We start from the raw sequence: 72,089 nt of genomic DNA, 5'->3' as shown, positions 1-72,089 counted from the left end.
AGGGAAGAACAGTGATTTAGTTACACAAATTCAAAACATTGCATCTATTGCCTCTTCTTGCCTTCAAATGCCTGAAAACCAGCTGTTGTAGTAAACTTTATTGCAGGCCATTCAATTAATTTTTGCTTCTATATGTCTGTGTGATGAGTCCCCTTCACTATTAACTCCTTTCACACTGAAATGAGATGGCTCCCAAAGTAAAGAACAATTCTTTAAATTATGGAAAAATTCAGATTTTTCTGAATGATCAGCAATCTTCCCTTGCTAACACCTTCAAATAATTCATTGTGGGTAGCACACAACTTAACTTGCTCAGACATTTTTGGGTGCTTAGGCAGAACTCACTCCAGAGAGAATACAAGTGTTCTCTATCCACAAGGTAGAAATCATCATAAAAATAGAAATTTATCTTCATGTGCAAGAAGAAACTTGATTACCTCCTGGTTTCAGGCTTTTGGGCAACTTGAGAAACCGCTGCAACTCAAACATTGAGGAAACTTCAGACTCAGTGCACAATTATTTTCTATTATGAGCCACACAGGAGAAAGGGGTGGACCAACCACCCCTCATCCCAGGTGCTCTTGATTCTACAGCATTGATCTGACCATTGTAAGACACCTCTCCTGTGACAAGCGCCCATAATTAACTTTCTCTACTGGACTCAGATTTTGTAGTCTCTAAAGAAGGAATACCAAGCTTTAGTTACAGAAGTTCTTAGTTTTCACTGTATCATTGCAAGTTAGATTTCCTTTGGTAGTGATAATCACAATTGCCTGTCAATCAAATTAAACCTAGTATGGAACACCTTTCCTAAGAAGACAGGCTCACCTATCACATTGTTAAGTTTTATTTTTCAAAAAACAATCTTGAACTGAAACTTTTTCATTGTTCTAGTTAGGAGCTCATGAAATGTATTAAGTGTGCTGGAGGAAGATGGATCGCAGATTTTAGTTAGAAGGCCAACCAGCACTATCTATGTGGGAAACCTTTCACTGAATAAAATGGGATTTCACAGTGCAAAATGCACTTCAGGGCATGAAGTATGGAAGACTGTTTACAGTATCAAAACAAAAACTTTTACATGGGTCACACTTCTTTCTCAAACTGGTACTAAATTTCCATCTGACTAGTTTTACAATCCTACACATGTACAATGCAGCAGGATAACGGTACATTAAGCCAGTCAGAAATAATGTACACTACAAATAAACACTGTTGAAACATTCAGGAACTAGGAAAGAATTCCAAATTTGTATTTTTAATATATTGTTATACCAAAAGAACAGTTAGATATAACTGCATGTTTGTACATCAGGAATGCTCTTTCTTCTCATCTTGATTATATTTGATACAAAATTTCTCATGAAACAGCCTATTTTGAATACAGAATTTTAACTGATGCCCCAAAGTATTTTCAGGCTTTTCTGGTATATTCCAAATGTGAAAAATTCTGCAATTCCAAATCTACGTATGATTCCTTAGGGATAGAAAAATGACTGCTGTGTAACTGCATTTTCCTTAGCAGCAGCAATGGAAAAGCAATGTAAGTAGTCCTGCAACACTATCAATGAGCTTTACTTCTTATCTAGAAGGTTCGATTAGTCAAGTATTCCTTCTTACTACCCCCTCCCTACACACAGATGGGGAGACTGCCAAATCTGGACCATAAGTAGTTATTGTGAGGAATTCAGTTTATACCAAACATTTTATTTTTATGGCATTCAATTCTCTGCATAGGTTTCCTGTTGCCATATAAATATGTACTTAACATAAAATTTTATTAAACATGTTAAACATTTGTATTTTAAAATGTTACCTTGCCAATCATTGTAGTCAAATCGCCATCACTCAAGAGAGGATTCTGGGTGTCTCCAACTCGAGATGGGTCTTTTGTTGCTTTATCATTGCTGAAAGTTCTCCACTCTGACCCTACATCTATGACCCGGTCACCTGAATTCATAAAAAGTAATAATTTGCATTATTGTAACACATTGCCTCAAAGTATTTTGCAAACATTAAGCCTCACTATGCAGACTGCAACCCTCTGAGGTATCCGCTATAACTAGGGATCATGTCATCCACCACTGGAACAGTCACTTCTGGGATAGTGTGCAGTAGCTATTTAACTCTGCAAAACACGAGAGGGGCAGGAAATAAAAAAGTACAACTGAAACTGCCGGAAGGATTTAAGTAGGGAGAACGTAATTACCTATGTAGGAATTTAACCAGGATACACAGGATTAACTTTCCTACTCTTACGGACTGCCATGGGATCTTTAATGACCAAAAGGAATTAAGACCTTAGTTTCAAGGCGGCTGTACAGGAGCCTATTGCTCCCTGTGGACTTTAAGGCATTGATTAAATACTAACTTGAAAGGAAGTGTGTCACCTAACTAGACCATCACCACCACTTCTTGCAGCATCAATTATGTTCCTTAGTATTCTCCCACCTAAATCCTGACCCAGTCTAACCCTGCTTAATCTAACATCTGGCAGCATCACAGGGTGGGTGTATGTGAATATTTATGTTATGTTATTTATGTGATTTAAGTTATCAGTGTTAATTCAGACTAAGAAGAAAGAGCTAACCCCATGTTCTGTGACTGGACTGTCTGCCTCAGATACACTTTTGGGTTTCTATACCCGCATCATGTTTAGGGAGCAAACGGTAACAGTCTGAGGAACATTGCGGTTGTCCCTTCCTGACAGCTTTTCCCAACCCTATTGCTCCACTCCATTGTCTGTCCCAATCTCCTCCTGGACTAATCATCACCAAGCCAGATTTGAAAACACCAGCATATAAGAAAAGGAGAAATTAATTAGATATAACCCAGTAAGAGCTGGGAAGTAGCTCAGTTCTCTCTCTCTCTTTTTTTTTAATTAGAAAAAAACTACAATGCAGTAACACTGATGCAAATAACTAAATCTGAGGAAAGATTCTAGAACAGTGTCCTTCTGGAGAATTTTAATGTCCAAGTCAAGGGAATGTCTGCAAAAATCTGAATAGAATCAAACTGTAGGAATGGAAGGGAACTCTACAGGTCATCTCGTTCAGTCCCCTGCACTGAGGCAGTGCTAAGTATTATCTAGAATATAAATTAGAGTGCATGATACATTTCCATTATGGAAATCTGATTGTATAAACTGGAGTCTGATTTTTACTCCTGATGAACAGTGCTCAGACCCTCAAAAGCAGGCTTGTTAGCAAGACTAGCATAAGGAAATGTAATTGTGTCATTAGGTAAGGATTCAAATAGAATGGTGATAACCATAAGCAACTAATAGCAAGACAGACATTGGTACTCTGAGGTAGTAATAGTTTGCCAAGTTATAAAGCATAAACTTCCCTCAGAAAGACCTTTTGGAAGAAATGTGTGAAGAATAATGGATATAGCCCCAACTGCAAAAATTCATAGGAAAATTTTTTGTAAAGGGAACATTGTCTTCATGAAGACCATGAGGAGCATGTCTGAAGTTCATTAAGCTAATCAACTTGAGACAAAAACATCTTTAGATAATACTGAATAATTAGTGAAATATCTCCCTTACCAACATAGCATAAGCCTATTTAGCTGTTCAACCCAATAGGTAGCTGTCTGTCTTAACTATATTCATACCCATGCAGCACCTTGACACTTACAGGGTGGATAAAAAAATCAATGATTTTTTTAAAAAAATTAAAAAATGGATTTATTTAAATCAGTTTTGATCAAATGCTTTGCGGAAAAAACCTATCATTATAGCTCAAAGATATCTCATCATGGAATAGGGATTATAAGTTCTAATTTTATAGTATGAGAATATATTCATGTAATGTTTAAGAAAAGTTTTGTAAATTAGTTCCAATTGTTCATGGATTAGGGACCCAATCTTATGGGGTTCCAGGGGCTTCTGTATAGATTATTTAGGTTAATCTTTCTATCTACCCAATGGGACTAGTCTAGAAGATACCATCAGAGATGTTTAGTTTTGCAGTTCTCAAACTGTGGATGTGTGTCTCCAGAGAACGTGCTTAACAGCAAAAATGTTTTTAAATAAATATATAGAGGGGTGAGAAATAACAGACCTCAACCCTATTGTCCTCTCTAAAAGTGCACAGTTTCAAAAAGCTCAATGAATAGAAGATTGTTGGGGGCGGAATAGATCTGGATAAGGAGAAGAAGTCTGGAGATAAATGTGAGAAGGGAGGGACAGGCAGAAACAAAAGCGAAACTGTTTTGAGCAGCATATTTCAGAAATCTTGAGGTCTCTGAGTGTAGCCCTCTTTGATTTGAGATCTACCATACCATTCTCTCTCTAGAAGGGAAAACCTATAACAGCAGGCCGTAAAAGACCCAGTTGGGAATAAGAACCATTCAAGAAATATATGTTTGCTGATTATGTTTTAAAGAAATTCACACAACTGGATTCAGAGACTGTTGAAGTGATAATCTCACTTTTAACAGCAGTAGCTTCTTCAGCCGGTGTAGAAAGAATATTTTTCTTCCTTTGGACTAATTCATTCCAAATTGAGAAATTATTTGGGACCTGAAAAAGTAGAAAAGCTTGTTTTTCTTTTCCAGATTATGAACAAACAGGAAAATGAAGATGAAGACGACTGAGTTAGCTGCAGAAGCCAATATTTTAGTTTCTCACGTTGACCTGGCTGACAATTGATTGTTTTTTTAAAAATATTTTAGTTAAACAATTTTAAACAAACCTGATTATACCGTTATCGGGGTAGAGGTGTAGCTGCAAAATTAATCTGAAAAGTTTTCAAAATAAATCACTTAAATAATGTATAGTGTATACCTTCTAAAAATGAAACCTACATCTGAGTTGTGAAGAATATGTATTAAAGTTATAACAATCTATAAGAATGCACTTTTATGAAGAAATCCATGATTAAATCGAGTCTTCCTGACTAGTGATTTAAATTAAATCCACCCTGGACGCTTAATTGCTTTGACACAAACCAAAGAATATAAAAACCATCAGCATGAACCAGAACTGCATTTAAAAGTATAGAGGTAGAAGATTAAGAAAATATAGCATGTATGGTGCAAGGAAAGCAGATATCCATCCTTTCCACTACTCACATCTTCCCAACTCAAATTAGCAGACAGCATGCTCCTCTGGCTCCTGAACTCTGTAAATATTTAAGTAGTGCTCCTTCTATGGCCTAGTAATAACTTCACTTCAAGACAACCTCCCCAAATACTGTTTACTGCATCTAAAAAAAGCAAAATGTACTTAAAAGTATTGGCATGGTATAAATAGAACACTGAGTACAGGGCAATGATGTAATAATTTTCCACACAAATGGGAATGACCTAAATGACTCACTCAAAGATCTGCCTCTTGTGAGTTATGAGCCATTCCTGCGCTAATGAAAAAAAGCATTATATCACTGCCTGCTTTCACAAAATATTACAAACAGAAGACCAACATTACTATGCCAATATAGTAAAAAAGGATTAACTAGAACAACCACTGAATATAAGGTGGTATATGTATTTGGATGCAGTATGCAAATATTGCTTACATTTTACATTAGCAAGAAAAAGATGTACTCTTACAAGTAGCTAATTACCAATTTAACTGCAACAAGTTGCTAAAAAATTAATTTTTTTAAAATGAACAAAGCCATTGTTTTAAAAATCTGATGAGATTGAGGCCCACAAAATTAAGTGTGACCCTTGAATAAATGATAAAAGCAGACAACTTCAAAGTTTTAATACAGGTTGTATATTTAAAAAAAAAAAAAAAAACAGTGTAAAGCAACAGAATTTAGAACTGAATTTTCCTGAGGCATGCATCCAAATACTGAGCTGAAATTCCTAGGTCTAATCCTACCAAAAGGACTTCCTTGTTTGGAAGCATCTGTAAAATGGCACCTCATTACAAACACCAGTGTTTTGGAAATAGTGAGTCAGCACTTTTGAAACCTTGAAATTTATTTTTAAGTTTCTGCATAGTGACGATTTAAATGGGTTATAACTATTTACTGCAACTGTCATAAGTAGTGGAAGAGTATGTACAATACAAGCAGGGTATACATTTCCTTCTCTATTTCCAAGTCTCCCATTTTATGCAGAATCCCAAAAACGGTTAATACATACTTCTGTAATGCCAGCTGGAGGCAGCAATAGGCACTCTGAAGGGTTATAATCCATTTAACTTTTGTTGGTAAGACAAGTAAATCTAAGTACTTTCTCCCCTTTTTGGAAATCCTCAGTAGATAGGGTCCGTTCTCAAGGAAAGCTATTACTAGACGAATTTAATGAAGTATCTTACGGGACAAATGAATACACTCTTTGCCTGAACATTTCTTTTTCTCCATTCTGTAACAGGTCTTCTGGTATGCAGCTACATTTTAAAAATATTACCCAAACGTTGAAGTTAATTAGACACACAAATTCAGACAGTGAACTCCACTTTGATTTTAGGTTACCCAATCTGAAAAGCTCATTTAGTAGAATTCAAAACAGAAAACAGACTAACATTTGCCCTTTTCCACAATTGACAAATGCAGTGGAGGAAATACTACAGGAATCCAGCAGTCTATTCAAGTCAGCATCTAAAATTAAAATACTTCACATTTCTTTCTTTTTAGGATTTAAGAAATGTCTGTCAAATAAACAGTATGTACTGTAGTCTTACAAAAAACTGATAGTAAACACGACTTCTCAATGAAGGAAATATTTTTGTAGCAACAAAACTTAGTGTTGAGAACATTTTATCTGCAATTATACACCTTAAAGGAATGCTGCCAACTACTTTATAGTAAATGTACACTCCCATTTGTAATACCTTATCTGAAATGGTATGCATGTTTATTGATTGTTTTCCATTTGAAAAATGGGTTTTTAATCTTATTTGTAATATAAAGAAAGCATAGCTTAAACTGGAAATGCTTAAGCAAAATAAAGATCAACGGGATTAAAATTAGAACCTAAAGTAACAGATTCACAGTTTACTTGTCATACTGCACCTTGAAATAGTCTCTAAAGTTTCCCCTTGTGGAAATGCACCTAAAAACAAATTGCAGTATTTTCACTCCTGATGTGCTTTAAGGGAAGCTATACATTTGCATCCAAAAGAAAGTACACCTTATAGACTTCAGCACTTTAGTCTTAAATATGTGCAATTATCAGTAAAATTTGTATTTTACAAGAGCACTGTAAATACAGTACAGAACCATTTTAAAATTCAATTAAAGTTAATTTTGTTCCTACAGTTAATTAAGGAATGTGCTGCCATCTAGTGATGATTGAAATTATTGCTCTTTTTAAGAGCCATGATCTTGCAGCATCAAGCAAAAAACAGAATGAAAACCAACCAGTGGCTTCTGAACACATCAATATATTCTGGCAATCTTTTCCATGATAGTACTCCTTTTGAGAAAATATGTTAAATGGCAGTCCCTCTTAACAGAGGCTCTACCTACAGGTAACTAACAATCCTGTATGAAAGATCTATAAGAAATTTCAGTAATTTCAAGTATGCAAAATGATTACCTCAAAAAAAAAAATGCAACTTTACACACAAACCTAAAATACTTTTAGACCAAGTACAAGCATGTCATATGTATATGTAAGGTATCTACCTCTGTTTATGCTAGATTAGACAAGAATCCCACTTTGAAGAGTAAACATCACTACAACCAATCAAAAAGCTCAGATACAGGTAGAACTGGAGAGCTGGGGGGGGGGGGGTTTTCTGGTGGTTTAAGTCTAGTAAGACTGAAATAGTTCACTTGATATCTTAAATGGAAGAACACTCACTTTAATCTTAAGTGCCACCAGTTAAATTGACCATTCCTTACTGACCTGATAGGAACACATCTGTTGAAACAAGTCAGTAAGGTGTATTGGCTCACTATGAAACACTAACCTGATACTTGACTCCAAACAAGCTGTTTCAGAATGGAATGATTTAAATAAAAGCAATTTAAATCAGATTTTAATTTAAATCAAGTCAGAAATCTTGATTTAGATAGTTGATTTTAATCACATTTTGAATTTGTACTTTATTTTGTACTTCATTTTTCTAAAGGAAGGCTGATGTTTTAATGGTTACCAACCAATAAGGATGTTGGTCTGCAACTAAATATAGCTTTTACACTAAATTGGATACCTTTTGCTAACCAGGACAAGATGCTATATCTATATAGATACATTTAAGCAATTATGTAGCTTAGCTCTCTCTCTTTTTTTTTTTTTAAAAACCACACAATTATGTTGGAAAACAGTGAGTGATGCATTTCTTATTTAATAGACTGTTCATTTTTATTTGAGATTTGTGTTAAGCTCTATTTGGTGGAAATTTGGAATTAATTAAAAGTGTGTAAAAACATTTTTTTTTTATTAGTTAAGTAAAAACTATCTTTAGTTAGTGAATTCAACTGACTGTGCCTGGTCGCCTGTCTTTCATGATTTTAGAGCCAGCCGATCTCATTCTCCCACCTAGCTTTCAGTCACGTTAGAAAAAGAAAAACAAGCTTTCCTGACTTTTCAACTCCCAATCGTTTTCTCAACTTTGAATGATCTAGTCATTAAACTGAATGAAATGAAGAAATATTCTCTCTGCATCTGCAGAAGAGGCTATTGCTGTCAATAGCTGGTAGCACTTAAACTGGTCCCAGGTGCTTCACCAGTGACTTCCACCAGTTCAGTGGTTTGACTCTTAAAAACACTTTGGCAGCAAATATGTACTACTTAAAATTTAATTTAAATAAAAAAAAATTATAGTAAATTTAGGCTTCAACATAATTTGTCCTAATTTCAAATTTAATTTAAATAGATTTTTAAACACAAAATGTTTAGTTTTTTGATTTAAATAAAAAGCCCATATTTGAAAACTACTGATTTTTATCTATCCTGAGACGTTTGAGTCATAAAAGCAAGTCAAGCTCTCAGACTCTTCATTTCCTTCAGGAGGGAGTATGTTGGAAAGGTGTCCTCATGCTTCACGCTCAGGCAAAAGTCTTCAAAATAAACTGTATAGGGAAAGTTTTAATTAAAGAACAAGGTTATGGAGAGCCCTTTTCCCCACTGCCAGGGGTCTATCCAGGGTTCAACTATACACCTTATTCCCCCCGTCTCACACAATGTCATTTTGAATCAAAAAAATTGTTTAGCACTCATGTTCTGTACTTGTTCAGACTTTTTTTTAAGTTTAAGAAAAAAAATTAGTTTTCTTCAACTTAAAACAAACATTTTTGAAATGCCGAAGTGCCTAACAAAAGGGCTTGCTATTCACACATCCTACACAAGTTAACCATATGTTCATGCAAAGGTTAATTTTGTTCAGTATGTTTAGAAGTATCAGCATTCTTCATAATTAATGTACAGTTCTGTAACAGATGACGATATTACGTTTCCAATGACACTTTTGACAAGGAACACTTCCTTTGTTAATGGCTTGGGCTAGAAAACTGAAAAAAAGGCAGGGAAAAGCTTTGGTTAAAATTTTAAGAGTCAATAGCTGTTTATCACTAATGCTCGGTTCTCCATCACCAGTAAGTAAAATTTAAGATTTGGCATTTCAAATTTTAGAGGTTTGCAGTTTTGACAAGGAAACCTTTAAAGTGGAACAGATTTTTCATATGGTATTTGTGACGGGTTGGATCACAGAAACCCCCTTGGGAGCTGCCACCCGATGTACAAAGATTACCCCTGCTTCTGTTTTCCCTGCCAGCTCAGGACTCCAGCACCCTGTCTTGCTGAGCCAGACACTCCCATCTGCTTCAACACAGGCCCAGGGTCTGAATCACTTGCCCCAAAGCTGCAAGTTTACCTGAAAACAGCTCACAGAAGTGTGCTTGTCTTTAGCACTCAGATGCCCACTCCCAATGGGGTCTAAACCCAGATAAATCCGTTTTACCCTGCATAAAGCTTATGCAGGACAAACTCAAATTGTTCGCCCTCTAGAACACTGATAGAGAGATATGCACAGTTGTTTGCTCCCCCAGGTATTAATACATACTCTGAGTAAATTACTAAATAAAAAGTGATTTTATTAAATACAGACAGTAGGATTTAAGTGGTTCCAAGTAGTAACAGACAGAACAAAGTAAGTCACCAAGCAAAATAAAATAAAATGCGCAAATCTATGCCTAATCAAACTGAATACAGATAATCTCACCCTCAGAGATGCTTCGGTAAGTTTTTTCTCAGACTGGACACCTTCCAGGCCTGGGCACAATTCTTTCCCCTGGTACAGCTCTTGTTGCAGCTCAGGTGATAGCTAGGGGATTCTTCATGATGGCTCCTCTCCCTCCTTTGTTCTCTTCCACCCCTTTATATATCTTTTGCATAAGGCAGGAACCCTTTGTCCCTCTGGGTTTCCACCCCCCCTCACTGGAAAAGCACCAGGTTAAAGATGGATTCCAGTTCAGGTGACATGATCACATGTCACTGCAAGACTTCATTACTCACTTGCCAGCACACACATACAGGAAGACTCACAGGTAAACACAGCCATCTGCAGACAATGGGAGTCATCAAGATTCCAAACCATCCTTAATGGCCCACACTTTACATAATTACAATAGGCCCTCAGAGTTATATTTTATATTTCTAGTTTTAGATACAAGAGTGGTACATTTATACAAATCGGATGATCACACTCAGTAGATTATAAGCTTTGTAATGATACCTTACAAGAGACCTTTTGCATGAAGCATATCCCAGTTACATTATATTCACTTATGTTTTTATAAAACCATATAGACTGCACAATGTCACAGTATTATACATACAATGAACAAACATTACAACAAGTGAAGTGCCTATAACTGCCCTCTACTAAACGAAAATCAGAGCTGCTCAAATGTTTCTCAGACACAGACTATACTAACAATAGCGAAAGGAATTTTCCCTCTCATTATAGGAACCTTAATTCTTGAAATGAGGACTTGAGTTCTATCCGATTGTCATTGAAATTCTAAACAGTCTTGACGTGTAATATAGTGGTAACCATGAAGTCCTATGGTGCCACAGATTTATATTTCATGCAAAAGATGTGCTAATGTTAATCAAATCCAAGTTTTTAGAAGTATAGAAATTATAATCTAAATGAAGACAGTAGGCCATTTACAGCTCATACTGTAGCAGAAACCCTAGACAAATGAAAATTACATGAAATAACACAACCTAAACTGACAGACAAGATATAGCTAATAAACATCTGTTCAATTTATATGGGCAGTTACCGACTTTGAAGCTTTGAATCCAGGTTAAGTGCCTCGGGATTTTTTGTTACTACCTGAAGAATAAGACTTCTCCTTTATCCAAAGAGGCTAACCAAGGAAATTAGTTTGGTCTTCTGTCTTTTGGCACTATACATCCATTGAAGAAGCTAAAAAAAGGATAAGCTAGTGTGACAAGTTCAAGGAAAACATGAAATGAACATTAAGCATAAAGATGCTAGCTGAAGGGGCTAGAATACCAGGACTACATCTAATGAACCACTAGGCAAGTTTGAAATGGAAAGGTAATAATGTTTAGGTCACCTTCCTTCACTGCTGACCTAGTGAAGGTGGAAAGCAAAGATGACTAACTTGAACTAGACACTGGTTCTCTCCTGTGTCCTAAAGAGGCCCACAAGACTGACTGTATTGCATGCAGCTTGCTTACACTGAGTCTGAGCAGTAAAGCTTCTTTACAGAGAGCAGCATGAGGAGCTTGTCAATTAAGGACCTCACTACAACCTACACACTTTCAGCACTGTTCTTGCATCACTTCTAATTTAATTCTATTCCAAGACTAAGAGGAACTTTATCTTATTGCATTTTTCTCATCTTTATGGCAAATTTAGTAACTGCAATAGGAACAGACACTGAAATACGAGAATCACAAATTTATCAAGGAATAGAAAAATAACCACTATTTTTAACTTACAATATCAGATAGTTAACAGGAATACTAGTTTCCTTAACATAGGGCTTAAAAGAACTCTAAAAGTTGCTACACTGCCACCTCCACCTAGTTAGAAAAATTAAACTGTTTGCCTTTCTGGCAACTGTCTTTGAGCCACCTGACTGCAGATGGAAAGATAAGACCCAGGGTATGTCTATACTGCAATTAAAAACCTGCAGCTGACATGCCAGCTGACACAGGCTAAGGGGCTATTTAATTGTGGTGTAGATGTTCAGGCTCAGGCTAGAGCCTGGGCTCTAGGACCCTGCACTAGGGGATGATCCCCTACCTTGAGCCCAAACATCTCCAAAACAATTCAACATTCCTTTAGCCTGAGCCCCATGAGCCTGAGGCAGCTGACATGGGCCAGCCACAAGTGTCTAATTGCAGTGTAGACATAACCCACAATCTCACTCTTCCTAGTCACCACAGACTTCTGATCAGACTATTAACAGCCCATATATTAAAACGGGGGTTCAGGTATGCTCAGCAGGTCCATGGTCCCTTTCACCCAATGCATTAAGAATGTGGCTGACTTCACATAGGCCTCTCCCGTCTAACTAGCTGCTAGGCTCCACCTTGTCCTTTATCCCAAAGGCAGCTCTGTACTCTCTACTTCACTCCCACTCAGCAATTGTAGCCACTCTCTGCACTTACTGGCAGGTCAATGCTGCTGAGCATGATGTTTTTCAGCACTATCCCAGCCTCCCTTATTGCCCTATGGTCAGTGTTTTAAACAAACTTGAAATTAACAGCCACTTTTTCTTCAGGAGGTGATATCTCAACTGTGAGATCTGCATTCATGAGCATCTACTGAACCAGCACACAAAGCACAACACATTATTGTACTGTACATCCTACAAAAAAGTGGCTTAGTTGAATTTTTGGCAATAGTAGTGCAGATGAACTTCATGAAATGCAGGAATTCCCCTAATAAAATTCTAACGGATCTGGGGCCTAACCTGATCATATCCCCATAGCATTTCAGGTTTTGGTCAATCCAGACTGAGACTAGCATTAACACACAAATCTCACTGATAGCTGCAATTCTGGCCCATAATCACTCTTAATTGAGAGCGAGAGGGGCTGAACATTAGCAGCTGGGAGACAGGAAACGAGGTCAGCCGAGTAACAGTTCCTGAGCAGCAAGGAAAGGAAAGAGCAGTAGTGGGCCAAAGTAAAAGGAAGGGTAGTGAGGAGCTGAAGGCGAGTCCTTGCTTGAATAAACTAACATATAATACCACTTTCAAGCAGTTTAAGACCTTCATTCACTACAAATTACCACTACAAAGTGAGTGAAAGCTGTTTTAACAATGCATACCAACTTTTAGGACACAAAGTGACAACTACCTTGCAATGAAAATGGGACTGTAAGCAGACTGAATTTAATCAAACTGAACTTTACCAGGACACTGAGGGCAAAACCTCAGCTTTTACAAGTGGTTCAAAAGAAGCCTTAGCCTTAAAAGTAGTCAAGATCTGTTTAAAATCCCATTGAAAAGACAGCATCTCCAACAGCAGTTTCCCATAGATAAAGCACTGTTTCAAGTAGTGACACAGAACAGTGCCAATCAAATCATTACCAACATTTCTTAATTACCTTCTATGAAAAAAGGGATATATGCATTTCCTGCAGTACTCAAAGGCAAAAATAAATGGTGTGAAGAATAAGTGACATGCATTTCTCCAGCTTTCCCAACTCCCCCCCATTCCTCCCTCCACCTTGCCCTTTTCTCCCTCTTTCCCTCTCAACCAGAGGCTATGGGGATATATAAACTATGTCACCTGAATTACAGTACTATTTTGTCCAAGTTGAACCCAAAAAAAAATCAAAATCAAGAAAGTCAGACTTTTCAGGTGTTACAGGTATTTTATTCCAGGCCAACTTCTGTTTTGTAATTAAACAAAAGAAAACAAAAAATACACCTTTTGACTAATACCTGACACTCATAACAGCTAAAGTAGTGAGTTAAGAAAAATGGCAATTTGACATTCACTCAAAAAGGATTTGATTACCAATTTGGTTTTTATTGTATTGCCTGGTCTGTCATCTTTCCAAAAAGCAAATTATACACAAATGTATTTTATTATATACTTCACAAATGTAGTTGGGCACAAAGGCAAAAATCTGGTTCTATGCTGGAGTATAGAAATGGTGTTTTAAACTGAATTCACTACTCTCTTACAGGAGGCTTATTTACTTTACTGATCTACTACTCTAAAGAAATTCTTACCAATCCTCAGCCTGCGCTTTGCACACACACACACACACCACGGGCAACTGAAATTACCATTTCTGCTGTACAGGGCATAAGAAACCAACAAAGATTGCTCACCATTCAGCAGTGCTCCATATTAGTCTTAATCTACATTGATTTGGTGAGGCTGAACTGTAAAACATGACTTTGTGGCTCCAATAGCAGGCCCAACTACGGCTTCTCATATAGAAGGAATGCATGTCTTGTGGAGGCTATTTCATCCTTAAGTCTACAGCAGTGCAGACAGAGCAGCTCTGTGGCCTGAATGGAAGATCTTGGCTCCACACCTTTAAAGTTTCCAGGCTCTGCATACTTATCAAGTACAGGAACCAAGATTTGAGTTTATTTATGGGTTTGCTATCCTGGTACTTCACTTAAATTCCTTTAGAGGCTAATAGAAGGGAAGTTATGATAAATGTTCACACTATTATTTCTCCAGTCTGGTGATCTCTCCAGTTTGTTTAGTTATCTTTTACTTTCATTTAAGGAATACACTTAATTTTCCAAGCAAACTCCTATAAACCCAAAGTAAAGACTTCAACACATGCAGGAAAACCAAATGGCTAAAAAGGGCAGTCCAAATAAGAAAAACTAAGTTCACTATTTTGCACAATAAATGTAAATGCTAGATCCTTTTAACACTGAATCCATACAAAAAACCCCACACCTAAATACTGTTGAAAGCTTAGAACTCTACCTGTGAAGAAAAAGGCATGTTTTCCCAATAACAGGAGCCCAGAGGATTTAAGTTCATTTTGTGCACGCCATAAGCCCTCTGAACCACTCCACAATATGACTCAACCAGCAGTCAAGCTTGTGTTAACACAGTGGTTCTCAACCAGGGGTCCGGGGCCCCCTGGGGGACCACGAGCAAGTTTCACAGGTCGGCCAAGCAGGACCAGTGTTCAACATCCTGGGGCCCAGGGCAGAAAGCTGGAGTCCTACTGCATGGGGCTGAAGCCTGGGGCCCTGAGCCCCGCCACCTGGGGCTGAAGCAGAAGCCTGAGCTTAGCTTCACTGTGCTCCCTGTGGCATGGGGCCCTGGACAACTGCCCTGCTTACTATCCCTTAACACTGACCCAGGCTTTTATATGCAGAAAACCACTTACTGGGACACAGGTGGGCCGTGGAGTTTTTATAGCAGGTTTTTGGGGGTGTGGGGGGGGGGGGGGGGGAAGAGGTCCTCAAAGAAAAAGGTTGAGAACCCCTGTGTTAACATAGTATTTTGTTAAATCCCTGACCACAAAAAATTCTTGTTGCTTTAGAACAGCAGTTCTCAAACTGTGGGTCATGACCTCCTTTGAAATGGTGTCACCAGAGCTGGCTTAGACTTGCAGGGGTCGGGGGCTGAAGTCTGAGCCCCACTACCCATGGCCAAAGCCCGAGGGCTTCAGCCCTGAGCAGCAGGATTCAGGTTGCAGGCCCCCTTGAGCTTCAGATTTGGCCCGCCTACCCAGAGCAGTGGGGCTTGGGCTTTGGCCCCTCCACCTAGGGCAGTGGGGCTTGGGCAGGTTCAGACTTCACGGTGCAATGAAGTTTGAGAACCCCCTGCTTTAGAATTACAAAGAAATAATCAAAGCTGTTAATTTAAAATTAAAGCAGGCCAAACTGAATCCCAAAAGCAAACATCTCACTAAAGGTAAACGAGAGGGCAAAACCAAGAAATGGGCTTTCAATATTTACTTCTGATAAATTTGAAACTTACAGTTGGTGCACTTATTTGTGAAACTATGTCAGCTGCACTCATCCTTTTTCCTACAGGCAAACACAAGGTGGCTGACATCAACCTATAACTAAGGTTACACCACTAAGATAGTATTTTGTGACTTTGCTTAGAATAATCCAAGAAACAGCTTCAGACTGGTTCATACATTATTCAACGTTGCATATAAATTCACACGGACTTGGAAATACTATTTATTAGGCTACAAACCAGAAGGCAAATGGCATATTTAAAAAAAGGAATATTAGGTGTTCAACATGTTCAACATCAAGTTAGCTAAGAATTACATCCAAACTTTCAGAATTAACAATACTTAACTAGACCCATTTAATTAAAATGACACTGTTTATTTGGGTTTGTAGGCATTAAAGACATTTTAAAAAAGGGTGTCTAGATCAGTTAATATACAGTGGACTTAAAACAGAATTTCCACAGTAATTTAATTGAGAATTAAAATCAGTTTGCTTTTCATTAGAAGAGTGTATAATAGGTCCTGTTTACCACACTTCCCTTAAAGCATTATTTCCGAGTTAGTTATAATTCTGGAAAGAGATTTTGGCACTTAATGAAGACCTTTAACTCAAAGTGTGACAGCAGTAAAAAATAATGTTATGATGCTAAAAGAATGGGATAAGAATATAGAAAATTGAATGCCACTGTGTAGGTCAGTTGCATGCCCTCTCTTGGAATAGTGTTCTTCTGGTCACTCTTTCTCAAGAAGGATATAGCTGAAATACAGGGAGTTCAGAGACAGGCTAAGAGTGATTAAAGGCATGGAAAAAAATCATATGAAGAGAGATGGAAAAGAATGGTACTGTTTACCTTACAGAAGAGAGGCATAAGGGACATCATAAAAATTTATAGGGTAATGAATGATATAACGATATATACAGAACATTTCTGTTCACACAAATTCAGTGAAAGTGACTGATGACATTTAAAACTGATAGAATATTAGGATTAGAAGAGACCTCAGGAGGTCATCTAGTCCAATCCCCTGCTCAAAGCAGGACCAACACCAAGGCTGTGTCAAGCTGGGGCTTAAAAACCTTTAAGGATGGAGATTCCACCAACTCCCTAGGTAACCCACTCCAGTGCTTCACCACCCTCCTAGTGAAATCGTGTTTCCTAATATCCAACCTAGACCTCTCCCCCACTGCAACTTGAGACCACTGATTCTTGTTCAGTCATCTGCCACCACTAAGAGCCTAGCTCCATCCTCTTTGGAACCCCCCCCCACTTCAGGTAATTGAAGGCTATCGAATCCTCCCCCCCCCCTCACTTTTCTCTTCTGCAGACTAGATAACCGCAGTTCCCTCATCCTCTCCTCATAAGTCATGTGCCCCAGCCCCCTAATCATTTTTATTGCCCTCCGCTGGACTCTCTCCAATTTGTCCACATCCCTTCTGTAGTGAAGAGACCAAAACTGGAAGCAATACTCCAGGTGTAGCCTCACCAGTGCCGAATAGAGGGGAATAATCACTTCCCTCGATCTGCTGGCAATGCACCTATTAATACAGGCCAATATGCCATTGGCCTTCTTGGCAACAAGGGCACACTTATGACTCTAATCCAGCTACTCGTCCACTGTAATCCCCCGGTCCTTCTCTGCAGAACTGCTGCTTAGCCAGTTGGTCCCCAGCCTGTAGAGGTGCATGGGATTCTTCCTTCCTAAGTGCAGAACTCTGCACTTGTCCTTGTTGAACCTCATCAGATTTCTTTTGGCCCAATCCTCCAATTTGTCTAGGTCACTCTGGATCCTATCCCTACCCTCAATCGTATCTACCTCTCCCCCCAGTTTAGTGTCATCTACGAACTTGCTGAGGGTGCAATTAATCCCATCATCCAGATCATTAATAAAGATGTTGAACAAAACCAGCCCCAGGACCGACCCCTGGGGCACTCCGCTTGATACTGGCTGCTAATTACACTGCTCTACAGCCAAAATGCTTCTGAAATAAATGTAGTCAAACTTTACTAATTCTGGGTCACTGAGAACGAAAATGATGCTTAAAATTGTTGATTGGCTCTAGTTTTCAAGATATGCTACTGGGTCAGTATATACGAGCCTTGACTTGGGAATGGTGGAGGATACGTGAGTTATAAAGGGAAGGGATCTCAATTTAAACCAAAAATGACTAAAATACATCTTTGACTGGATCTATGAATAAATCTGTGACTGGGTTTGGACAGTACTTGCTTTTTAGGCAAAAAAATGAATGATGCAATCTGAAGCTGGTATTGCGTCATACATGATATGAATTGCATCATGTTATTCCTAGAAGTCATGGATGATGCAATCATAACGAAGCTTACATCACTCTGCTGAACAAACTGCCCTATACCAGCTCTAGAAATCATACAGTGTCGTGCTCTCTTATGTGTCAGTGTTTCATTTTGCAAAGGGACACATTTCTGTTTAGCCAAAGTGAGCAGAGATGCCTTGTACTTGTGTGAACAGTGCAGATAACTTCTGCTATGTTTGTGGTGAAGTGACTTTTGCATCACAAAAGCGCAGTATAACCACTATGGTTAAGAAAGCCTATCACCTTTATTTTGGTTGCAAAATTGGAGATCAGGACAAGAGGTGGGCCCCACACATATGCTGCAACACTTGTGCAACAAATCTTGGCCAGTGGTTGAACAGGAAAAGGAAATCTATGCCTTTTGCAGTGCCAATGATTTGGCGAGAGCCAACAGATCATACCAGCAATTGTTACTTCTGCATGGTGCCTCCAGTTGGGAAAGGTGTGTCAAAGAAAAAGTGGACTGTGCATTATCCAAACATTCCATCAGCTATACACCCAGTACCCCACTGAGAAGGACTGCCGGTTCCTGATGCACCAGAATCATTCCCACTTGAGTCAGACGAGGAAGAGGAAGAGGATGAAACTTCTGGTCCTGAACCATCAATGTCACAGGACCCACATTTTCTCCCATCCTCCTCCTCTGAACCACACCTCATAACACAAGGTGAACTGAATGACCTTGTCAGGGATTTGGAACTACCCAAGAGTAAGGCAGAGCTGTTGGGCTCCAGACTACAGCAGTGGAATCTCCCGGCAGGTGATGTTAGGGTTTCCATGTTCCGTGACCGTCAAAAGGATCTTGTCCCATTCTTCTTCATGGAAGGTGATCTTGTAGCCTGCAACAACATCGATGGTGTGATGGCAGCCCTCAACATCGTTCATGATCCATATGAGTGGAGACTGTTCATTGATTCATCGAAGATAAGTCTCAAAGCAGTTTTACTGCATAATGGCAATGTTTTGCCATCAATTCCAGTTGGTCATGCAGTCCATATGAAGGAAACCTATGACAACATGAAACAACTTTTGAGGTGCATAAACTATGACCAACATCAGTGGCAGCTTTGTGGCGATTTGAAGGTTGATGCTCTCTCTTGCTTGGTCTGCAGACTGGATACACAAAGTACTGCTGTTTTCTCTGCGAATGGGATAGTCGTGCAAGAGATTCCCACTACATCAAGAAAGATTGGCCACTCCGACAGTCATTGGAGCCTGGGAGGAAAAGTGTTCAGCATCCACCACTTGTTGAATCAAGGAAGATTTTGTTACCACCCTTACACATCAAGCTGGGTCTGATGATGAACTTTGTCAAGGCCATTGACAAAACACAAGCAGCTTTCAAGTACCTCCGTGGAAAATTTCCAAGGTTAAGTGAAGCTAAGATAAAGGAAGGTGTCTTTGTTGGTCCTCAGATTTGTGAACTTCTTCGAGATGATGCATTTGACCATGCACTGCGTGGCAAAGAAAAGACGGCATGGAAAGCCTTCCAGTTTATGGCAATAAATTTTCTCGGAAACAACAAGGCAGACGACTACAGGTTGTTGGTGGAAAATCTCCAAGGCATACAAAAGCCTTGGTTGCAACATGTCACTAAAGATACATTTTTTGCACTCTCATCTAGATTTTTTCCCACCGAACTGCGGAGCAGTGAGCGACAAGCACCGCGAGCGATTTCACCAGGACATTGCAACAATGGAGAAACGCTATCAGGGCAAATGGAGCCCATCAATGCTTGCAGACTATTGCTGGACAGTGACAAGAGATGCTCCATTTCAGTAGACGCTGAATAGGACTAAACTATGTACAGAATAGTTTTTTGCCTTTTGTTTCATAATAAATTTTATTTATATAACCCTTTTGCTGATTTTTAAAGTGTTACATAAACAGGACAGGTGAAATATTATCATGTAAAGCAACCATAAACACATGAAAAGACCTAGGTTTACAATTTATGATTAAAACTCTACTAGCTACACAATATACATAGACAAAATGTAAAAACTTAAATATCTTAGAAACAGTAGCCAGTTGTTTTAATTGTCATATTTGAATTCAGCACATCAAAATACATAATAAATAGAACATTTTATCTCTGAAGCAGACGACTTCTCAAAAATTGTAGACCAGTGTTAGACTTCGAGCTGTTGATCACTACCCATTGATCCCGACAATCTAACCAGCTTTCTATGCACCTTATAGTCCATTCATCCAATCCACACTTCTTTAACTTGCTGGCAAGAATACTGTGGGAGACCGTATCAAAAGCTTTGCTAAAGTCAAGATATATCACTTCCACCGCTTTCCCCATATCCACAGAGCCAGTTATCTCATCATAGAAGGCAATCAGGTTGGTCAGGCATGACTTGCCCTTGGTGAATCCATGTTGACTGTTCCTTCCTTCCTCTCCAAGTCCTTCAAAATGGATTCCTTGAGGATCTGGCACCATGATTTTGCCAAGGACTGAAGTGAGGTTGACTGGTCTTTCTTCTCTTTTTTAAATATGGGCACTGTATTTGTCTTTTTCCAATTGTCTGGGACATCCCTACTTTTTCCATACATCATAAAATATTAGCCTGTGGAAATTACTGTCACAAAATACCACTGAGGCAAAGCACTTCACAGGATTACAAAGGAGTGGGCATTTGTTTGGATAAGAATAACCAAAGTTAGAACACGGAGGATTTAAAAGTTTACTAAGTTTTGGAAGGGATATAAAGCCTCTTTCGGGGCAGAAGCCAACCTAAATGGGGATCAGCAAGAAACTTCTTATGAGCGGGTTATTCCGTGACTACCTTCAGGGTTTCTTGCCCTTTCCTTTGAAAAAAAGTGGTCACTGGTCACTACCGGAGACATGAGACTGAACTAGATGACACACTGGTCTGATTCAACATAGCAATTACTGCATTCCTTTGTACCAACATTTTCAAAGTATTTTGAAAACAATACATTAATCGAATCCCTTTTGTTAGATCTTCTAACTAGCTGGTAATCACATTTGAAATCCGAGTTTCCATGCTTAATTTTATATCATGTTTAAATATGTATCCCAATTTACATGTGTCACCATTGTAACGGCCATGAATTGTAATACAGTAAAATCTTGACATTTGTCCATGTTATATGAAGCATCCCAGCTTTAAATGAAACAGATGCCTCTAACACTGCAAAGATCAACCCTTTTCCAATATATATATTTGAGACATCTCATGTTTCTCACAAAATTGAGTTATTTAAAATGGCTATTTGTAGCCCAAGAACCCCATTTTCCCCCTGAATTTGGAAAGTCGGTGGTTTAAAGGCTATCAGCTTGACTTCCATCAAGCAGCAGTGGACGATTATATTCTCCATAATGTGGGTATCTGCTACAAAACTACGGAACTTTATACAGCTCATTTGTTTAAAAGTGCCAGCCATTACCAGAACACTGCCTCTTCAAAATGGTAGATTCTTTTTAGAAAAGGAAAAATATCTATTCAGTGCTAATTTCTCACACATCAACCATGAGAAAAAACAAATTACTTCTTCAGATACTCTCAAAATGGAGATCAACTGAGTCACAACAACTTGAATAACTACTTACCCACTACTAGTCCACATTCAGGACAGATCATGTCTCCAGCTCTGTAATCTTCCACTAAAATGGAATCTGGATGGTTTGGACATGTCACTCTGGGAAGCACATCCAAACTAAAAGAAAAAGATTGAACACAGCATTCAAAATATTTCAAACAAAGTTTATTTCCAGAAAAAGATTTCAAGTTAGAGGAAAGCAATTTAAACTACAATATGGAAGAAAACTTCAAGCCACATGCCCTTAATGCTATTTTTAGCATACAGCACAAATGAGCTGAGTAATTTAGGGCAGAGAACAACAATTTGGTAACCTAGGATTTATGGAAATTAGAACTCTGAAACATCTTGCCATCTAAAATCCAAAAGGCTACCTCCTTTGAATAAAGTGCTCTAATAAAAAAAAAAAAGTTAAATTACTAGTCTACCGGAAAATCCATTCCTGCTAAATAAATGCCTACCAGAAGTTAGTGGTGACCATGTCATTCTAAATATCCACTCCTGCATTTGGCTAGACATTTTTTTTTAATCCAATTAGGCTATTCCTTTAGTGAGCAGTGCATTCTTTACTGTTTTAGAAAACAACTCATCAACTTGATCAATAAATTTAAAAAAAAAACAGTTTTAACCAGATTAAAATATAAAGAAATTAAAATTAAACCATAACTTGCTAGTCGGGAAATCTTTACATTAAATAATTTTAGTAAGATAATAAAGCAGCAGCGATTCACAGAAGCACATACTAAAGAAGCAAGAACTAAAATAAGTAAATTTTATTTAAGACATTCAACAGATTCCAGCTGCATCACATTTTTAATACAAAACAAAAAACGAGCTATGAAGGAACAGTTTCAGAGAACTCACAAAAGAGGTGCTGGTCCGTAAGCAACAACTCTCTGCCATGTGGAGCATTTAAATAGGCATCCCATATTCACAAGGCTGACTGCACATTAAATAAAAAGTAAACTGAATCCAGATCCACAAAGCAGAACAGCGGTCTCTGACAATATCTTTTATCAGCAGCATGTCAGTGTAAAATCTGCCCTTTTCTCTGGGCATATACATTATTCCCCCTGAAGTTTATACGTCCTGTACACTGCAGTATTTCAATAAAATTCATGGCCATTTATTAAAGCATGGCATTTATTTCACTGCTGCTAGAAGTTGTGATAACACTGGAAAATGTTCACTAAATTTAGAGCAGATACAGAAGGGGGAAGTAGATTCACTCTGCAGTCCCATCACAGCACCTAATTTGAAAGAACACTGTTCACCCATAAAGGATAGCTCAGGCACTAGGTCCATTCAATCACTAACGTCTGCTGATAAATGTCAAAAAGGGAAAATTGTGACAGGAACCCAAAGAGTAATTAGATACAGTTTTCAGTGCTGCTAATCTGGGCCAAAACAGGGGCCTACCTATACCACATGATCATGACAACAAGGAAAATTGGGGATGATGGAATGTTACCTAACAACGAATTTTATGGGGTGTGGAATGGAAGAACTTTTAACGTAAGAACAGCCATACTGGGTCAGACTAATGGTCCATTTAGCCCAGTATCCGGTCTTCAAGACAGTGGATAGATACTTCAGAGGGAATGAATAGAAGAGGAAAATTAGCAAGTGATCCATCCTGTTGTCCAGGCCCAGCTTCTGGCAGTTGGAGATTCAGGGATACCCAGGTGGGGTTACACCTTCTTGCCTAATAGCCATTAATGGATCTATCCTCCATTAAATTATTCTGAATTATTCTAATTCTTTTTTGAACTCAGTTATACTTTTGGTCTTCACAATATCCCCTGGCAATGAGTTCCCCTAGGCACTATGTGAAGAAATACTCTTTTCCCCCAAAAAACAAGGAAACGAAACTGAAGGGGGCTGTAAACATCTTTCTATAGTAAATCCTGAAAAGTCTGAAAGGAGCTTTTTACTGGGAAAATTCAGAAGAAACAGAATAAGCATCCAGACATACTGTGGCAACTCTTCCATTTACATTAAAATACAAGATGTGTAAAGGCCTGATTTAACCTGCACAAGAGTTTTATACAGCAACAAGGGGTAACAGACTATCCAGTTTCTAGCAGGCCTTGGTTTCGGACCAGAATGCATCTTTATTCAAACCATCAAGGATGTAAATTAAACTTTTTAAAAAGCACTATAAAGCAGAGGTTTTCAAAATGGGGTAGGTGCACCCAGAAGAACAGGTGGGGGTGGGGAGGGCAGAGCAGCAGGGCTCAGGAAGGGAGCACCACCTCCACCCTTGACTCACCTTTGCAGGCTACCCAACCTGCAGGTCAGTGCCAACACCACTATACCCAGCAGAGACCCTCACATACACCTTCCTCTCCTCTGAAAACCTGAAGGGGGCGGGGCAGATTGGGCTTTGATTTTTGCCCCCAGCAGGGTTCAGGATTTGGCCCTCCCACCTGGGGTTGCGGGACACAGCAGGCTCGGTCACTACCCACTCCTGTGGTCATATAGTAATTTTTGTTGTCAGAAGGTGGCCATGGTGCAATGAATCTTGAGAACCCCGTGCTGGAGATCGCAGACTTCCTATTTCAATATTTACGAGTTGTCAGCAGCAGCAGATCCCGTCACTAGCCTACATGTCACCCCATTACTTACGGACTCCGGGCTTTACAAAAACGCTTGAAACTAGAGTTCAGGCAGAACCAGTCACCCTGGCCAAGCTGCAAATCACTCACAGGTGACCAGACCATGAGCCTTTCTGGACAAACTCTCATCGCTGCCACAAGAAGTCAGGGAAAGGGGGGGCGTGGGGGGGGGGAGAGAAAGAGAGAAGCAGAAACCAGATATGGAAGGACCGCCGGGAATGGGCCAGGGAACGGAGATGGGGCACCAAAGCGAGAGGAAAATCAAAGCGCCCCCCCTGCACAAGGGAGGAAGGGGGTGGTTGGCGGAGGCCGAGCCCCTCTCCCCCCCACAGGGACAGGGAGGGGAAAAGGGGGCCGGGTGGGGGAGAAGCGAAGGGGTCCGAGGCGAGGGAAGGGAGCGGGACTGAAGAGCAGGAACCAAGCCCCGAGATAGCAGGTGGGGGCGGGGGGACCCATCAGCGTTGCTGTCCCAGGAGCTGAACGTGGGGGAAGACGCGGCCATTTTCTCTCCCCGGCAGATAGTCCGGAATCACCGCACACGCCCGCTCCCGGGCTCCAGCAGACACTCTATTACCACCCACCACCACCACTACTATTACTACGACCACGACGCCGCTCGCGCCACTCACCGGCTGGTAGACGCCATGTTCGTTGCTTGCTTGCTTCCTTCCTTCCTCGTCCCAGGTTGTGCTGTTTCTGCACAGGGCCGGGTCAGGAGCAACACGCAGCGCACTCCCTTATATATCCTCCGCCACTGGGGGCGGGGCTCTGCCAGGCCGTCAGTACGGGCCGCGCGAGGGGACAAAACGAAAGGGTTCGCGTTCAGCTGCTTCAACTTGAGCCTGTGGAGGCGGTGCCCGCCTGTGGGGCAATGACTAGGGGCGGGGCGCCGGCTGGCGTCCCGCGCTCTCCCTCAGCCCGGCTCTGGGTCTGACACTCACTTTGTCCCGCCTCTGGAGGCTGTTGTTGGGCTGTCGTGTGGAAATACAGCTGCGGGGCTAACGGCTTAAGTGCCTGCCTCATGGTTTTTATTTGATTGACATGTTGTTGCAGTAATTGTAGCCGGCACTAACATAAAAGGAGTAGAGCGGGCTGGGGGACTGGGGTCTGACCTTCTGGACCTCTCTTGGAATCCCCAGCACCAGGCAGATCGCTGGCCATTTGCACCCTGTCGTTCGACCACTCAAGACCCCCGCAGACTGTGGGTCACTATTCCTTGGGGGTGCTCTAACCCTTTTTCAGATGTGGGTGCTTGAAATCTAACGGAATAGTAAGTTTGGATGAAAGCATTTTGCGTTTGTGCCACGCTTTAATCAGATGGATGCACTGTGTCCCCCTTTGATTTGTTCCTGACTTGCGTTGCAAAGAGTTCATTTACCCCCAAGCTTTGAGTTGAGAGAACCCCGGGTAACACACATCCGCCCTGAACTATGTGGCGTTACCTTAATAGACTCTGCCCTGGAGTTGGCCAGTCTGGAGACGCAGTGACTAAATGAGGCTACATTACTGACCCCTGTACCTGTGGCAGAGAGCTTCAAAATATGAAGGATCTCCTGCAATGCCAGCTTCTTGCCTGTGAATGCTCTTCCAGTGACCTGGCAGAGTGCAATAATTGGGCAATCGCATGTGCACAGGACACAGCAGGAAGCAGTAGGACGACTTGACAAGACGACCACTTCGGTAGCCCCATCCCTTTACCATCTATCCAGAGTTTGGTTGGACTACGCTCCATTAATATTGGTAGAAGATTTTGCAGCATCCCCACTCATTGGGATTCAAGACAGACTGCTAATTCAAGACATAATTTAGAAAAGCACCACCTTAATACAGTTTTCCTCATGCATCTGCAGATCCTCAGCATCTTTGAAAGTCAGGCCCCGTTGGTTTAGATACCAAAATATGAATTTTAAAGGCCTGATTTAGGCACCTATGGCCCCAATTCTGCAAATATACACATGTTTAATTTTTACTTATAGTGAACAGTAAAAGTTGAACCAGGTGCAAGGTGTCTCAAGTTGTGCATCCAAAATCAGTGGCCACTTTTGAAAGTTTTAGCCTCTGAACATCCTCTGAAGCATCCAGTACAGGCTACTGTCAGTGACAGCACTAGATGGACCGCTGGCAATTATGTTTCTGATACTACAGGTACCATTTTCACAGTATTATGCAATGGGATACTTACTGTCTTCATGAACACACTATTTTGTGCGTTTGGCCTTAATGAAACACAAAATAGTAGATTTGGTAAATTTCTCATTTTTAATGGGTTGTTAAATTAGCCTACATTCATTCTCTAACATTAGCAGCAGTCACACACCTCAAATGAGCATATTATGGAAATTGTAAGGAGGTGGGACAGCTGAATCAACTCCAACATGCCAGTTCATGTATGCGCCACCGCTTGTGTGTTTAGACTTTTGATTAAATGAAAAGATAAGCAGATTATATGCATCCTAGCACATTGCTGTGGTCCTGATCCATGACCAAGACTCCTAGATGCTACAGTAATACAAATATAGTAATAATGTTAAACCATGACTTTCTGGAGAGTCGGCCTTTCACAAGCACTGAGATTCACATGGAGCAATCTGTGCCATGTTTTATTGCTGTTGTGAGGCTATGTCTAATCACTCATTCATCCCAATTACTCAGAAAGCTCATATGTGGACATAAAAACAGCTATCTTGGGGACATCTCAACATAAGCTGTAGAAATAATTGGCATCTCTAATCAGTATTACATTTGTTATGCTCCAAACCTGCTATCTTCAAATACAGATATGGTACTATGGTTATTTACTATTACATTTTGATAGGCAATTATAAACTATTGAATTGTGTAAGGTACTAGAACTCTTGTTTCTAAGGTTAGAAGCCAAAATTCCAGTGTTGTATTATTTTGTATCATCAGTCTAAGGGATTAGTAAAATTTAACTCATACTATACCCTAGGAACCCAGTTTCTCACAGAAATCTATATATTTGTTATATTTATATTAGCAGATTTGTTAAATTTTAAGAGACTTGACAGTGCTTGAAAAAATGGCAGCTCTAAGCCTCAGTATTGTTTCCCCTTTCTCTACTCCACCTGCCTTCTCCCTATGTGCTTAATTCCATATTCTCTAGTGTAGATGGTTTGTAATTGAGTCAATTGTTGTGCACCAACTGAGGTACAAGCATGTTACAAGCTGAAGCATGTTAACAACACTAACAGTTTTGTCCTGCACCCAAACTAGCACTCTGCTCAACAGATTCTACTGTAATGCCCTCTAGGTCAGGGAAGTTGCAAGTGCAGGGCCAGCATTAGGTGGTGGCAAGCAGGGCAATTACTCTGGGTCCCATGTGACAGGGGGCCCTATGAAGCTAAGTTACATGCTTCAGCCCTGAGCAGCAGATCTCAGGCTTCAAACTCCTGAAAGGGGTACAGTAGTTTGGAAAGGTTGAGAACCACTGCTCTTGGTAGATATCCCACAGTTCCTGGCACAGCTCCCAGGTACAGTTCACACTGGGAGATTTCAGTAGGTAGTGTGGGTTACCTCAGAGATTATGGGATTTTTGGAAGGAGAGGTCAAACTGCCATAACGCCCCTGGAGACTCAGAATTTCCCGGAGATGTATTCCATAACTCATCTGGAGCCAATTTCATCGCCAAATTATTTTTTCAGCATGGAGACCTGATCTAACTCTACTCAATCTCCACTGTTATAAGGGGTTTCTGGTGGAGGGTTTTTTTTTTTGTTGTTTTTGGGGTTTTTTTGAGATAGCAGTACAAAGTAACTAAAGAGACAATGGAGGATGTTCTGGCTGAAAGCCCAGGACCAAGATCAGGAACGGAGAGAGAAGCCAGACTGTTGCTACCAGCCCACTCCACGGCTGTACAGTTTACTTGTGGATAAAGGCACTGTTGGACTAAACCCATGACCACAGATTGGTTGGATTTAGGATATGCTTACATGGCAGTCGGAGGTGTAATTGCATCATGGACTGACATAAAAATAGCAGTGAAGGTGTGGTGACACAGGCTTCAGCACAGGCTATAAAAATCTGCCAGGAACCCTGTACTCCTGTTGCTAACCTGTGCTGAAGTCAGTGCTGTTTCTACACTTCTATTTTTAACTGTGCTAGCCAGATTAAAGCTAGCATGGATATGCCTCATGCTGCAATCATACCTCTGATTGCAGAGTAGACATATCCTAAATTGTTCTCAAGACTTCAGAAAACCAGCACTGACTCCAGATTCCAGAACATGGAAGGGAATATTTCTAGAATTGTTTTCTGAGTTTGTTCCAGCTCTGCAGTGCAAGACCACAATGATGAAAGTCATGGAAAAAAAGAGCACAGGAATCATCCTCTAGAAGCAGTCTGCTCTGGATTACTTCTATTCAATTGGGAACCAGTTTGAGGTTGGTAAAACCACACAGAGCCACAAGGATATTCAAAGATGAGGCAGCTGGTAGAGCACTTTCCATAACAGCCTCTTCTTTAGGACTCACTCCCCTCATCCCCTTAGCTTGAAATAACCTAAGTTTATTAACCTTCATAGCACAATGCAAGGCCCATTCCTGTTTTCCAGAGATCTTAGTTAAGGTTTCTAAATATGTGTTTTGCTGTGGAGTTACTGGTGGTGGTTGAGGATAGGCTGATTAAGAGTTGAAAAGGAATTACAGGAGTGATCTATTCCAGTGTTGTATATTTAAGGATTGTCAAGGAGCATCTAGAGCAAGGTCTCTTATTTTTATGTGTGCATATATAAATCAAACTAAACTTTTAAACTCTTACACCACATGCTATTTTAGAACTTTGAAGATTACTATTTTTGAAAGTACTTAATTTGAAAGTAATTGTGGGAAATTAAAACAGTAATGAAACACATTTAGAACTGTCTACTCACCAAAAATTGCATTGGTTTAACTAAATCAATTTTGTTTTGTATGTTCATAAGCTGTTAGGTACTAAGTCCCTGGAGCTAGCTAACATGCACCATTTCAAAGCATTTCTCAATTTCCCTTCACATCAAGCTAGGATGATATGTAAAACACAACATTCCATCTTCAAATCCTGCTATTTCCAACTGGCTTCTATACCATTACATCAGAACAGCTCTTATTCTTCTAATTCTGACTTCTTCCTCCTAAGCCCTAACACAGTTATATGATGTATTTATTTTTTCAGTGCCCTAGTAAATCTCCCACCCCCAAAATGTGGGTTCCCGTGATTATTTTGTGAAATAGCCAATACTTTGGAAAGACTGAAAATAATTCCTTGGATCACATTATTTGCAATGGATAAATTGTTATTTTAGCTACTCAGCAGGTAGCCTCCCAGAGAGTTATTTGCAATTCCATATGAATCATGTACTGTATTTAGAGTACATTAGCTTTTAATGGTATAATGAAATACCTATGTATAAAATAATTATACCAGATGGAATAACTAATACAAATATAAAAATCAAGATGTAGGTTTATTCCAGTTCTTCAGGATCACCTCAGCTGCATCCAGTGTGCTGTCTTGCTGCAAGTATAGAATGCCACAATTATTGTAGGTACAGAGCTCTACAAAATAGAGTATCAGCCATTTTTACAGCACTACAGACTAGTATTTTTTGACAAAGTTACAATTGTATCTTGTAAATATCCAAAGGATTCAATAATTTGCCACTAAACTTTGTAACTATATATCTAGAGGGTACACCAAGAAAGGAATTCAAAGTTAAGATTTCTTGTAATTATTATAAAATTTTGTACATTAAAAATATCATTTCCAAACAACTCCTTTGCTTTCCTTAGTGTCAATACTATTAAACGTATGTAGAAATCACTCCCATGACATTTGTGTTGCTATCTACTGCATTTACAGTAGTGGTCTTGTCCAGGCTACATTTGAAGTCATGCTAGCATAGTTAACCTACCCTATGTGTAAAGGTGGGTTTTTTTGTTTTTAAATACCCATGTAATGAAGCTGTGCTATGAATTCTCTCCCCCCCTCGCCCGCTCCAAGCATGGGTATTCCATATTCTGGACAGTTTTGTGACTTGGCTATAGCCCTGTGAGTCGCACATGTAGTCTATAGCTTGATTTGCCTAGAATTTTCTTAGAAATTATCTCTGTGCATACTGGGCAGGGAAAAGAGGCAGTCAGGTTGCTTTGTGTTTCTGCAACCTCACCATTCGCCATTTCTATTCCTGCTTCAAATCAGCATGGGCCTGTATTTTGTATTTTTTTTTCTTCCATGTGTTTATTGTTGCATTCTTAATAAAACTAACTTTTCAGTAATGCTATTAAAAATGTCAATATAAAAACAACCAAATAACTAACTGCTTAACAGCAAAAAACAACACAAAACAACTCCTTTAGATTAAACCAGCACAAACACTTTAGTAATAAGCAACACTGCTATCAGAACGGTCTTCTAGAGCAGGACACAAACTTACTTTGATGAAGCAAAAACGTATATATTTCTCAAACTGCTTTTTGGTCTCTGGGCCACAGAATGCTGTAAGAGGAATTGCTGACAGTTTCTGAAATGATGAAACAATGATTTGCCTATTACACACAGATAAAGTCAATTTTAGGTTTGATAAATTGTACAGCCAAGATTTTGGAGCCTTCCCTTCCTTCATTAGAATTGAATTGACTTAATTTTCAGAATTCACATATCAAATATAAGTACCTAATTCTGCACCAGTGAAATCAATGGGTTTATCTTGATTAGGAAGCGTGATCAAGTTTAGGTTTGGCATGTGCTAGCTAAGTCTGACCCAAACTCAACCACTTTTTCTAGGCAAGACTGGTAGCAGGATCTTGCCTACTGCAAACATGTAAGTGTGGAAAACAGCAATTATTGGGACTTGTCTTTATTGTTTTGCGCTAAGACTACAAGCTACATTTTCAGTAGGATGTTATAGTTCAGCAGGATTTTAGCCACTAGATTCCCACAGTTAGGGTGATATGCACAGCAAAACTTCTAGGCATGCTTTAAAATGTAAATATCTGAGCTATATCCTTTTATAGGTGCAGGTATATTTTTATTTTAGGTATAAAAATTTTCCTGATTTTTAATGTATATCAGAGTGACTGGGTATAAGAGACATCTTACCTTAGATTTTATCATCCATTTCACAAATTTATAATCATAATGTTGATTCACCTCCATATCAGACAGATCCACATCTAAAATAAAAATGAATGTAAAATGGAGCATAATATTATAGGACCTCCCAGATTCCAGTGGGAGGACACTTATCTCTCAGTATTCTTTATTACAGTTGATACTAGAATCACTACAAAAACACTAGGAAGAACTGAACCAAGTCTTGTGCTCCATTCAGAGTCTAATCCTGGTTTTGACACTGACTTGTATGACTTTGGTGGCGGGGAAATGGGATATTTACCTATTTCAAAGGGGTACTATGAGGCCTAATTAACATAAGTGCAAAGTGCTATTACAGGCAGTCAATGGAAGACATGAGAATGGGGCCCGGTCTACACTAGGAACTAGGAAAAATCCACACCTCTGAGAGATGCAGCTATAATGACCTAGCCCCTGGCGTAGACAGCATAATCATAAGAATTCTTCCTTTGACACAAGGAGGTCCATTACCTATGGCATTGGCAGAATCCCTCCCATCAGTGTACTACCTACACTGAAGTGCAACAGCTGCAGTTGTGCCTCTGTAGCGATTTAAATGTACACATCCCTAGAGGAATGAATTCTAGGGTAAATTCTTCCTCTGATATTATGATATCCAGAACTTTCGGAAGGATTGGTAAACTCTGGTGAAATTTGAAAGTCCTTTTAAATATTGATTGAACTAAAGTGCTTTACAGTGCCTCCAGTGTTTGACTTTAGATTAAGGGAAAAAACTGAACAGGAAAGTCTGTGGGTGTGGGCCCAAGATTTTAAGGCACAGATCAGTAATTCTCAAACTTTTGCAAATCATATACCTTCCTAAAATAGAAATCCAGTTAACCACCTTCTCTCCTAACCCTAATTACACATCTTCCCTGCAACAGCCATCAGACTTGATTAAATGAAAAAGTAATACAAAGGCAGTAATTAGAAATCACACCACTCAAAAATGGATGAACGGATTTTACCAAAACTTACAATAATAATCACCTCTGGGCCAAGTTCACACACAGAACATTTTAGCCCAAAACTGAGTTTGCTTGAAAGTGTTATGAGAAACTGAGAAAAAGGGGCCGTTAAAATGGAAGTTGCACTTTAATCTTAACTATAGCATATGCTCCCACTCCCTCCATAATAAACCTTCACTAACTGAGTGCAGAAACATCAACAATCATGAAGTATCCTCCATCTGGAATGACAGGTTTCAATCCAACTTCTTGGAGTAGCTGAGCCATCCGATTACGCTTGCCTTCCAACTCTCGAGACAGCGAGTAAAAGTAGCAGTCTGGGTCATCCATACGTTTAAAGTCAATCCAAAGTGCTTGTGCCAACGCCTCCTGCAAACATAATCAGCATACAAAGATTTCTTGCAGGTGGACCTTTGCACCCATGCAGAGTCCTACTGAAGTTACTGGGAGAGGTCACTGGGACTTTGCATGGTGTATGGGCCTTCTCACATAGATCCCTTTGCAGGGCCAGGGTCTTACTGAGTCCACAAATACCCCAAACCACTGCATCACAAAATGTAACTTGTGCATTTATTTTGACAAGTTATTATTTACTCTTTCTAGTATTGTAACACCTAAAAGTCCCTATCAGGATCAGGGCCCCATTCTGCTAGGCATTGCTCCAGACAGAGGAAGTTACAGTCCTTGCCTCAAGAGTTTACAGTGTAATTTGAAGTATAGTTTAGTTTTAATTATTGATGCTAATACATGATAGAATACTAGTAAATAAACTGTAGACTGTTTGGTAAAAGTAATTCACAGCAATATGAGTGGTCACTGCAGCATCTTGTAATTACATTTTTGCTGAGAAAGGAGTGAGGCTGCCAGGCTTTGTGCAACAATGCTCACCTTTGCAGATTAATGCAGTGAGAATTTGCAAGAATTTTTTAAATTGCCTCATTAGTGACTCTCAAATTTGCCTTCTCTACCAGCACGCTTATCCCCAAGAATCTACATAAAAATATTTAGACATCTCAAAATTCATACTAATTTGTATTAATTGTATTGCAGTAGTGCCTAGAGGCCCCAGCTCCTTTATGGAAGACACAGTACAAACAGAACCTCTCTCCTCTCCCATCTGTATCTACCTGTAACGGAGTTGGGCATGTATACAGCGTATTCTGCTGAACAACTTGCAAATGTTTTATCAAATGCTGTGGACCAATGGACCATCCAAGCTAAGGGAGAGGAGAAAACACAGACACATCTTAAACATAAGGCAAGTTAGCAATTAGAACTCATAATAAAGAATTAAAAGTTGAAAGAATTCGAGGTCTTCACAGTGGGAAGAAGCAATAGTGCACTTTTGTTGACATAGAAACTGTACAAGTTTTGCTAAATGGCAGGTTTAGAAATGCTGGAGATAAGACTCATATATACTAATTAAAATGTCCTTGAACTCTGCTGTTGTGTAGCACAAACCTAATGCATCACATACCATCGGGCAGAAAACAGACTGAGTGTTTACACTGTAATAATTAAAGTTATTCCGGCTTTTTTTATATAAACACTTCCATCTTTTGTTTCCTAGGCACCTTCTTCATGTCACACAGGTGTTTTAGGGTACGTCTTCACTTACATCCGGGTCCGGATGTAAGCAATCGGTTTTCTGAGTTCGATTTATCGCGTCTGGTTAAGACGCGATAAATCGATCCCGGATCGATCCCGGAAGTGCCCCGGATCGATCCCGGAAGTGCTCGCCGTCGACGCTGGTACTCCAGCTCGGCGAGCGGAGTACGCAGCATCGACGGGGGAGCCTTCCTGCCGCGTCTGGACCGCGGTAACTTCGGACTAAGGTACTTCGAATTCAGCTACGTTAATAACGTAGCTGAATTTGCGTACCTTAGTCCGAAGTGCGGGGGTTAGTGTAGACCAAGCCTTAGATGCATGGAATTGCCCCAAAATATATCAAAAACTACACAATGGTATACAAGTCCCTAAATGGCAGCGGAGTGATTGTCTCTTACTCACAAAGTGGTATTTTCTTTTGCTGTCCCTTTGTAGTGTGTAACCATGCCGTCAAATTTCTTATTCTTTTCCTACCCTGCCAGTTTGGGTTTTTGTTGTTGTTGTTGTTTTTTTAAACTGTTAGAAGTATCAGTTAATTGCTTCACTCTCTTTTTGGAGGACTTCACTACTGATGTTATATGGGGCCATGATTTGAACTGTTCCTCCCCTTCCCCCAAATCATTGGTAGAGGGGAGTGGGGGAATTAAAGTTTCAAGCCACCTTTATAAAGGAGCCATAAAAGGCAAAAACAAATGTTTTGTGTGTGATACACAACCAAATATACACTTGGCCAAATGCCACACAGAAACTAGTGTGCCATGGTGTAGACTGGATACAGCTGATAAATAAGAAAGAAGAGAAAGGTGCTGCTCTGATTATGGATATTTTTGCTAACATACTTGTTGCAACTGAAGTTGAAAATCTGCTGCTAGATGTTTTAATATTTTTGTATTTGTTTTAGTAATCAGTATAAAACATTGTCATTACTTTACCAGAGCGAAATAAAATATTATTGGTCACAAATAATGGGACCTCAAGCTAGCCTGAATTGTTGCATTTCCAATGTATTACAGGTGCAATTTTGTAGGCTAAAATAATTGTGCACACAAGCAATGGTGTTCTAGACTGATCTGTGGAAACCATAAGATCCTTAGATGTTTTAATGCCAACATTTACACCCGCTTCACAAAACTGGAAACAGGTTTTAAACAATACTCTGTGTTTATCCTTCGGCAGTCTTGGCTCTTTCTGCAAAGCAAATAGTGTTTTGTACTTAATTTTTTAATATTCACCCTTCTGTTTCACTTTCACAAGCGTTTATTTTTACAATTAATAAGAGCATGGTTAGAGAGTGCATATTAAAGGTAGGTAGCATCTCCAAGTGAATATTGTCTGTAATTTTTTGTGAGTTGGATGCACAGTAAGCTTTCAAATGACAGAATGCAAAAATAGACAGGGTTCAGGTCAGATAAATACATATTATTTATGTAACAGATCTCTTACTCTTGTTATTCTTACCTTCCAGCCAGTGACACTGTAGGTCTTTCCAGCACTTCCTATAGTTATTGTTCTCTCCCACATGCCTGGCAGTGTAGCTGTACATAAAATAAAGTGACTTGGTTGCCAGTGCACATTCATGTTCCATACAATCACAAAACCTGTACTGTTCCTAGCTCAGAGCAGCAGTATTTTAAATATAATATTGTAACAAACAAAGCTAGGAGAAAAATTCTTAAATTAAATGAAAAATGGACAAATGTATTTTGGAATAGAAATTAGGCAAGGATCAACAAAAGAAGAAAGTTAAGGAATGAGGCAAGACACACAGAGTGAAAACATCTTTCGTTTTAGTATGAATTTTGTTCTTGTGAAAAAGAACCAGACTGTCAGCCCTGGAGAGCAAGGCCTTCATCTAACCACAGAACAAATGCTGCATGACCACTGGAAAGCTCTGCTACATTTCCCTCTCATTGTGCTTTAATCTGAATTGGTGGGATCACCCCTAGAAATCTACCTCCTCTATGGCCATTCAATCCTTGTCCACTCTGCTGGTGCTGCCATTAGGAATATTAACCAGTGCCAGTTGTGGTGACTGAGCCATCCACACCCCCAGACATCTACTAATTCTACGTCAGCAACTCGAAAAACATCTATCCCTTGAGAATAAGTTTCGAACTGAGAGGGGGTGAAAGAAAGGGCAATGAAATAGTTTCTCAGCTGTCACCGGATAACAGCAAAATCCAAATAATCATCATGGGATTGATTACAGTGTATCTCAAAATCCATAGTATCTGCCAATCTTCGCTACCGTTTATAAAATACACGGGAATAGTTGAACTGTTACATCTACTACTGAGACTCACAACTGTATCCCTGTAATGCACAGTCTCAGCCTTCCTGCAGCCAGCCAAAGTGTTTCTCAACACCTCAATTTCTGTAGAATTTAAGCTTTAATTTAAAAAAAAAATCAATGTCAGACCCTTATGACTACAGGTATTGGTGCTATTTCCCACCAAAATGTAATATTAACGTACTTAAATAGATTTCATCAGCTGCTGAGAGTCAAAATGTGCCTTCAGACTTGCAGAAAGTGGATTCCTCACTGAGTTTTGCAGAGTTAGGTTATGTCTACATTAGGAGCACTTTACAGGTATAGGACTAGTGCTATACTATACCAGCAAAGTGCCCTAGTGTGGAGGCAGAGATACTGGCAAAGCTGCGCTTCGTACCAATATAGCAAAACCACATCCCAGGAATGAAAACAGGTTTGCTGGCATGTCTGCATCTAGACCAGGGGTTTCTGCCTGCACAGCTTTATCTGTCAGGGATCAAACCTCTTCACACTCCTGACCTGCCAGCATAGTTATGTCTGTCAAGAGTGTGCAGAGGTGTGATCCCTGACAGACATAACCATGCTGGCAGAAGTCTGCATTGTAGAGCTGACCTGAGCTACAGAATGAGACTTCCAAAAGCATCCCTGGCTATCTGCTTTTGGTTGAAACTCCCAGATCTGTTCCGACTATCTAGCATATACAATAGGTCTACTCTGCAGGTGGGAGGTGTGATTCCCAACTCAGGTAGACATACAGGCACTAGCTCTGATCAAGCTGGTGTGCTAAAAATAGCAATGTGGCTGCAGCAGCGCAGGCAGCTAGCCAGAGCCGCCACCCGAGTACATACCTAGGATCTTAGACATGATTGTGCTTGTGCAGCTAGCTTGAGCTGCCACCCATGCTATTTTTAGCGCACTAACTTGATCAGAGCTGGCAGATTTACCAGAATTACACCTCCCAGCTGCAGTGTGGCTAAATCCAGGAGTTATTTGCTCTTTTCTCAACACTTTTGGATGGTTCTTGGGCTGTTGGTTTATGCCACAGACCTTGATAGCTCTTTCATCTCGGATTTCTGTAGTATCCAGCTACACGGGGATTGTTAGCTGGACAAGTCTGTTACAATGATCAGCAGTGAATTAGTTAACAGTGGATATGTCTACACTGGGATAAAAAACTCACAGCTGGCCCAGGTCAGCTGACTCACGCTCAGGATCCAGGGCTGAAAAATTGCTGTGTAGACATTCGGGCACCAGCCCAAGCCCTAACACAGCAATTTTTAGTCCTGCAGCCTGAGCCCCATAAGCCTGAATCAGCTGACTCGAGCCAGCCATGACTGTGCCACAGGGCTTTTATTCCAGTGCAGAAGTACGGAATGTTGACATTTACACTATATAATAACCCATGAAGAGAAGGGAGTTACCTCACAAGTGGAGAACCAGTGTTGACAGGGCCAATTCGATCAGGGTGGATGTAGTCCACTCCCAATAAAAAACTTCAGAAACAGACTTCAAAGAGAAACTGCAGAACTAAAATCCATTTGCAAATTTAACATCATTAATTTGGGCTTGAATAGGGACTGGGAGTGGCTGGCTCATTACAAAAGCAGCTATGCCTCTCCTGGAATTGACACCTCCTCGTCTATTTTTGGGAGTGGACTACATCCATCCAGATCGAATTGGCCCTGTCAACACTGGTTCTCCACTTGTGAGGTACTCCCTTCTCTTCATGGGTCATTATATAATGCCTGCATCTGTAATTTTCACTCCATGCATCTGAAGAAATGAGGTTTTTTACCCACAAAAGCTTATGCACAAATAAATCTGTTAGTCTTTAAGGTGCCACCAGATTCCTTGTTGTTTTTGTGGATACAGACTAACACGGCTACCCCCTGATACTTGACAATTACACTGTCATTGCCAGGCCTCAGAATTAATAGTGTATTGAGATGAATGAGCGATCACACCTTTCAGGGTGCCTCTTCACTAGGAAAAAAGGTGTGTTCTTAATTCATGCTATCGAACACATGGTAGGTGGGGACACTCAGGAAAGTTAATACAAATTAACTAAAGTTGAGAATTTAAAGTGAATTTGTCAAACCACATTAAATTTTTGTGTGGAAACTCCATTCAGCATTAAAGTGACCTTCAGTTGGTATAATATATAGTGAATTATGCTAAACCAAATTAAGGCCATTTTAATTCTGGTAGAGCAAAAGATTTTTCTTGTAGCTGCAGGCTTTTTCACAGATGGCTTCAATGGAATGTCCTTTCTGACTCTCACAATCCATGGATCACTTCATAGGATAAACCCAGATGTGTTTCCCAAAAGTTGTTACATATAAGGTTAGAGGAGGGCACAAGGAGTAGTGATTTTAGTGGTCCTGTTGCATCCCATTCTACCATATTGTCATACTAAAGAGCTATTGCCAAATCCAGCACAACTGTCAGGAGTTTTCTCTAGGGAGGCCCATAAGCAAGGCTGTCATAGACGTAATGGCAAAATTCCATAGGCAAGTTTTCACAGTACCTCCCTGCACTAGAACTGGTTCAAGCCAGTGCCCATCACTGTCATTTTGGGGCACATTTACAAATGTAAAGCACAAAACAATTAGCAAACGAGAGACCATCTTCCCCAGGAGCGGCGCCAGGGTTTTTGCCACCCTAGGCGGCAGCGCTCCTCCTCAGAGCATTCGGCGGCGGGGGTCCTTCCGCTCTGCGTTTTCGGGGCGCTTCAGCGGCAGGTCCCGGAGCGAGTGAAGGACCCGCCGCTGAAGCACTCCGAAGACGCGGAACGGAAGGACCCCCGCCGCCGAATTGCCGCCCCCCAAATCCTGCCGCCCTAGGCGACCGCCTAGGGTCACCTAGTGGAAGCGCTGGCCCTGATCTTCCCCCTAACCAGCACTTACCCACTCCAACTGACCAGTAATCTTGAAAACAAAAAGTCAGTTTGAACAGATGCATCTTCGATTCAGCTATGTAGGCTGTAGTATTTAAGCACCATGTCCTAAAGGCTGACAAACTGTCTCTAGCATATTGCAAGGACGAGTGAATTTCAAAGCCAGGTGCCCTCTATTTAGGCCATGTCTACACTATAGGTGCTACAGCTACAAGCACGCCACTTAGCCGAGACACTTCCTACAGTGACAGAAGGGGTTTTTCCTTCACAGTAGATAATCCAACTTTCCAAGTGGTGATAGCTAGGTCAATGGAAGCTGCAGCTCAGCCCGTGAGCGCCATAGCTTCGTTGACCTAACTTTTAAAAGTAGACAGACTGTTTTGCAACCTATTCCTAGGAATTCAAGCTTGGGGACAGATAGCAGGAGCATTCCAAACAATAATAGCAGGGAGAAAGTGGAGGGGAAAAGGGCAGTCTATCACTTTCACAAGCAATAAATTAATACGCAGGATTAAATGGAATGGGGAGCATTTTTTCCATGCCATATGGCAGTATCATTATATTCAAACTCAGTATGGTTTAATATCATTTTAACACCAATCAAGTGCTGGGAATTATCTGTAAGGTAACACGTATAAGCATGTTACCTGGGCTGGCACTCTGTTTGTTGAAATGCCAACAGAATCCTCAGTTATGATATGAGAACTCTAAATCTGCCACTGTACCTCTAATGGTTACTCATAAGAGATTTGCACTTTTACAAAAGTCAGATAAGGGTTAGAGACATGATGAAGTGTTCTATATTAGAGAAGACTGCCTGGGCGACAGAATAAAGACTATGCTAATTTTATGATATATGACTAGCTACCCTATTAGATTATATAATAAGAACCACCACCAGACTCTGTAATATCCATTTTGCATCTTTCATGTAAGAAGTGTCACTGCATTTGATTGAGTATGTAAAGCTTAATATAAAAACCTTGCAGCTTCTAAGTAGTGAATCTTTTTTCTTGTATTATTTTTAATGTACAGTTATAAAAACTAAGAAGCTGAGGTTTAAAAAAAAAAGTCTTGCTTCTTTTAGTAAAATGACTTTATCAGTTACATTTTTACTCTGAAGGTTTTATGGTTGGTAGGTTTTTAACAATAAATTGTAAGATCATTTGATGGGATCTGTTAGAGCATGTAGCTAAACCCAGTTGACTAACACTCTAAGCTTTAACTTGAGTCATTATCACACTGGAATTGTAAATTTTATGTTGTGCAATAAAAATGCTTTTTATTCATCTGGTATTTTCCCTTCAAAATGTTAAAACAAAGTTATACTAATAATATACTAATAAAACTAAGAGTTTTATTTCCTCCATGTCCCAGTGGGCAACAGGCCTCTTGCATGATATTATCATTAGGCCACCATTTTTTTTAAATAGCATTAGAAAGCAAAAAACAAACTTGTGGCCAGCACATCCCACGGGTATCAGTGGGAGCTGAGCGTGCAAAAGGACTGCATTTTCAGCAAGCAGAAAACAATACATTAATTCAGTTACACTAAACTCATCTTAATTACCCGCATTCCAAAGTCATTGTAGACAAAAAAACAATATTTGCGTATTCCTAGTTAATTATATCAATTTTATCATTAATAAAAATTAGTGGTTTTCATCTGTCAATCTCAAAGCACTTTATAAAGAAGGATATAATGATTGCCACTTTAAAAGATGGGGAAACCGAGGCATGGAAACATGAAATGGTTTGCTCAAGGCCACACATTATATCAGCATCAGAGCCAGGAACAGAACACAGTTCTTCCGACTGTCAGGAAAGTTAATTTTATGCCTTTTGGGTTAACATTTTAATTTCAACAGGGCTACTTTGTTGGGCATCATTAAAATTCACCTTCCTTGTGATAACATGGGACTGTATAACTCTACCTTTCAGCTGGGTGTTCATGCAAATAGCTACTTCCAGAACCAAAACCTGTGTATAGCTGAGAAGATAATCCTTAGTACTAATTAGCAAGGCAAGGGATTTCAGACTTCTCACAATCCACTAACTAGGATTCAAACTAAGGCCACAACCTGCAAACATTTACACATTTGATTAACTTAAGCACTTGTGCAATCCCATAGACTTCAGCAGGACTACTCACAAACGTAATACTAAGCACATGTAAAAGTGTTTGCAGAATTTGCATTAGGGTTATTGGTAGCATATATTGGATGTGCCTATACTAAGATCCAGCTCCTAGTGAAGTCAGTGGAACGGTTTTCATTGACTTCAGTTAGAGATGGATCAGACCCTACGAAAGGAAAATATTGCAGGGTCCATGATAGCATTAAATGTTTAGTTGTCTGATTTGTCCTTGCAATGGTTTAGTTTGTCCACATAGCATCTCTGCCTGAGAGAACTACTGAAGCACGTCTCCACATAGCCCCCAGAGTTATTTCACTGTTTGAAATGCCCATTATTTTTAATACCCTCTGCTTGGGAGGAGGGTGTAGGAAATAATCTTTCCTACACTTTTGTTCTTTACCTTTTGCCAATGTTTTTTTTTTTCCTGTTTATTATGGGGCAAGCAGTAATGTGGTTTCCTTATTATGCACTAGCCTCACTGATTATATCAGCAGAGCTCCAGGAAAGAGGTTTGTTAGTGATCTCCTGTTCCCTTCCCTCAGCTAGCTCTGCAACAAAGCACACCACTGAGATGTAGATACTTAAACAGTGATTATCTTATTCTTGGCAACAAAGAATTGAATTAGGGTGGGATTTTCAATAGGACCCAAGTGGTTTAGGAGCACAAGGCCCATCCACTTTCTATGGGACTTGCATGCCTCAGTCACTTAGATGCTTTTGAAAATTCCACCTTTAATCTTTTAAATAAAGGTTTAGAAAATAAAGGACGTTCCTCATCAGAGTTTCATCATTTTAAACTAAACCATAATTATGGTTTGAACTACTTGACAGCATCAGTTAACTTTGAGATGCACATTTATGATATCCTTCCACAACCGTCTGCGTGGCTATACAAAAATCAGTACCTATTTTAATGTGTTTATTTCCTTTGTACACCAGCCATTCATATACCTCATCACTGAAGCACAGGGTGTCATGTTTAATACAGAGATCAGCTATTACCTGGAGTTCTTCTTTGGTAAATACCTAGAATGCAAAAAGGAAGGGCCAATGCATTAATCAGTGTATTTAAGATACACTCTGAAATTACAGCTACTATGTTCAACTAGAATGGAAGTCTTACCTTGCCTATAGGGTTGTGAGGAGTATTCAGTATGATAGCTTTTGTTCTGGAATTAAATGTACTTGCAAGTTCAGTGGGATCTAAGACCCAATCAGCACTAGATGCAGAGTTCCCAACAACAGTTTTCTAGAATAGAAATAAATGTCTGTACTACTTAAGTGCAACACACATTCTAGCCCAGACTATGCCTTTCTCTATGCAAAGCCCACAGGAAGACCAAAGTTAGGAAACTATCTGTGCCCTGCTGCAACATGTAGTCAAGAGGAGAAAGCTTCAGCCAATCATGGAGCAGATAGGGAGCATGACCCTTCTAAGCTTCATACAGTTACACATTACAGTGAGGGACATGGCATAAGAACTGCTGGAGTTCACCTACGTTCACAATGACAGGGTCAAAATTTCTTATACAGGGAAATCCCTGCAAGTCTTCAGGATGTTACTAATGCTGTAGAACAGTTATCCCCAGCTCTGCTGCCCACAAAACTGTGGGAGCTCAACTGCACACAGTGCAGGCATAATGCCTTCCATAGACTGGAAGAATAATACTAGGATGCTTCAATACCCATCCCTCTTGATTTTTGTTCCAAAGAACAAAAGTTTTCTAGTCCTTTCATTACAACTAATTAGTAGTTTTCTTTCAAATATCTGAGGTGTTGCTATTTGAAAATCAACCACAGAGAAATTGCTCATCTCCATAACTAAAAAGGAAACAGTCATTCCACTTTTTGTGGTAAATGGAAGACCATTCCTAATTTAGTAGGCAGTTTTTGGAATAGAGACTATATCTCATAACTTCACAAGCTGCTGAACAGGATCAGAAACCAACTCTTTAAAATAAAAAATATGTAAACTGTATGGGCATGTGATCACCCTTCCATTATTTTGTGTTTCAAAAAACTTTTCTGATGGTGTCAAACAAAAGGACTTTAGGAGCTTTCAGCATGCAGAAGTTGAATTAAATGGGAAACAGGGCCCTACTCTTTACAACACTTATAGAACACTATGTCTATAATGCTTTGGATAGCATCACCTCTGAGCCTTATATTGTTGCATTTTATCTCATTTATTATATAGTTGTGTTAAGAAAAACTAGACAGAGACCATCTCCTATAATGTGATTATCAAATGTTATTAGTCTCACAAAAGAATTCTGAATTTGGTGATTAATAATAATGATTTTTTTAAAAAAAACATACATATCTCAATGGGATAAAAACAGGTTTTCCTCCTGCCATCTTCACCATGGGCTCATAACAGTCAAAAAATGGCTCTATTATTATCACCTGAAATTAAAACACAGTCAGCAAGACCTAGAATTGAGAAATTACTATGTGTAGTAACATCATATTACTTTCTTCAGATTTACTTTGGCCATATGAATTTACTGTGCACCTTGGGCATTCAACCTTGATTTGATAATGCACAATTTTCATCGTCTTAGGACATCATATGGCAATGTTCTCAATCTGAAAATTAGAGGTACTACTAATTATTGGTAGTACTTCAGAGGTTAGACGTGGGCAGTTCTTCTCAAGTTAAACGCTACAGTTGCTACTAGCATATAATGTTAGAAGTGCTTACAGACAGAGACACAAAAGGTATTAAAATGTGGAGAGAGGAGGCAAAAGGGGTAGTGAACAATGGCAAAGGATTAGGGTAATACGAAAGACTCAAAGAGTGACAGAGACAAAATGGGAGAGAAGATCAAAGCAACCGGGAAGAGAGAGAAAACAGAGGAGAACACAAAACAGAAGTAGTCTTAAGGAAAAAAGCCAATGTACCACACCAGAAAAAGCACTTGTCAGTTACAGTGCCTCCCAAAAAGCCATTTCAAGTATCTGGTAGCAGTGGGAAACAAAACAATAATGAAAGGATAAATCATCAGAGCTAACATACGAACACAAATACTGGGGTATGATCCTAACTTTAAAATGCGTATACTTTTTTTCCCCCCTTCACATTGGTACCATATAATAGTCTGAAACAAAATCTGAAATATAATGGCTATTCAAACATTGAGAACAGATACCTTGCACCATATTTAGCTTCTTGATGCAGACAGCAGCCCACAAAGTTCGTAAAATAGGAATCAGTGGGTGTTAACAGCAACAATGATGCAGAAGCTACGAAAAGTACAATAAATAGGAGAGGAGGCCTAAATGTTGGTGAATGGGATGGAGGCACTCACGAGACAGTCTCCTTATTGAGATGTGGCCTAGTCCGGGGTCCCCAACACGGTGCCCGCCGGGGCGCCTAAGTGCGCGCGTGTACTGGCATTTCGGCGGTGATGCCTATTGACGTTGCTGCTTATCGGCGGCATTTCGGCGGATGCTCGTCCGCCACCAGGGTCCTCCGTGGCTCGTCGTCTGGCACCCGCCAGACGAAAAAGGTTGGGGACCACTGGCCTAATCTCTAAAAATGTTTGCCAGCCCCTCATCTACATGACAGGGCTCTTAATTGTCTGGCGTAGGCCAAATAGATAAAACTGCAATTTATATATTTTTTAAAACATTAAAAACAAAACATCAACATAATTAATTTTATTTTGGTAGCTATAATAAAATACTTCAGATAAAGCTTACTTCATCTCCCTCTTCAATTAACCCCTGTATTGCACTAAACAGAGATCCATATCCTCCCACTGTCACCAAGATGTCTGTGTAAGGGTCAATCTTCCTTCCACAAACCTTCTCATATACCTGGGACAAGGCTTTCACCAGCAATGGATGGCCCTGTTCAAAATAAAGAAAAAACACACTTGGATGTGTGCGCTATGTATTAAGTAATAGGTAATACAGACAACTGATAATACAAAATCTATCTACACACACATACACGCCTTACCTCTCAATAAACAGAAATAACTGAGGGCAGAATTATTAATAGTTAGGAGATTACTGGGATGATTTAGAGGAGATTTTGTGCTGCAAGTGTTTGATTTCTTTCATACACAAAAATAAAAACGAGGGGTGGGGGTGAGGTTGTTTGTTTGAAACGAAGAAAAATACGAGGTGAGCCCCTACACTACTAGGAGTTTTAGCCAAAAATCACTAGTGGGTTTTAAAGGGGTTTGTGGGTGATGGGGAAGGAGGAGAGGTTCAATTTCTTGATTCCTACCAGGCAATTCTTTCTACATCTGATGGTTTTGAGTTCTAAAATGCCAGTTTAGCATCATCCTACCACAAAAGTAGCTCCAGGAGCCTCTGATGTGCTAGGACAGTTATGAAGGATAATATATGACCCCATTTCATCCCCTCCCCTATAGGGACACAGAGAGGGAGAGGTAACATTGTTTCCTTTCCTTGCACTCCCCCATCTGTCTGTATTGTGATGGGGTATATAGGCCCCCCACTGGCTGAAAGAGGTTAATGAGAGCCTGTGGGCTCAATAAACCTCAACACATTACACCTGTGAGAGCTGTCAAGCCTGGAGGGAGGAGATAAAAGAGGAAAAGCCTGGCTTAAGTATCTATCGTGGGTACTGAGATGGGCAGGCCTAGGCCTGCCAGAACTAGACCAAAGGGGACCCTGAACCCAGGCCACAACTGAATTCTTGGGACAATGAATGAAGAAAGAAAGAAAGAAAGGGGGGAGAAAAAAAAAGAGTTTAGAGTGAAAGGTTGAAAAGTCAGGAACCAGAAGGGGACACCAAGCAGCGAACCCTGGACAGCACTCACTACTCCTTAAAGGCATCTAAGGAGTCTGTGTATTGCCCAGAGGAATTCTGCCTGGAGGCAACTGGATGAGACTGGAAATAGACCCCCATAGTCATAGAGCATCAGAACTGTCCAGATTCCTCCTCCTGGTGTAATGGATGGCCATCTTGGCCAGCACCAGGAGGAGGTTGACAAGGAAGTCTCAACTTTCTAGGGCCTCGGCCCAACTTAGTAGTGGCTAACTGGGAGAAGATGCGGATTTCTTGTGCTAACCCCTTGAAGAGAGGCCAGCTGGACCCAGCAGAAAACTAGAAACCGCTAGATGCCAGAGTCTCTCTGGGGCACGTAGGCCTCGTATACAACCTTTGACTTTGCTTTGTTCCCTGTAACTAATTTACTCTCCTATTGGAATCTGAGGCCAGGCTGAGGTAGGAAGTAACCTACGGAAGAAGCGAAAGTCTGAATAGACATACCTTAGCAACTTATTGCAGGGTCCCTGGACTGGAACCCACAGGGAAGGGTGGGTCTACTTCCCCTACTGACCCTCTGAGGATGGTGGTGTGGAGATTCCTGGAGACAAGGGCTGGAAGGCCAATACAGTGGAGTTGCATCATACGCACATTTAACTTACGCGAATTCAACTATACACGCGCAGCAAGAAAAATAACAATTTAAATACAGTAGTGCGGGCGATTCCGCCCACCATTCCACTCAATGAGCGTATGCCCCAGAGTGAGCAGGAGATGGGAGACATGAATCTGCTGTTCCCTCAGTCAGTCTCGGTTCCTGCATGCCTCTCATAGTGTGAGCATCTCGCCGCACTGAGTGGGATTCTAGTGTTTAAAGATACGTATTTTTCGTACAATGTGGCCCCTAAACGCAAGCCAACTACTTCATCTGGTGCTCAACCAAAGAAACAGCGATCTGTTCCAACGCTGGAGGAAAAACTGGCTGTGTTGGACTTATTGAGAGACGGTATGTTGGTCTCCAACGTGTCGCGTAAATATGGCTGCAACGAATCTAGCATCCGTGCCATCAAGATTCGAGAGAGAGAAATTCGTCAAGCCGTGGCATCAAGTGCTCCAATAACTGCTAAGGTGATGAGCCAGGTGCGTGATAAGACTTTAGTGAAGACTGAAAAGGCATTAAACTTATGGCTGGAAGACATGAACTGTAAACGTGTGCCTATCAATGGCAACACGCTGCGAGAAAAGGCTCTTAGCCTCTATGCGCTGTTCAAACCTCCCGCCGAAGAGGGACAGCCTTCTGACGAGAAGGAATTCAAAGCCAGCCAAGGTTGGCTTAACGGTTTTAGGAACCGCTTCAACCTCAAAAACATGCAGACTACTGGTGAAGCTGCATCTGCCAATGAAGAGGCCACAAAAGCCTATCCCGAACAATTAAAGAAAATCATAGAAGAAAAGGGCTATCTTCCGGAACAAGTTTTTAATGCTGACGAGATTGGGCTCTTCTGGAAAAAAATGCCCAACCGCACTTACACTTTGAAATCAGAAAGACAAGCCCCTGGCTTCAAAGCAGCTAAAGACCATGTGACTGTGTTGTTTTGTGGCAATGCGGCTGGGCATTTAATAAAGCCAGGCTTGCTATACAGGGCTGCAAATCCCCGTGCCCTAAAAGGCAAGAACAAAAATCTCCTGCCTGTGTTCTGGCAATCAAATAAAAAGGCTTGGGTGACGGCAGCATTATTTCTGGATTGGTTCCACAAGTGTTTCATTCCAGAGGTCAAGCGGTACCTTGAAGAGAAAGGACTTGACTTTAAAGTGTTGCTGATCGGAGACAATGCTCCTGGCCACCCTGAAGCACTCCGGTTTGTGCATAACAACATTGAAGTAGTCTTTCTCCCCCCCAATACCACCTCCATCCTCCAACCTCTCGACAAAGGCGTGATTCGCTGTTTCAAGGCCACGTACACGAGGCTTACGTTCTCATGGATATGTAGCGCTATGGATGCTGATCCCAATCTTAATGTGATGGAGTGTTTGAAGTCCTTCAACATTGCCAATTGCATCACTTATATTAAACAGGCAATGGATGCAATCAAGCCTGAAACAGTCAATGCATGTTGGTGAAACCTATGGAAAGAACGTGTGAATGATTTTAAGGGTTTCCCAACCATTGACAAAGAAGTGAAACGCATTGTTCAGGTGACCAGGCAAGTGGGTGGTGATGGCTTCGTCGACATCCTTGAGGAAGAAATTGAAGAATTAATTGAGGGCCATAGAGAAACATTGACTAATGAAGAGTTAGAGGAACTGATAAAATCGTCTACAGAAGACGAAGATGAGGACAACGAACAGGAAGAGCCAGCAAGCTATAATCTTCATAAATTTGCTGAAGTGTTCCAAGCAGCAAAACACTTGAATGATTTAATTTCTGAATATGATCCCTCTATGGAACAAAGCCTCAAAATCACACATAGTATTACGAACGATTTGAGACCGTATAAAGAAATGTTTGAGCAGCTCAAGAGACAACAGCGACAGTTGCCAATCACCATGTTTTTCAAGAAAAAACAACCAGCAGCAGATGAGCCTACCCAATCAACTTCTCAAGCTGAACCAGAGCCAACCACTTCATCTACGACTCGCTCTCCATCACCTCCGTCTCCTGGATCGACATCAAGCCCTGACGACTCCCCAATAGTGTTGTAAGAGGAAGAGGAAGACTAATGATCGGAGTGTGTACAGCGCTCATCTTCATCGTCTCATCATTCATCATACAGACGCCCATCTTCATCATCTCATCATTCATCGTCATCGCATCACCATTGTCATAGTCATCGTATCACCACTATCGTCGTCATAGACTAGCAAGAATATCCAGGATGAATGGTGAGTGGTTAGGTTTACTGTTTTCCTTTTTTATTCTTTCATTCTTCCATCTCTCTCTCTCATGTAATTAAAATACTGTAAAATTATATTTTGCATATGTACTCTTTATTATATGCTGTACATTACTGTATACATTATACATATTACTGTACAGAGTTGTATACACAAAACCATGTACAGTATACTGTACTTTATGGGCGATTTAAGGAATTTTCACGGGTAATTTTGATTACACGCTATTTTTGCCTTACGCGCTGACTTTAGAATCTAACCCCCGCGTAAGATGCGACTCCCCTGTAAATGTGAAGTTGGGCTGAAGACCTGGCATGAAGCTACTGGACTATTGTTGTACTGGAATTGGATTCCCTGGAAGGGGTGAGACCACAAGTGACCTGGCCAGAGGTTTGGCAGGGTACACATGCTGCACTATAAGATAATGATCTGAGTGAAAGACTCTGCTTTAAATAAACCTACACTGGGTATGTTGATCCGCAGCTGGTAAGCTCTATTACAGAAACCCACGCCTGGGAGGAGGAAGAGGAGCCAAGATGAAAGGGAACAAAGTTATACACCTAACTTAAAACCAAGTCTTCAAGTTTCCCATGTAACAAACTTTCCCCAAAGTTCAATGTACTCACAAAGCCACGTGTGTACTGGTTCAGCCTATCAACTGTCGCTGCCTTGGCTAGCTCTTCTTTAACATAGCTAGGAGGGGATATATCCGGAAGGCCTTGACCAAGATTAACAATTGAGGGGTCGGCAGCCACCTTAGTAAATTCAACCCTAGGGAAAAATGTGTGTTAAAAGTTTTACCAAGAAAATTATCCTGCTCATTTGTCATACTTTAAATGTAAAAGCAATGGGCTGAATCCACAGTGGGCCAAATTCACAGAAGGCAATTGGCCTCTAGCAAAGGAAAAACCACTAGAGGAGAGGATGGGGCAGTGCAAAGCTACTGGGAACCCCAAGCGTGAGCAGAACCATCTGGTGAGATGGTGTCTCCAGAGCATATCTCCTGAACAGCCTGTATTGCCAGGACTCATATGGGACCCTGGCTGCAAACAAAAACTGACAACCCCCAACGTACTCCCTGAAGGAAGGCAGCAGTGAAACAATACTGCTGGGGTGAATCCCTCCACTCAGAACATAGTGGACCACTACATGCATCCAACGAAGTGGGTATTCACCCACGAAAGCTCATGCTCCAATACGTCTGTTAGTCTATAAGGTGCCACAGGACTCTTTGCTGCTTTCACTGAGCTCTGTAAACATTCCTAGTCATACCAGTCTATGGGCTGATTCATACAGTTTGTTAGTTGTTCCATTAAGCCTGCCACAGTTAATTACAGAATTTTTCCTCCTTTTATGTGTGCTCTTTCCTTCTGCCCTTCCCTCACCATCCAAATGTTAACCAGATAAAAAATTACGGTTACAGGGTCACAGACACAGCCATCAATAACAGAAATTGCTGCGAGGAGTCTGAGGCAGGATGGTCACTAGCGAGAGGGCACTAAGTGCATTTAAACAATCTGTCCAACCCCTCAGTTAATGTTACAAACTAATGAAATCCCACTAGTTGGCAATGACACACCTGATGCTACTTTGAGACCAATTTAAGCCCTGGATAAAAATATAGTAAAATATATTAGGTTAATTTCTACAGTGACATGTTCAAGATGGTTAAATGAAACCAGTGTAAATTAGCAAAGCTAGGTTGTTCAACAAAACTAATCTATAAATCTGTAGCCCCGTGTTGCCACCATACCTAAGAATCACAGGTGCTGGAACTAGGGGTTTCCATCATATACAGGGCTTACAATTTGGTTCAATAGCTCTCAGCACCCCCAATATACAAATTGTTTCAGCACCCCTGCTGAGAATTACTTTTGTTTTATGTTGGTTCATTCTGCACTTCAGAATTCTAACTTAGTCACAGCTTATGACCTTGTATTGGCTTAATACACATCACCACCACCACATTTGGCCCACTGAATCTATCTTCTAGGTATGCGTGTGGATACAATTCAGCACCAGGGATAACAAGAGTTGTATATCTCTGTGGTGCTGGATAAATAATCAGTTTAGAAAAGATAACACACTAGTTGATTTTTAGAATTCTGCATATATTTTAATATGTCACTTACCATACATTGACATCAAGCCCTTCGATTCGTTTTGCGTTTTTGTGCTTGAAGGCCATTGTCTACAAGATCAAAATATATAAACAAAGGGGTTTTGTTAAGAATTACAAAGTCTTATATTGTTAGACATTGTAACATTGCATGAGAAACCCTCTCCTATGCCCTTTCAAAGATACCATAACTGAACAAGTTCAATAATATACCATTGCTGATATTATAAAAGCCTTAATGGATCATAATAGCTTGAGTTCAGTCTAACATGAAAATAAACAAAATACCCTACATTATGACTTACCCCTACACAAACTCACTGAAGTAAGGGCAGGGATGGAGGTCACGGCAGAATTTAGTGCAACAGAATTTGCCAGTGACCTACAGATGGGAAAAAAGGGTTTGAACCCTTTTTTAAAAAAAAAATATATATATATATATATATATATAAAGATCTGAAGGGCTGAGTGACTTTCCTCCCTTTCCGATTTGAAAATCTGTATTTTCTACACAATTTTCCCTAGAAAAATCTATGGGTGAGTTCAGAACAGGTAGGATTATGACATCAGAAATACCATGGAAATGAAACATCATTCTGTTCTATACAGGTTCTCATACTATGCTCATCTCCAGAGTATTTGAGCACCATTTAGTAGTGCACATCTGTTCTGGTGTTTGGTCATCCTCTTGCCCCCGGAGAGAACTATGTGCAGCGAAGCATCTTTTTCTATCAGTTTGTTTTATTTATTTATAAAAGGGCTGTCGATTAGTCACAGTTAACTCACGTGATTAACTCAAAAAAATTAATCGCAATTAATCACACTATTAAACAATAGGATACCAATTGAAATTTATTAAATATTTTGGATGTTTTTCTACATTTTCAAATATATTGATTTCAATTACAACACAGACTACAAAGTGTACAGTGCTTACTTTACATTATTATTTTTATTACAAATATTTGCACTGTAAAAATGATAAACAAAAGAAACAGTATTTTTCAATTGCACCACAGTACTTGTATAACGTGAATCTCTTTATCGTGAAAGTGCAACTTACAAATGTAGATTTTTTTGTTTCATAATTGCACGCAAAAACAAAACAATGCTATATTTTAGAGCCTACTAGTCCACTCAGTACTACTTCTCATTCAGTCAATTGTTAAGACAAACAAGTTTACATTTTACAGGAGATAATGCTGCCCACTTCTTATTTACAATGTCACCAGAAATTGAGAACAGACAGTCTCATGGGACTTTTGTAGCTGGCATTGCAAGGTATCTACCTACCAGATATGCTAAACATTTGTATGCCCCTTCATGCTTCGGCCACCATTCCAGAGGATATGCTTCCTTGCTGATGATGCTCATTAAAAAAAATAATGTGTTAATTAAATTTGTGACTGAACTCCTTGGGGGAAAACTATGTCCCTGGCTCTATTTTACCCGCATTCTGCCATATATTTCATGTTATAGCCGTCTCGGATGATGACCCAGCACGTTATTTGTTTTAAGAACACTTTCACTGCGGATTTGACAAAATGCAAAGAAGGTACCAATGTGAGATTTCTAAAGATAGCTACAGCACTCGACCCAAGGTTTAAGAATCTGAAGTGCCTTCCAAAATCTGAGAGGGATGAGGTGTGGAGCATGCTTTCAGAAGTCTTAAAAGAGCAACACTCCGATGCAGAAACTACAGAACCCGAGCCTCCAAAAAAGAAAATCAACCTTCCGCTGGTGGCATTTGACTCAAAGGATGAAAATGAACATGCATCGATCCGCATTGCTTTGGATCATTATCGAACAGAGCTCATCATCAGCATGGATGCACGTCCTCTGGAATGGTGGTTGAAGCATGAAGGGACATATGAATCTTTAGCGAATCTGGCATGTAAATATCTTGTGACACCAGCTACAACAGTGCCATGCGAACACCTGTTCTCACTTTCAGGAGACACTGTGAACAAAAAGCAGGCAGCATTATCTCCTGCAAATGTAAACAAACTTGATTGGCTGAACAAGAAGGAGGACTGAGTGGACTTGTAGGCTCTGAAGTTTTACATTTTTGTTTTTGAATGCAGTTATTTTTTGTACATAATTCTACATTTGTAAGTTCAACTTCCATGATACATAGATTGTAATACAGTACTTGTATAAGGTGAATTGACAAATACTATTGATTTTGTTTTTTACAGTGCAAATATTTGTAATCAAAAATAAAAATAAAGTTAGTATCATACACTTTGTATTCTGTGTTAGAATTTAAATCAATATATTTGAAAACGTGGAAAACATCCAAAATATTTAAATAAATGGTATTCTATTATTGTTTAACAGTGCAATTAATCGCAATTACTTTTTTTAATTGCTTGACAGCCCTAATTATATTTTATATAATATATATATAGCTATTTGTTTGTTAGAGAAGGCAAGGTCAAAGACATGGACATTGCACTTGGAGCAGTTTGCAATAGTCATTAAGATTCATTGAAAGTATTTTTATTCAGACTACTCAAAACTTTTTAACACTTATTTATCTCAAACACTGGGGAGAAAACGTTTTTGTTATAAACACACACGCTCTTGAATTAGGGGCTGAGAAAATTCACATATAATAGACCTCTGAGGATCCTTCCTATAAAACCAGGGATAACCAGACCCGATATTTGTGGTATCTTTAAAGTTTACAAAAACACAACAACACACACCGAAAGAGAGAGAAAGCAGGAAAAACTCTTCTGGCCTTCTTCATACAGTCTAACAAAGAATAAAAGCGCAAACCCATTCCCCCTGCCTCCTGCTTTATAGTGCAGACAGTAACTCAATGATAGAACTCAATAACTGCATTAAGATCATGCCTGCATAAAGTGTGGGATCAGAAATCAGTGAACCAAAACTTTTGTGTCAGAAACTAGGCCTAACTGGTGAACAAAAATATTGAGGGGATGGGATATTCCACCCATCGCTACCTTTCAAGGTCCTTCAAAAAAGCGATTTAGGGCTGTCAAGCAAGCTTCACCATCATGACTGCCACCCCCACTGTCTCCTGGAACCCATGACCATCTTCATCCTAATCCCTCCTAACCATGCTGGGCTAGAGAGAGGGAGCCAGATGACATCACAACCTCCAGAAGTTTCAGCTAAATCCTGAACACAACCTGGGATGTAAAACTTCACTCCCCCCACCCCCGCAGTGCTCTTTTCCTTATGTACCACATTTCTTTTCTTTCCTATCGCTCTCCCCTTTCTCCTTCTGTCTAATATAAGCCTGGCTTAGTCAGACAAGACTGCATATTTTGCAACACTGCTGTGAGCCTGTGACCAGAGAGGCAGCTAAAAGTAATGCCCGAAGCACCCCAATGCTGGGATGAGCTTGTTGAGTCCCAGAATGGCTAATAAGATGGTGTGCTGTGCCTGTTTTCTCCAGCAGTGAGGTTTGCAAGTGAAAGTCAACTTCAGAGACAAAAGCTACATTTTCTTTGCTATTCTTTTCTCTCCCCCTTTGTTTGTGTCTTGTTTTTTCCTCTTACGAAATGGGATTTGACTTTAATAGCAGCAACAGCAGCTCCAGCCCATCTCAACTAACTTCTTCTCTTTCCACCCAAAATGACAGTTACTTCAATCTTTGATACCACCTAAGAGATTGTCAAACTACCTCTCCAGGTAAAGGGAAGGGAACAAGGGATTTTGTAAAACAAAAGCCTTATTCAATACTTTACATTTCAAATGCTTTAACTGTTTTTCATTCTTTTTCTGTATCTATAATAAAGTCTTAGAAAGATTTTAATGGTGTGTTTGCCATGGTACTGTACTAAGGAGGCTGAGGTCTTTGTATGCCAAACCCCAAACCTTATTTAAAACTATTTAATGTCGGACAGTATCTGGGTTATATTAACACCTTTGGCCCAATTATTCCACCTAATTTAATACTAACAGGCCCCAATCCTGCAAACATACACATGCTTAACATTATTGGTGTGAGTAGCCCCCACTGGTTTTGATTGGACTGTTTGTGCTAGTAAAGTTAAACCCATGTTGCAAGTGTTTGCAGGATAGGGGCCTATGATGTCAAATCACTTCTTTCACTATAATTTTATTGCACAGGCCAGATTCTAATCTCAGACACATGGCACAAATTTCAACGAAGTTCAGCATACTACAGGTCCCATTTATCCCAACAAGACATCAAATCCGTTTTGGAGAACTTGGCAAGTGAATGTGCCAAGGGACATATCCAAATTGTGGTTAAAAGGGAGTTTTGGTTAGATATGGTCCTTTACCAGATTACTCTGGCATATGCAGGTGTCTAAAAGAGTACTCAACCTCTGCACTGATGAGCACAATGCAGACTGAGATTAGTGTTTGGCTATAATACACCCCCCAATAATATGAATATTTTATCATGTCCTTTTCAAATAAGCACTTCTGGCAGCTTCCCTGTTTTCACATGCTAGACTACTTTTTTTTTTTACTATGTAGAACTGAGAAGTCTAGCGCTGAATCTCTCTAGTTAATAATCAGAATTCTGTGTGGTCCAGTGGGTAGCTCATTGTATTGACCAACTCTTAAGATCACTTCAATTAGCTAACCACAACAGGCTGATCAATAGCAGGATTGTTATGACTGAATTATAGTAAGTTTAAACAGTACTAAATCTCTCTCTGCTGGCCGAAATCTTACTGAGAACTAAAAGATTCAGCCTTCATATCACAGAACATTGTATGTTCAATTGTTAATTATTAGAGCTTTCTCTCCCTATGTACCTTGATCTTAGCTTTGATTCTGATGTCATAAAATGGAATTGATGACCCGGTATTGGCTATCAAGGGCCTCAGCTCAGTTTTGGATTCTAGCTCTGCTTACTTCAACTTTTAAAAGGCCAAGCAATTAACTGAAATTATTAAAATGAGGTATAATTAAGAGAATGGGGCTTTCTTCCAGGGAGAAGAAAAAACACTGCTGAAGTGTGTCCAGATGCTAGTGAGAATAGAGAATTTCCCTATTTTATATCATACACCACTCTTTCAATTACATGATTAGTTCTACCATCCTTCAAGCTAAGGAATGGAAGTGATTTATTTAAGATGAAGTGCTAGCAGAGTCTTAATCATCTGAAGTGGATCAGTGTTAAGCAACACAAAGTATTCCCCCTTCAAGATCTAAATTCATGGCCTCCAACCACATCCAGACCCTATTAGCAATGGTTGTTTTAGAAAGGAGATGAATAAGAGGGGACATGACAGAGAAGGTGCTATTTACCTTTTCTTATAATAGAAGTACAAGGAGACACCCAATGGAAGTGAAAGTTTAATACGGATAAAAGGAAGTACTTTTACACAATGCATAATTAACCTGTGGAATTCAATACCATGAACTATTATTGAAGCCAAGAACTTAACAGGATTCAAAAAAAGGATCTGTACGGACAATGACAACACCTACGCCATTATTGGATAAGATATAAAACACAATGCATATAAAACATCCTGCTCTAGGGCATAAGCCAACTTGGCTTGGACTTTAAGAAACTTCCCCCAAGGGGAATTTATTCTATAACTGTACACTATGGGGGTCTTGCACCTATTTCTGAAGTATCTAGTGATGGCCACTGTCTGAGACCAGGATTCTGGACTGATCCAGTAACGTAATTACTATGTTCCATTACACTGTCCCTAGCATCTCCTCCATCATGGTGAAAAACTGCACCTTCTTTTGACAAAGTTAGATATAAAATGGTGTCACATGATTCCATAAGCAACTTAAGTTGAGACTTCAAGAATATATTGTAGACAATACACTTAATCAAGTATAGCTCTCTCTCAAGTACCTGTATAGCTAGCTCCTATTGGTATAGTATCTGAGGACCTGCAACACTCCTGTGAGAAATACTATTATCCCCATTTTATAGATGGGAAATGGAGGCCCAGATCCACAAAGGGACTTAGGCATTGCAACACCTAAGCTTTAGGCACCTACAAAAATCACTAGAACTACAGTGGGATCCACAAAGCCTGGGTTAGGCATCTATGGTCCCTATACAATCAATGGGGAGAGATACGCACCTAAGAATGTAATCGACAAATGCCAGCATGCTAGATGGGAAGCACATAAGCTAGCCAATGGGCAATGTCTATGAAAGATATGTGTTCTAAGCCCCACCCCATCAAAAAGTTAGGCGCTTAAGTGCAGGGAAGTACCTATCTCTGCTTGCTGTCCACAGCTGGGAACCTCTCTCCTGAAGTCAGGTGGCTTAGGTATCTAGGCAGCTCTTGTAAGAAATGCCAGAGGAGAAGGTGGTTGTGGTGGGAGACCTAGGTTCAATTCCCCCCTCCACATGAGGGGGAAAGAAGATCTGAACAGGGGTCTTCTACCTCTAAGGAGAGTACACTAACCACTAGGCTAGACGATATTCAAATGACTGAGCGCTCTCAGTCTCTCTTATTGAAGGTGTTCCACGTTGGAAAGACTAAGATACCCATGTTACAATATCACATAGCCTAGTGATTAGACAACTCTCTTGAGAAGTGGGAAATCCCAGTTCATATCCTCTCTCCCCATCGGGCAAATGGGAGACCTGAACCTGGATCCCTGCATCCCAAATGAGTGCTCTAACCACTACGAGGGAGGCCTCACCATCACCTCTTTGATTTTGAATGGGGCCCGATCTGGTAGGCATACTCTTAGCATGCATATTGGACTGGGGCTGGTCGGCAAATGTCTACTATCCCCTGGTTTGTGGATTGTACTAGGGCTTAAGCAGGAGATGGACATCCAGACACCTAGAGTGAGGCAGCAGTGCACATGCTCAGAAACATAGGTGCCTAGGGAACTTCTACAGCGAAAAATTTAGGGACCAAGTGAGTTTAGACAACTACAGAGTTAGGTGACAGCAATGAATTGCCATGGTCTAAAACTGTGAGTTAAGCACTTAAGTCCCTTTATGGATCTGGGCCAGAGAGACTGACTTACCCAAAGTCACACACGAAATCTATGGTAAAGCAGGGAACTGAACCCATCTCTTGAGTCCCAGGTTAATGCCCTAACCACGGGACCATCTTTCCTCCCCAGTGTCCACTAATATTGCCTTAAAGAATGAAACAGATATGTAGAACAATAACCATGCTAGTGTGGTTTAACATTTGATTGATTTGAACAATAATTTATTGCAGTTTTCATATTAAATGTCTGGGATTAAGGCAACAAAAAATGGAGAAAACATAATGCTTTGTGGACTTCCTCACAGAACATGGATGAATCTTAAACTGCCTGGCAAAAATCTCATTTTTATCATCGGTTCAGTGAACTAAACCAAGTAGACATCCAATCCAATATATACTTACCGGCAGCATCACAAAATGAGTGCATCTCTAAAATAAATACAGCATGACATACATATAGTGTAATCTACAAACTGATGGAATACATACTGCAGAGGTCGAAAATCTGAAGAATCTTACAGGATAAACTGTCTTCAGTAGCTGTGTCCTAATGCCAAGGCAGCTGAGGCTTTGCTGAGCAAAAAACATGCCTGCACAATAATTTATAAGATTAAAAAAAAGGTAAGCCTTTATCTAGTACTTACAGATGCAAGACCAGAAATGTGCATTTCCTACACAAAGTTAAGCAATTTTAGAGCCTGAGATTTTTCTTCTTCTCCCAACCCTACCCACACCCACCCTAGTAGCTTATTTCCTTATCATACCTAAATATAGGGGTGAAGCTTTTTAAACAGTGAGTTTGCAAGACATTTTTTAATATAATGTAAAAGGAAGTTTGAATCTATTTGACAGAACTGAATTAAATAATGGTCTCTTCACCAAGAGATGGATGAAAATAAAACAAAAACAAAAACCTAAATCCAAAGTCTATACAGCTAGGGGATTGATAATTGGATATGGAAACTTGTCTCTAGTCCACTACTTCAAATCCAGCCAGGTCTGGAGCAACTAAAAATTACCATCATCTGATGGTTCTTCATTAGCATATTTGAAACAAGTTAGTGGTTGCAGATGGATTTTTTATGAACACGTGTTCACATAGCGAACAAAAAAGAAAAAAAATTACTATCACAGTTGGTAGTGCCCATCTGAGAAATGCTATTAAGGCGACTGATTTTAAAGTCCTAAGAATCCATCCTTGAAAAAAATCAGTCCCCTTTAAGGTGTGTCAAATTCGGTAAGCCAAAATTGAGACGCCTAAAAAAAAAAAAAAATCACTAGTCAATGTGGAAATCAGGACCTATGTATTATTTAGTTACTTTTATATAAAGCTTTATATAAAGTTTAGTTGATAGTTACTTTTATATAAAAGTAACTATCAAGTTTAAACTGGTTTGGCAAACATCAAATTTATCAGAGCAGAAAATAATATACCTACAGAAGACATTTTGTAGAGAGTAACAGACCATTCACTGACCTGAAAAAATGAGCCCAGTAAATCATGACCACAAAAAAGAAGGAATAAAAGCTGGTACTACAGGACAGCCACTTTTAGAATGTGTATTTAAGTAAATGTATTGGATGACAATGTTAAAATGATTGTTTTTCTCTAATAACTTCCAATGTAACCTAACTGACCTACTTCACAACTGTAACATCACAGCAATATAATTATTAACTTTGTACTGCAAAGCTCAATGATTAGAGAACAGGAAAACTACAGACTGTATATCCAATGGGGGATGGAGAGAGATGTTAAAGGGAATCTGAGAAATAATGTCTTAAAAAAAAATAAAGAGAGAGGTAGGCTGCCCATATGTACCTAAACTAGAAAGATTTAGTGGACTACAAATGCAATGGAAACTATGCAAATAAAATGGAAAGGGTCTGATTTAATTCCAGAAGAGCACAGAACTTCAGCATTGAGGACAGATCCTCTGTCAAAGACGAATGATTGTACCTTGTCCTTAAAGTGTGGTTCATACCCAAAAAATATTCTTTTTTTAAAAGCATCTTGAACTTTCATATGTATTGTTTCAATTACTCCATATCAAATGCGTCCAGTTAAAAGTATACTGATTCCCAATCACCACTATATGCCAGAACTACAAACTTTATCACAGTCCTGAGAGTCAAAATAGATTCTTTCTATCTCATGCAGCCATCACCAGTAATAAGAGTCCTGCAGGCCAAATTAGACCCTCACTGACATCTGCGCAGTCTTACTACCTTCAAAAATTTGCAAAGGTGTAGCTGATTGGAACTCAGTAAACAATTCTGTCGATGATCAACAAATAGAAATAGTATCCAGTAGCCTCATCAGCTCTGTGAACTGCTGGGCTAACAGAAATAACACAACAAAACCTATTTTTGACACTAAAGTCAGCAGATATGACTGAATATAGAAAAGAAACAGGTCTGCTGAGTCTGATTTGTATCTACTTTTACAGATATTTTTCAGAATAGCACTTAGTCCATGTGATATGATCATTTATAGTAACTGTGAAATCAGCCCAGATTTTGAAGGCCCCTGTATGTATATTTAATTTATTTTATAAATACAGCTCTACCTCGACATAACGCTGTCTTCGGGAGCCAAAATATCTTACCGCATTATAGGTGAAACCGCGTTATATCGAACTTGCTTTGATCCCCCGGAGCGCGCAGCCCTGCCCCCCCTGGAGCGCTGCTTTACCGCATTATATCCGAATTCGTGTTATATCGGGTCGCGTTATATCAGGGTAGAGGTGTATATTAGTATAAACACCATGGATAGCATTGATTTTATAAGATTACACAATAGCACTATTTTTCCAACTGCTAGGCATAGACAGCCTTTCTCTAGTTCTCATGCAGCACTGCATCAAACATTTTCAGCAGTTATTCCACACTGAAGCTTGTCTGCTTTGCACTGCTGTTGCTGAGTTAATAGGAACAGAAGCAGAAGATGAGACCAGAACAAAAGTATAAACAAGGACTGAAATCTTGCAAATCCTTATGCACACAAGTAAGTTTTCCCATGAGCGAAGTTACTCGTGCATGTAAGTGATTATTACAACAGGGTCAAAATGTTGTACACCAAAAAAGAAAGTAAAGAAAGTATGATAAGCACCATAATGGACAAGCAAGCTGAAGTCTGAGCACAGCAAGAGGTAGCATGCATTATGCTGTAGTACAGAGCAGCAGTCCTGGACCCCTGCCGATGTTTGACTGCTATCAATAAGAACATCTGGAATTAAAAATTGGGAGACCTTTGTTATCACCATTAAAATACACCGAATTGTGAAAGTTTTATGAAGGGCACAGTGAGGGAAAATTATCAACATTTTGTTGAACAATATCAACAGAGAAAGCCCAGAGTCTCAGCATGCAATAACTACCAAACTAGACTTGTAAGATAGCCTCTGTTGGTGCCACGTTTTGGTTTCTTTGTTCAGATTTAAAGGGGACCATTATTTAGATTGTGCAAGTGTGTTCAGTTTTGTGCCCATCAGAAATATTTGTTTTCTCCCTCTTGTAACCCAGATTAACTCCTTCCAAACAGAGTCTTCTACAGCGGGAAGAGAAGGTGGCTCCTTTATAAGTCCATACTCTGCTCTCAGGAGAAAAGCAAAGGCAACATGACCTCTATGTGTTTGCCTCCACTTAGGTCTGTGTTGTACAAGATAGACTGATACATTCTACAGGATCAAGGGGGATTTTTAAATGTTATTTTTAAGGTGAGTTCAGTTCTGGGCTCTGTCACTTTAAACAGTTTGTCAATTAATTTGCTCTGAGTGGGGGATGAAACATTTTATAAAGCCCCAGAATAAACCTTTATTTGACAGGATACTGGGCTTGATGGACCTTTGGTCTGACCCACTGTGGCCGTTCTTATGTTCCTATGTTATGTTCTTGCTCGTGAAAATGCACAGCTTCTTCCAGCTCAAGAACATTAAACTCCATTATTGCAGTGTACTACAATTCTAGAGGTGTTCTGAATCATAGTTATGCTAATTTGAGACGTTCTTTAGAAATAAAAATGTTGGTCTTTTATGGGGGAAGGGGTGAGGTGTTAAATTATTGTCTCTTAAATTTGTTTTCTCTTTTTGCACTAGATGGCCAGACTACATGGGGACGGCTTCCTGTATGGGCAAGAAGCAGTGACTGGGAGCCCCAAAGTGTTCAGCAGTGGATGAGAAGATCTGACACTTGGGGCCCAATTTTCACAGAAGCTGAGGACCTCTGGTTGTAATCAAAGGGCACTTTGGATGTTCCGCCATTCTGAAACTCAAGCCCCTGATGCCTCTAGGCCCTAGAGCGAAGCTACCTGGAAGAGAAAAGAACTAGTGGCTGCTCTTACGGTCTCCTCTTATTGGCAATCCCTAGTGCTGCTCTCTGCTCCTCCTGCTCCCCTATCATTCAAGTAAATTGCCTCTGGTCTTGGTCTCATGCTGCTCCTCAGTTCTCTGTTCAGCATCTGTATCCCAGTGCCTGGTACACAACTGAACACCTTTCCTCTCTGACCAAGATCAGATCCCAACCATCCCTACTCTGCACCACCTACCCACAACCTGCTCTCCAGCACCTGACTCCTCCTGGCAAAGTAACCCAGTATCAGACCTAACATCTTCTGCACTATCGCTCAAGCTCTTGACCAAACAGGATCTTCAAGGTAGTTCATGTATGGGTCTGTAACCAGGACACGGAGCTATCTAGTGGGAAAAGACAAGAAGTTAGATCAAAATAAAATTAACTTGTGTGAGGGAGAGGATTTGTTTGTTTTGTTCTTTTAAATAAAAGACCAAAAGCAACACTTCACTTTCCAGCTATCTTTAAATTTTTGTAACAATTCTAATTCCCTTTAAAGTTCATTGTTCTCGAGCTTGAAGAAACTCTCCTGGGCCTTGATCTCACAGAGTTAAGCCTGCATGTAGTTTTATATACTGTGAGTAGCCCCATTTCCTTGTGTGCTCTGGTGAGGAAGATGATACTCAAAAATACTAAAAACACGTCAGTCCTCAAAATAATGTATATTTACATTTTCTGTTGGACTTGCAAATATAGGAGCTTGTCAACATCTCAAACCAGCTTTCTCTCCTGTTTTCAAGTGCTTCAAGGACCAAACCTAAGATTTGTGCCTTCATATGTGGCTGCTATGTCTGGGGCATAGAGGCTTAGGGCAAGGAAAGGGTCTCCTCTGACTGAGTTCACTCCAAGGTTTTACTTATACCCTTTATAAAATACAAGATAGGTCAACCCAAGAGATTATCCATTGTCCAATTATTGCTAAAGTTAACATTAGAGGGGTACGGTCAGGACAGGCAGGCCATTCTCTGGAAGGACACACAAGTCTTTGATGTGCATGAAACCCATTTTTATGTTGTCATCCTGGGCAAGATTCATCATTTTTGTTTCCGTGTTAGATTCATATTGCATGAGAAGAGAACATAAAATGTACTGTATGGCAGGGAGCTGAGTTGTAATTTTAATTTCCACTCTAGCTTTAGTATTTAGTGGGTTAATATTATATTTATTTTCATGCTTTCACTGATAACTGCCTAATCACTACGGATTATTTTCATCCTGAAGCATGTAACATTTGCAGCACAGAAATGGAAGGCCCTGTGGCCCCGGTCCTGCAATCTGATTGGCATGGGCTAACCCCCTTAAATTCATATGGAACTTCATTGACCTCAATGGGCTACACATGAGTGTAACCTTGCAGTATGAGGGCCTAAGTGCTCTCAACATAAATTTTTTTTTCTATGATTTAGCAGAGTAACATGAAGAATTGCAGAAATGCTTTCACAGTGAAATAAAGGCCATATCACTGAGACACACCTGCCTTAGGGTAGGTTTACACTACAAGCTTTGCAGCAGCACTGTGACTACACCACTGTAACAGTAAATCCTGTATATAATGGAAACCACTTCAAGCCAGGGGGTGCTGTAGCATCCCCCACAGCCCTAGTTCCAGCACCTATGCTCATGTAGTTGCTCTATCCCGACAGGTCAACGTAATAAAACCACCTCCATGAGTGGCGGTAGCTATATCAGTGGGAGAAACTCTCCCATCGACATAGCACTGTGCACACTACCACTTATGCTGGCAAAACTTATGTTGTTGTGGGGGGGGGGGGGGTTCCACACCCGAGTGACATAAATTTTGCTGACATAAGAGGTGGTGTAGACATGGCCTAAATCCACCTCCTGGTAGCTAGATGGATGGAAGAATTCTTCCATAGACCTAGCTGCATTTACAGCGGAGGTCAGGTTGACCTAACTACGTTACAAAGGGTGTGACATTTTCCACAGCCCCATTCAATGTAACTAAGGGTACGTCTTCACTACCCGCCGGATTGGCGGGTAGTAATCGATCTATCGGGGATCGATTTATCACGTCTCGTCTAGACATGATAAATCGATCCCCGAACACGCTCCCCGTCTACTCCGGAACTCCACGAGAGCGAGAGGGGGTAGCGGAGTCAACGGGGGAGCCGCAGCCGTCAATCCCGCGCCGTGAGGACCCCAGGTAAATCGATCTAAGATACGCAACTTCAGCTATGTGAATAGCGTAGCTGAAGTTGAAGTATCTTAGATCGATCCCCCCACCCCAGTGTAGACCAGCCCAAGGTCAACCTAAGTTGTAGACCCAGTCTGAATCGGCTACAATGCCAGTACCTCCATTTCAGTTTTGTTGGGATGCCCACAAGCCATCAGCCACTCTATAAATCACAGATTTATTTATTTAGGATTGTCGCACACGGTTAGATTTGCAGCCTGATTTTGAACCTCACCATAGTTTGGTATTTAGAGATCATTACAGAGATAGAGGCAAAAATCTAGAACCAGCTTTGGAGTCTGCTCCCCATTCTCTGAAGTTTGGGGAGTAGAAGACAGTGGGAAATGTCCCCCAAACAAGCCTGGGGGCTCTCTGGAGCCCACCCCTCTCCTATAGCCTGGGAGCGCTCTACTACCCCAGTACTCCCCACAACACCCCACCACCCGCGTAGCCTGGGGGCTCTCTGCAGCCCCCTCTCCCCTGTAGCCTGGGGGCTCTCTGCTGCCCCCCGTGCTCCTCCTCCCCTGTAGCCTGGGGGCTCTCTGCAGTCCTTCCCTCTCCCCCCGAAGTCTGGGGGCTCTCTGTAAGTTCCTCCTCGCTGGCGCAGCCCCCTGCCTACCACTGGCGGCTGCTCTGCTCTGCGGAGTCCGCAGGAGCCCGGGAAATGGCTGGAAGGGAGCGAGGCGCGGGCGGCAGGCCGAGGCCAGCTGTCCCCTTACCCCGGGGCCGCGCGCGGCCTCTCCCGGGCGTAGCGTGTGCGGCGGCCCAGCCAGCCCGAGCAGGGGACACGCAACTCACCGTCTCCGCTTCGCCCAGCCCCGGCACGCCCCATCCGAGAGGGGCGGGGACAGGGAGAGAGGCAAGGCCGGGGCCTCCTTCCGCAGGCTCCAGGCGACTGTCTGTGCCCGGACCGGTTCCCCTCCCCTTTGTGACCCAGTCACTGCCCCTAAGGACCCACCCCCAGCAGAGAAAGCCCCGCCGCACGGCCGGGCGCTGGGGGCGCCTCTTCCCCACTCCACGCGTGTGTCCCCCACCCTATAGATCAGTGGTTTTCAAACTTTTTTTCTGGTGACCTAGTTGAAGAAAATTGTTGATGCCCGTGACTCAACGGAGCTGGGGATGAGGGGTTTGCGGTGTGGGAGCGGCTCAGGGCTGGGGCAGAGGGTTGGGGTGAGGTCTGTGGGGTGGGGGTGCCGGCTCTGGGGTGGGGCTGGGGATGAGGGGTTTGGGGTGTAGGAAGGAGCTCTGGGTTTGGGTAGGCTCAGAGCTGGGGCAGGGGGTTGTGGTGCAGGAAGAGGTCAGGGCTCTGGCTGGGGGTGCAGGCTCTGGGGTGGGGCTGGGGATGAGGGGTTTGCGGTGTGGGAGTGGCTCAGGGCTGGGGCAGAGGGCTGGGGTGAGGGCTGTGGGGTGGGGCTGTCGGCTCTGGAGTGGGGCTGGGGATGAGGGGTTTGGGGTGCAGGAAGGAGCTTTGGGTTTGGGGAGGCTCAGAGCTGGGGCAGGGGCTTGCGTTGAAGGAAGAGGTCAGGGCTCCGGCTGGGGGTGCAGGCTCTGGGGTGGGGCTAGGGATGAGGGGTTTGGGGTGCAGAAGGGGCTCTGGGTTCGGGGGGGGGGACTCAGGGCAGGGGATTGGAGCACAGGCTTACCTCTGGCAGCTCCCAGTCAGCGGCAGAACCAGGGTGCAGAGACAGGCTTCCCACCTGTCCTGGCACCGCAGACCGCGCTGCGCCCCGGAAGCAGCTAGCTGCAGGTCCGGCTCCTAGGTAGAGGCACCGCAAGCAGCTCCGTGTGGTTCTCACCCGCAGGTACTGCCCCCCCCCCCACTCACACACACTCCCAGTGCGGAGCCGGTGCTCGGGGTGGGGACTGCACAAGGAGCTCTGTGGGGCCCCACCACCCCCTGCCTACGAGCCGGACCTGCTGGCCGATTCCAGGGCACAGCGCGATGTTGGAACAGGTAGGAACTAGCCTGCCTAAGCTCTGCAGCACCGCCGACAGGACTTTTAACAGCCCAGTCGGTGGTGCTGACCAGAGCCGCCGCGACCCAGTGCCTTCCATTCCACGACCCAATTCTGGTTCACGACCCACGGTTTGAAAACCACTGCTATAGAGCAACCAGGGCATGTGACCCCCCTCCCCCCCAAAAAAGATGCAGGGACCTCACTCATCTCCCCTACAACAGGTGTCATGCCCCCACCCCATTACAGCAACAAGATGGGGATTAATCCTTCCATCCCTACATGGAACAAGCAGGGTATGTAGCCACCTATCCAGGTTTCCCTGGATCGATTTGTGTGTGTGATTAATATTTTATTAATGTTCATAAAGAATTATTAAAAAATACAAAATGGTAAACAATGTACAGCTTGTGTGTGGTACCAAATACCATACAGGTCACAGGATAGCATGGTGTTGTAATTGTAAGGGTCCTGACCCAAAAAGGAGTTGCAGGGGTCACAAGGTTATTGTAGCGGGGGTTACGGTACTGCAACCCTTACTTTTTCACTGCTGCTGATGGTGGTGCTGCCTTCAGAGCTGGGCGGCCGGAGAGCGGCGCCTGTTGGCTGGGAGCCCAGCTCTGAAGGCAGAGCTGCCGCCAGCAGCAGCACAGAGGTAAGGATGGCATGGTATGATATTGTCACCCTTACTTCTGCATTGATACCTGCAGAGCGGGGCCCTCAGTCAGCAGTTGCCACTCTGGCCACCCAGCTCTGAAGGCAGCCGTGCAGAACTAAGGGTGGCATGGTATGGTATTGCCAGCCTTACTTCTGTGCTGCTGCTGGCAGGGCGCTGCCTTCAAAGCTGGGCACCCAGCCAACAGCCGTCGCTCTCGGGCTGCCCAGTTCTGAAGGCAGCGCAGAAGTAAGGGTGGCAACACTGCGACGCCCCCTAAAAAACCTTGTGACCCTTCTGAAATTCCCTTTTGAGTCAGGACCCCCAATTTGAGAAATGCTGGTCTCCCCCCTGAAATCTGTATTGTATAGGGTAAAAGCACACAAAAGACCAGATTTCATGGTCAGTGATGTGTTTTTCATGGCTGTGAATTTGGTAGGGCCCTAATCATAAATCCAACTGTACAAGATTTTGAGAGAGTGGGAAAGTTTATAACTAATTGTCACAATCACAGGGCAAGCTATGTTTAGACTCCATTTTGTCCTCCTTGAGTGGACCCTTTGGCTGACTGGCCTGGCTTCTTCTCCCTCTATAGTGGGTGTGGCCACATGGTTCAACCACTCTGGAGGTATGTCTACACAGCAATTGGGAGGTGCAACTGCAGCCCATGCAGCCCTACCCAACCTAACTCGCTAAAAATAGCAGTGTAGCTGCAGCAACATGGGCTAGCCACAGAAGTACAATCCTGCCCAGGATTGTAGGTACATACTTGGGTACATACTGCTGTGTAGACATACCCTGAGACTGGATCTCAGTCTGGCAGCCCCCCACTTGTGTGAAAAAACACACCCCTGACTGACATAAGTTTCACCAACAAAAGTGCTGGTGTGGACTGCACTATGTCAGCAGGGATGGTTTAATTATGCCAGCGAGAGAGCTCTCTCCTGCAATGGCATAGCTGTGCTGCCTTAAGATCTGTAGTGTAGACGTAGCCTTAGTTAATGTAGTGGGCGACTTACATCGGTGGGAGCTCCATTTTACTGTATACGCTTACAGAGTTACGCTTATGAGTAATTACGTCAACCTAACTCTGTAGTGTAGGCCAGGCCTTACTCCAGTAGCTTGTGACAGCAGCTGATTAAAATGACTCAAAAAGCAGCTTCTTCAAAACAAAGCATTATTTATTTCTTCACCCAAACATATATAGCACACAGAGCAAAGCAGGAAAACAGCATATATGGTAATCCTTCCTTGCAGGCTTCTGTAAGTTCCCTTCAGCCCAGTTACTCCAATTTCTGTCTGGGAAAAGCAAGATGCCCTGCTGCAGTATGTACTCTTTCTCTTTCTCTGTCAGCGTTTCAGTCGCTGCTGCTCACTCCCCCCGTCCTTTCCTTCTAGCCCAGGATCTCTACGGCTTTAGTACCGGTTGATCCTAGATTTGAGTCCTGGAAAAATAAACCTTGCCAGCCTCTCTGGAGTCAGGCTGGGGTTATCCCCCAATCAACAGTTTCCCCACTGTTTCATCAAAGACCATTAGTATTCTCTCACTGCACCTTATCTTTTCCATTGTTTTGTTTCCTGTTTGTTTCCCCTCAACCGCCTCCTTTGATTTAACTATGCAGTCAGGCAGCATAATATCAGCCAGGTGAATTGAGGTGTACATGATATTTCCCTTATTCTCCACACTAACACATTTTAGAAAACTCCAAATATGATTTAAGTAGCTTTTCTGTGCAAAATAATGTTGTGATTTTTAAGGTCCAATATCATAGAACCTTGTCGAGTTAGAAGAAACAGCATGAATCTTCCTGTTACAAGGGTACATAGATGTTGCAAGATATTAGATCTTAAATCCAATTCTTGTTTTACAACATCCAGCACCATAGACGAGTGTTATTTGGATGGGGAATTACACATGAGAGGGATAGGAGAATCCATTTTCTGGTGATTTTTTTATTTTATTTTATTTTTTAATGGGAACGATGTGAAGCTGCTAAGAGGCTTAACGTGTCAGTAGTAGTAATGGAAGAGAGAGATTATCAGGCTGGAATGCAGATGATAAATGTATTACATGGATATTACCAGTACATATTTAATGTGTGTATATATCTGTTAATACATATACAGTAAGAGAGAAGGAGTTGGTTGAAGAGAATCAGTGTGTCAGAAACTAACCAGAAGAAACCTGCCTAGATGTAGCTAGAATTATGTAGTGTAGTTGTAGCCACGTAGGTCCCAGGATATTAGAGAGACAAGATGGGTGAGGTAATAGCTTTTATTGGCCCAACTTCTCTCTCACTTTTAGAAATTGGTCCAATAAAAGATATTATCTGATCCACCTTGTCTCTCTAATAGCTAGAAGTAGTCAGACAGCTAGAGGCAGCATGCATGGAGCTAAGAAGAAGAAGCCACATGTGAAAAAAGATTTGCAAAGTGATGAACATTTTATTTAGCTTTTTTTCATTAACACTTAGGGCTTGTCTACACTTACCGGGAGATCCACAAGCAGCGATCGATGCATCAGAGGTCGATTTAGCGGGTCTACTAAAGACCCGCTAAATCGACCGCAGATCGCTCTCCCGTTGACTCCTGTACTCCACCAGATCAAGAAGAGTAGGGGGAGTCGACGGGAGAGTGTCTCCCGTTGACATCACGTAGTGTGGACCCCGCACTAAGGAGGTCTAAGCTACGTCAATTTGAGTTACACTATTCACGTAACTCAATTTACGTAGCTTAGATCAAATTTTCCCTGTAGACAAGGCCTTAGCAACAATACTTCATTCTAATCATCTAATGTTTCCAAAGCAGAGCTTCCACAGGACCTACTCTTCAAAGTAACCTCTCAAAATGTCCACCAGAGGGCAGCAGATGATAAACTTTTACTTGCCACAATAATGTTTAACAGCCGGAAAGACCTTAATTTTAGAAAGATTTGAGCCAGATTCATGGTCTTGATGCAGCAGCTTTGCACAAGTCTGCTAGCACAAAGACAACATGCATCTGAAAAATCCAGGCAATGATGGGTATATACTCCCATACCAGCTCCTACACAACCTCCCACTCCACAAGCTTGGGTGAAGTGTACATGGGTAGGATGCTGCTGAGTCTGGCTGATCCCGAGCTGCTGAAACAACTCTTTTGCCACTAGATCAATCCCTGAATTGCATAAACTATGTCAGGGACAGGTCTGGTCACCACTTCAGGGGAACATAAAAGTAGCTTAAAGCCACTTTTGCCCCACCCCTTTAGTTCTACAACAATCACAACTCAGCCAAACTGGAGGATCTAGTTTAATAGCTAATTAAGTGACACCAAACAACCTTTTTGTGATACTGGAGGTTGTACACATATGGGTGAATAGAATCCATTGCATAACTGTATGTGCAAGAATGGCAAAGAGCACCAGTCGCGCTTGTACTGCCTTGATTAGAGAACTGCTCCCTTTTGGCTAACCTGATACAGCTGTTTCCTGCCTGTCACGAGGGTCTTGGTTTAAGTCTCAGTTGCAGTAATGTGTAGGACACACACAGCAGATCCAGCTACTAAAGGAGGACCGTGGTCAGGGGTGAAAGTAAACTGGCACGGGCAGGGCCGGTGCAAGGATATTTTGCGCCCTAGGCGAAACTTTCACCTGGCGCCCCCCCTCCAATGTCCAGCCCCCACCTTCCTACGGCCAAGTTCCCCCCAAGGGCTCAGATGTTCACAAAGTGCAGGGGGCACGGCGGGGGGGCTGCAAAGAGGGGGGTCGTATGAGTGCTCTTCCAGGGGGTGAAGATGGCAGAGAGGGGGGTGCATGGGATTGTTGCAGGGGGTGGAGGTGGCCAAGAGGTGGAGGGGGCGGGGGTGTAGTGGCAGGGAAGAGATTGCACAGAGTGGCACAAGGGAGAAGTGGGCAGAAGGGGGTTGTTGCAAGGGGCTGGCAGGCAGGGGGGTGTCTGTACCTGAGGTTGTTGCAGGGGGGTGAAGGTGGCACGGAGGGGTTTGCACAAGGGAGGAGTGGGCAGAAGGGAGATGGCAGGTGGGGGGGGGGTGTCCCGAGGTTGATGCAGGGGTGAAGGTGACCGTGGCTGGCTGGCTGGGTGGAGGTTGCCCAGAGGCAAAAGTGGCAGGACAGGGTGGGTTGTTGGGACAGGGGGTGCACAGGGGAGAAGGTGGCTGGTCGGTGGGTGTTGGAGGGGGTGGTGCCCGGGTTGCTCCCACATACACCATTTCCCAGGCCAGGGACTGGACCTGCCCACCCCCCGGCGCTCCGCGGGCTCGTGCGGCTCCCTGCGGCCTAGCTAGGTACCTTGCAGACAGAGTAGACACCCAGCTTCTCCGCCCGAAGAGCAGAGCGCAGCTGCGCCTTCTTCCCTGCACCGCGGGCCGAGACGGGCTCTCCGCCGCCCCCGGGACTCTTAGCGGCGGCACAGACAGCCAGCCCCCCCGCGCCTGAGCTTGCTGCCACCGCCGCCGCTGAGAGCCCCGGGGGCGGCGGGGAGCCCGACTCGGCCCGCGGTGTGGGGAAGAAGGCGCAGCTGCTAGCGCTAGACCCTCCTCTTCCCCACTCCACCGCTGGCTGCTCCCCTGGGGGGAGGGACTGGCCGCGCCGCAGGCAGCCCCTCTGGAGCCGGGAGGTGGGGAGCAGTGGCAGCCTTGTGCTCCGCTGTTTAAAAAAAATGTTTGGGGCGCCACTTTTTGGCGCCCCCAACCACTTGGCGGCCTAGGCGGCCACCTAGTCCACCTAGTGGTTGCACCGGCCCTGGGTACGGGCCGGTACGGCATACTGGTAAAAAGTGGCCGCCGGTACCGGCCTGTACTCAGCTGACGTTAAAGCACTGCCACAGCAAAGGACCCTGCTTAA

At 41.5% G+C, this 72,089-nt stretch overlaps 2 protein-coding genes across 9 annotated transcripts in view; both read right to left on the bottom strand.

The window, feature by feature from the left end:
* The window catches only part of LOC113407469 (transcription initiation factor IIB), a 29,666-nt gene extending 4,633 nt beyond the window's left edge, over window positions 1-25,033 (bottom strand). The window contains exons 1-3 of the mRNA XM_026656035.1: window positions 25,012-25,033; window positions 21,775-21,881; window positions 1,817-1,950 (exon numbers count right to left, since the gene is read on the bottom strand). Coding sequence (XP_026511820.1) covers window positions 1,817-1,950; window positions 21,775-21,881; window positions 25,012-25,028 — 258 coding nt within the window. The 5' untranslated portion in view covers window positions 25,029-25,033. The remainder of the gene's footprint in view (window positions 1-1,816; window positions 1,951-21,774; window positions 21,882-25,011) is intronic.
* A 4,578-nt stretch (window positions 25,034-29,611) lies between these two features.
* LOC113404999 (kynurenine--oxoglutarate transaminase 3-like) lies at window positions 29,612-65,469 on the bottom strand. Of its 8 annotated transcripts, XM_026655865.2 has the most exons (15): window positions 65,256-65,420; window positions 62,203-62,401; window positions 58,582-58,682; window positions 51,165-51,223; window positions 49,659-49,803; window positions 45,096-45,245; window positions 43,710-43,796; window positions 42,514-42,639; window positions 42,296-42,416; window positions 35,545-35,621; window positions 33,606-33,695; window positions 32,661-32,847; window positions 31,478-31,551; window positions 30,813-30,899; window positions 29,612-29,893 (listed from the first exon to the last, which is right to left on the bottom strand). In XM_026655865.2, exons 3-15 carry the CDS (start codon window positions 58,678-58,680, stop codon window positions 29,831-29,833), a joined length of 1,365 nt encoding a protein of 454 aa, XP_026511650.1. In that variant the 5' UTR covers window positions 58,681-58,682; window positions 62,203-62,401; window positions 65,256-65,420; the 3' UTR covers window positions 29,612-29,830. The 8 variants fall into 8 exon arrangements, with proteins under 8 accessions (XP_026511650.1, XP_026511651.1, XP_026511652.1 ...); XM_026655866.2 differs by lacking the exons at window positions 62,203-62,401; window positions 65,256-65,420 and adding an exon at window positions 65,435-65,453; XM_026655867.2 differs by lacking the exon at window positions 62,203-62,401 and having other exon boundaries at window positions 65,356-65,434.
* Between the last annotated feature and the right edge of the window lie 6,620 nt (window positions 65,470-72,089).

The sequence above is a fragment of the Terrapene carolina genome, unplaced genomic scaffold, assembly GCF_002925995.2.
Source record: "Terrapene carolina triunguis isolate 2854851 unplaced genomic scaffold, T_m_triunguis-2.0 Scaffold211, whole genome shotgun sequence".
NCBI classification, from domain to species: Eukaryota; Metazoa; Chordata; order Testudines; family Emydidae; genus Terrapene; species Terrapene triunguis.
Note: the sequence above shows the minus strand (reverse complement) of the source record. Positions and strands in the feature narration are given on the sequence as shown.

Coding starts and splice junctions, on each gene's coding strand:
- LOC113404999 (XM_026655866.2), bottom strand. CDS start 58,680: ATGTTTTTTGCTCAGCAAAGCCTCAGCTGCCTTGGCATTAGGACACAG. Junction 43,797..45,095: donor TAATTGAAGAGGGAGATGAA/GTAAGCTTTATC, acceptor TTTTAATTTCAG/GTGATAATAATAGAGCCATT. Junction 42,417..42,513: donor CTCACAACCCTATAGGCAAG/GTAAGACTTCCA, acceptor TTTGCATTCTAG/GTATTTACCAAAGAAGAACT.